Below are 72,089 nucleotides of genomic sequence, written 5' to 3' on the forward strand. Positions count from 1 at the left end.
GTATTCAGGCATTTATTTCGGGGAGGATTTTACCTAACCTATCTCTCGTTAAATTTATATTATCAATGAAGTTCGATTTAATTTGTTTATTTATTGATTTTTGCTACAATAGATTATTTAAAGGAGAGATGCTGCCTAGAGGACATTAATATGCTAATGTAAAAAATGACGTATCTCGTAAATGAAGGAAAGAAATCCAATTCGTTCACTATACTTCTTTTCTGATAAACTATTCAATGTCTTTATAAAAACTCAAAAGAATAGATTAGATGCGTGTACTTATATACGCGCATTCGAAGTGATGCTTCTTGAAGTCATATTTTTTAAGGAATAAGATACGTTAAATAATGGAAATGCGCTTTCAAATTTAAAGAATTTTAATCTTTTTGTCAGCGTGAGTCAAGTATTTAAAATTTGAAGGAAAATTTACTTCGCTGTATCGTTTCGTAAAAAAAGAATATTCGCAATAATTACATTATAAATAATAAATACTGAAGATAAAAGTCGTGAGTTTTCACTCTTATAATAACAATTGTGTATTTTTTTCAAGTGAGTGCGAAAATAAATAAATGAATGAAATATATAGTAATAACAAATTTTTTAGCAAAAAAACAATGAAAAGCATTTTTTGGAATGGCTTGAAAATTTTTGAAGGTGGTTTGAACCCTAAAAATCCACCCCGTACATACAGTACTGATATACTACTTAATGATTGTACTATTTACTGGCAGTGGCAGCTCATGCCTTGAAAAAGTGAGGGAGCCTGATAATGGACGCACTCGCACCCCCCCCCCCCCTTCCCGCATTTATACGCAGGAAAATACGGTACAATCCAGTTTTTCTTCTTCTTTTTTATTTAAAGCACTTTCGCACAAAAAAAATTAAAATAAATCAATGTTATAAATTACTGCCTGAAAAAAGGGAGGGGGCCCGGGTCCCCTCCCACGAGTCACCACTGTTTACTGGTATTCAATTACAAATGTTTTCAGTGAAGAGATCAGAAGTGTTTGTTCGTCTTAGGTGAGAATTTCACTTTTACGCACGTATTGTGAGCGAAATTTTAATGTAACTAAAAAGCAAACCAAATTAACGTACATAATACAGTGCCGACAAAAAAGTCTTTACATTTAGTTGGCAATTAAAACCTTTACATGCAAACTTTTTTTTATAATTTTACTTGGCATGCTTCGTAGTTATTTGGTCGAATACCGAATATTTGTCTAGATTTTGGCCGAATATTTGGTATTCGGCCAATTCACAAGGGAGCATGCCAAGTAAAGTCACGACAAGAAAAAGTTATGTAAAGTTTTTAATTGCTAACCAAATGTAAAGATTTTTTTTTGCCAGCACTGTGCAAACTATGTAGAATCTATTTTTATATTTTTGTGAAAGTATCTCTTATACCCACGGAGAAATAAGCATTTCTTTCAAAAATGCCAATTTTATTTTAAGGTTTTCGGTTCATAGCAGGCAGAGTTTTCCGTCAACTGTTACTAAACTTTCAGAATATTTGACAGCATACAAGATAAACATAATAATAAAATTTGAAATTAAAATATTGAAAATTAATAAATCTTTAAAAAATATTGAATATTTAAAGTACTTTTCCTATTTTTAAAAGTAAGCTGAATGGATTCGTTAGTTCAGATTGCTTTATTATCAAGGGTTTTTATTTATTTATTTATTTATTTTTTTTGCCTTCATCCTAATTGAACAACTGAATCAATTTCTGAACTTTTTTTGACTCTAAGCTGAGAAACATAGAAAACTGCCAAATTTTAATAATCTTTTCTTCTTAAAAGTATGAAAATTACAATTCTAGGAAATAGTGGTATTACTGTTTCCTAGAATTATAGTTGAAGGCTAGTGGTTGTAGCTTGGGGGAGGGGGGGGGGACTTTTAATTTTAATTTGAATCATGCATTGGTGTAAACGGATCTACTTAAACTATTGTTAAAAATAGTTACTGCCATGAAATGAAAATAGCTAAAAAACTGCTTTTTCATCTGTAGTATGAAATATATTATGTTAATAAATGTAAAATACTTAATACCCACAAAATTTAAAAGTTTTTTTTTTAAAAATCAAATAATAATAATAATAATAATATGATTTAAATAAAAAAAATCCGATTTAAATCAAAAAAAAAAAAAAAAATACGAACCCTGGATGTACCTTGTATTATCAAATTTAGAAAATCTCCGATCATAATTTGACGGGTGCGAATTTCTCCTTTTTTTCATACGAAGTTGCATGGCCGTTTTTATGTGTCAAATGCCAGTTAGATTTACTTGTTAATTCGAAAGTATTAGGGAAGTAATTTGAAACTTATGGCTGCAAAAGCAAGTATCTCAAAAAAAAAAAAAAAAAACTAGAAAACATTTATATCTGTAGCTACAAAAAGATTTGAGTTACAATAACGCTTCCTGTTTTATTTAAACCACTGGTAACCACCGTTTTTTAATCCAAGGGATTCTCATACAAAGATGAATTTCTCGGCCCGGAACACATACAAAAGCTAAATATTCTCTATTTTATTTTCTAGATACCATTTGAAAACACTCAATAGGAAAGAAATTTTCAAACCAAGAATTGTTTTTATCAACTATTTCAAGCTTTTTTAATTGATATGAAGTTTCCACCTGTTTTTTTAGAGTGCCGAATAAATAGAATCGGTTGTTTTGAAAGCTAACAAAATATACTTTTAGATTCGGGCCAGATTGATCAGCTTCGAGGGCCACATGTGGTTCGAGGACAGTAAGTTTGGCGCTACTTAAAAAAAATAGAGGGCCACTTTCAAACTCTGTATCTCATGACGTTGTTGCAATGAGAGAAAAAGCCGCATAAACGAAAAAACTGGAACTGGAGATACATACTTTTGTAGTTACACGTTACATTTTTATTCAGTGAAATCCCGTTACTACGAATAGCAATGCAACAAAATATCTGTTTCAGCGAAGTAAATGTTTATTCCTGATTTAATTGCCAGTACAAGGCGTAAATTCCATTACAATGAAACTCCCGTTATAACGAAGGAATTGCAGGGTCCTTTGAAGTTCCTTGTAACGGGATTTCATTGTAGTATAAGTTGACTTTTTACAAAACGCTTAGCAAAATAAAACATGCGTCTTGTTTTGCATAATGGCTTGAGCTGAAAACGGACAACCAAGTTAACTCTTCTGAATGTTTCACGAATTCACTTATTGGATTTTAAATAGTAAAACCTTGTCACACACAAAACCGAGCACTGCTCTACTCGTCAAGTGTTGCCAAAAACTATTATCAAGTCATGAATGAAATTACTGAATTTTAAGTGCTCCAAGATCAAAGTAACACCATCTTGCATTCTATGGCGCGACTTCCAGTCTTGCGAATAACGCTCTAACGTTATTCGATTATAGATTTTGGCTTTTATATGATGATGATTGCTATTAAACTTATTTCAAGAACTTTTTCCAATTAACATTAGTTACTTTTTTATATAGCTACTGATTTATTACGTCTATAGTTGACTGATATAGTCATAGTTGACTGTATGATATAAATTCCAATGATTTCATATTACATATTCAAATATAACTTCATCAAAGCTCCTAAAAATTAATAAAATAATCTAAAATAAAATGTTAGTTAGGATGTCTCCACCGAGATGTTCATTACAACTTCAATAGTAAGGTACAAATGAAAGGTTTTACAAGTGTCCTTTCTGAGTTAACAGAGCGTGTAGAAGGGAGAGATAAAGCAACGCCTCTCTCCCCGGGAGATCAGAGGGGAAAGGAAGAAGGAATTTCACGGCCTGGGCCTTTTGGAGGTAGCTTTTTCTCTGGCAGTTTTCTACGTGCAAGTCCGTCTTGCGGGCTTTTTAACAAAACGTGATATTACGTGCAAATACGTGAGTCGGTTAACTTACTTAATGTGCTGCTACTTTGATCATTTTTGGGATGTATTAGGAGTAATTTCCCCCCACCCCCACTCTCTTGCTTTATGAAATCTTTTCACCCATATGTGTATAATATGTATTGAGCATCAGGCCACTTAAAAAAAGTTTCCTTCTACAAATTGAGCATCCAGTTCAGTTTTGCCATGCAGTGGCACACACAGGAATTTCTCAAAGCTGGGGTCAAGAATGGAAGGTCTCTTATCATACTCCCACATGCATCCAAATATTTTTTTTTTTAAATCAATTTTCGGGAACAAAAAATATTTTTCAAAATATTAAACAATAACTTAGCATCAGTTAATAAAATTAATTTATGAATAACAATTAACAAATACTTAATTAAAATACCAGAAAGCACAAGAATGAATGTATTTACTTTCTCCTAGTTAAAAATAAAAACAGCAAAGCAAAATCATCATTCTAGAATAATTTAAGTTCACATTCAGTTCAAATTTGTTGGAGAAGATAGAGAGAAAATAAATTAATATTTTTTTCATTAATTAGATCTGTAGTTATTGTTACCTTTGCTTGGAATTATTTTACGTACTTCATACACATTATTATACTCAATTAGAAAAACTCAAGGCCATAGAGAGGTCCGTCCCCCCTGGACCCTCACCTTGTGTGTGCCACTGCTGCCGCATGTGCATTTTTAATTTTATGGTGGTGTTGCAGTCATAACATGTTGGATCTTTTGAAATGAAATTTAACTATACATAATTATTTTGTATAGATGTTAAACTTAATCAAGTTTAATTGTTCAAAGTTATTTAATTGTCATTTCAAAGTGCAACATGTTAGCACAGCAATACAACCATAAAACCAAAAATTAAAAATCAGCATTAAACTGGAGGTGCAAAAAAACATTTCCTTTGGTAGTTTGGTACTCACCATTTTTTTTTTTTTTTTGTTTTTTAAAATTTTCTTCTTGGTTTGAAAATGAATGCAACTTTAAGTCAGGAAAATTCAAATTAGGTTTATTTCAAATTAGGTTTAATAACAATAATCTCGTTTTTTCCCCTCATACATATAAACCTGAATGAAAAGCAGCCAATTTGTGCAGGGGTGAAAGTTGGAAAAATTCTGGAGACAGAAATTTTCAAAATAGAAAGCGGGCTTGTTCCAAATTTAATTTTTAAGTAAAGAAAAGGATTGAATACAGAGCTTCATACTTAAAAATTATGAAGCAAAAATGTTCCAAAATAAAAAATATAAATAAATGCACTGAAGAACTATGGTGCTTGCTAAAGAAATAAAATTATAACTACTGTCTGACCATCGATTACATGGAAAGGCTAATATCCAGTTTATAGGCGGAAATGGACGTATCTGTTAGTTTATAGGGATGTTAGTTTGTTTGTTTTACATGTGGACTTTGGCCTCTCTATTATATTTATTCCCAGTTTTCTAAAAATAAAAATTTGCTCACAGCAACATTTTTTAAATCTAAAGTATATTCGATCTATACTCTCACGGCAAAAATGAATTGATTTATTTATTCACAACAAAGTTTTGAGCTTGCAATTTTGCTTTTACATTCCTGAACGAAATGAAAATATTTTATTTTCTTTTTGTTGCTGCCATGATAACTATTTTTGTTTCCCCTTATTTTATTTTTGAGAATGCAATAAATGAAGAAGGCACTAGTGATATTATAAAACGCGTGTATCAAAACCCCATCATTATTTTCCATTCTCCCCTGCTTGATTCATTTGGATGCAATCGTCTTTACTTGGCAGATTGAAAAATTACATACAATCCGTGGTCAAACAGTAATTGTCTCACTTCAATGGGGAATAAAAATTTTTTTGTAAGGCATGGTAGTTTTTAATTATAACTCTACAAATCAGGTAAAAAAACTCACTTGTGTGAATTTTCTTCAGATTTTGACTCATACAGAGTATTTAGTGCTTTTTAACTTGTATCCTGTTCTGTCTCACTCTATTTCAAACGTGTTTAAAAGACTGAACACTTTCCTTTTTGTGTATCTCTATTTCTTTATCATTTTTAATAATATCAAATGAAAGTTCTGCTGTTTAATTGTTTGAGAATTCATAAATTCCAATAGCATTTTAGCCTGCTGCAATACATTATCTAAATCCTGTTAGTTCAAATCTATAAAACAGGTCAGTCATTATTCTATGTAACATTTATAGTTGATCCTTATTTATCTGAAACTCTATTTAACTACAATCTTGTTTTTACAATTTACCTCCTCAGTAAATTTTTTAGAACAGTACATAATTCTAGTTTTTTAAATGCTTTTTAATTAAAAAGCAATCAAATCTAAAAGTTAGTGCAATATAGTTACTTCAAATAGTAATTACTTTTAACAACATCTTTATGTTTAAAGTTAAAGAACAAAAAGTTATGTGAATATGTACTGTAAAATGGGGTGTTTTGGAATAGTGGGTGAATTGGAACAAAACTTCCCAATTACATAAATTCCTCATAAATTTATGTTGTAGTATCTTCAGCAGCCTTTTTTTTTTTTTTTTTTTTTGAAGAAATGTAATGTCATGAGGAGCTGAGAAATTAAGTTTCGTAATTCTGCCGGGTTGTGAGCATGAAACCAAAAAAAATATCATGTTTTCATCATCTGCAAAACTTAGTAAGTACAGAACTTTCTGTATTCTAAACCTAAGAATAGTATTTTATTATTAGGCACAGGTTTACACAATAGTGTACTTAGTCACAACTTGCGTATTTTCAAGCTGCGTCAAAAAAAAAATTATTTTTTGACTTAAGATTCACGTTGTGAATCAGAATACATTTTTTTTTGTTGCTCTGATTCTTCCCAGAGATTACTGCGGTGGTTTTTTCATCCATGTATCATTTTTATATCATATATGAAAATGTATATTGTAGGTGTACAACAAAAGAGTTTAGGTGGTATATGAACTCTTTGACAATAAAGATAAGTCAAAAACATAATAAAATATATTTAATTTAATACATACAAAATGGAAAATGACAGTTAAGTACCTTGAAAATGAAAAAAAAAAAAAATAAAACACGTGGAACATGTTATTTGAAATGAAATATAGTCCTCTAAAAAGACTACAAAAATTGCTATAAACATTTTGAACACAGAAGACCAGGCAATTTACAAATTTTTATAAAATATATCAGTATTCCTTAGCAGAAGGAGAAATTTTCCATTTTTAAGATATGTTGGAAACATTTTAAAATCCTGGATTGAACTATAGAAATTAATGTAAACAAGATACGAATATTTTTTTACAAGTGGCAACTGGACAAGCAATGAGACAATTTAAAAAATAAAAATTCAATACAATGTTTTCAATCCAAGCACAAATACTGTGTATAAAAATAAAATTTGATTTGATTACTACATCAAAATGGCATCATCACTTTCATGTATTCATTTAACTTGCTGTTAATCAAAAATTATCCTAAGATCCCCATATTCACCAGACAACTTGACTTTTGGTCGATCAGCCAATTGAACCTTTAACTAATAAACCGGCTTAAACTGTGGTTTAGGTGTCTGACCCATTTTCAACTTAGTCTGGTGAATATTGGTGTGGTCATTAAATTGTGTGTGCCTGCATTAATTATTTTGACAGACTCGTTTTATTCAGTGCAGAAAATGTTCTTTTAAATGTCTTCAACTTTAAAATACACTAGATCAGGGATCAGCAAATAATTTTAGTTGGGGTCTGGATCCTCTTGAAAATTTTTCGAGGTGCGGGAACAAATATTATATTCCACATTAATCGTTAAGCACTATAATTAGTCCCACAATTAAATCTAAAATTCTAAGAAAATTGACAAAGGTGGTATTTAAAGGTATTGTTGCCTACATAAAAATGTTTTTTAAATAATTTATTTGTGTAATTTATATTTTTAAAACATTTTTGGCAGTCCAGTGTTTTTGACCTTCCGCGGTTTGAACTTAGACTGCGTTCCGCCAGCTGCAGACCACAGAACTAGATCATAAATCTTTATTCATTGCACACTTAAAATAATGACAAATATTTCAGTGCCTGAGAAGTGAAGGACGTTAAGTCACTTGAAATAACCATATCAGATCTGTATGTAAATAAACCTCTCATATAAGCAAAAATTATCTTCACACTGGTACTTAAATTTAGTGCTCTTGTTGAGCTGTTAGGTATTTGCTTGTAATTAATCCTTCACCAGCTAACCCATTCTAGTTTTCCAAACATTCCAAAAAATAAATAATATATTTCCAAAAAAAATTAACTTCTGAATTTTCTTAAGTACCTAACAATATTTTATTTTTTAATGTAATATTCTTATAAAATATAAATATAGTTGTGAAAATTCTTATTGAATATTAATTTTTATTCACTAAAGTACAAGATTTTTAGTACTATGGTTTTTGTTGGAAGATTTTCTTGGTTATTATCTTACAGAGTTGTAAACAGCAAGTTAAAACATGTTCATTAAGCAGAAGTATATTTCTAAAATATGCTCATTATGTTTACGTAGCACTAAAATACCGGGTTTGTTGGGTGATAATAATAGCCTCCTCATTGAACAAATCTCATAATAGTTATAAATTTTTTCATCTTTAAAAACATTGAGAAATTTAGCACTGCTGAAATTTTGATATATTCCAGCCATTTTATTAATTTTAAATATTAACATGCATTTTATAATTTATTGATCACAAGAGTTTTAATACAGCATTATTTTTTTTTTTTGACAAGATTATTGTAAAATTTTCATTATTTATTCAATAAATACAAAAGAACTTTGGCACTTTTTTCCCCCAAGTTAGTCATCTTGCTAGTAAGTAATTAAAACAAAATAGATTGAGAGAAAAAATGTTGGAGTAAATTTGACTAAAAATTGTTTTTAATAGAAATATTAAACATTATATTAAAATATCTCTAATTACATATATATATCTGTACACTATTTACAATATTAGTGTTCAAGATTTTGGCTTATTTTTTATTCTGTATTAAAAATTAAATAGTTTCAAGTGCATTGCACTAAATTTAATTTAACAATTGTTTTTTCAAATTTAGACACATAACACAAAGTAAACTAGCCCTGAGATTATAAAAATCAGTGCTATTGTATTTGTTAAAAAGATAACTATAAAAAATAAATAGAATAGTATTAAATTAAGTATTTTCTCTTCATCAATTATTACAGTTACAAAAAAGTCAAACTAGAATTTTGTATTAAAATAACTTTCAAGAAAGAGAAATGTCAGAAAACTGATTTTTGTATAAGTAAGAAGCTATGTTAATGTTACACATATATATATTTGAAATATAACACCTCAAAATTAGATAACAAATAACTGACTGAATGCAAATAACAAAGAACTTTCAGAAATCTTGATACTTTAGAAATTGGCAGTGATATTGCATTTTGAAAGTTTGTTGTTTTTTACTAAATTGTACCATTTTACGAACATGGCACCAATGCAATGGCAGGTAATGGGTCAAAACTCAACAAAATGATGATAATGGTGATGAACATGTTCATGAAGATGGTGGTGTTCGTGCCTTTCAACAAGTGGTCCTTGAGCAGATTTTGGAGACACACTGTTTGACGAAAAACGTTTATTAGATTCTGATTTGGAATTAAAATGTTCACGAGCAATCCAGTTAGCAACTTGTTGCATGGCTCTTTCTTTTTCTTTGTCACGGTGTCTATGGCGGTAATGATGTCCTGGAGAGGATGGCAAATGGTTGGAAAGTTTTTGACTTTCCAAAATTGAAGACCAGTTTGGATTATTTCTTGGCTTCAATTTGGGAGAATACAGTCCACCAGGGTTTGTCAAATCGTTCTCATACAAATCATATGATTTTGATCGCCGATGTTGTGGTCTTTCCCAGTCAAATTTAGCATCTGGGTCTAGATCACATAAGTCAAAGTTTAGATTTAACAGATCATCTTGTGGATCAGGGTTTATTTTAGTCCTGTACATACGTGGCGTACCCTCTCCTTCTACGTTTTGTTTCGGATAAGATGGCTTCTTCACAGGAGTGCTATGATTGTCTCGAGTTCTATGAGATTTTGAACAAACATGAGTTCGATCTAAAATGCGATATGGGCAGATGTACTTGGGGTCCATTCGATGACTATAAGATGCATCCATTGTTGGTTTAGTTTGTGAGGCATCGTGTTTAGGACTTTCTATGCCTGCCAAATCAAGGTAATGGTTCCTACGATCACGACACTCTGGGACATGATCACGGTTCGTAGGATGTTTGTGATGCTGATGATCCTCAGGTACACTTTGAGCAATATCTGCTTGCTTATGCCTAAAAATAAATTCAATCAAATAATTATTCAAAAGTTGGAAACAAATAAAAAAAAAGAGATTAAATACATTTTTATAAGGAACTCGTAATTTCTAGTACTATCATTGTTCATGCTCTAATGCAGTGGTTCTCAACCTTTTCACTAATGAGATCCACTTGATACCCTTCCGAATCCACCTATGATTTAAATAATATTTTCACTACAATTGTAATTGGTGAAATGAAATAAATACGTAAGTTCTCTCAAATGAACCTTATTACAACTATAAAAATTATATGGATTAATTTTCACAAACTGTTCATGGACTACGTGAAATGACCACAGGTTAAGCAAGACTGCCCTAAGGGGAAAAATCTTGTACATCTAAAAATATTCAGTAAATTACCGCCCATTAGCCAGGGCTAAAGCAGAAGTACGTGAAATACACCCCCAGCTCAGTCATTTCCAGCCGAGGACTGCAGTTTCGTGCTTATTAGCACTCATCAGCCCGGCATAGGAAAGTGACTGAGCTGGAGATGGAAAACCTCTTAAAGAAGCCAAGAGTGCAAAACAAACTGGTAGCCTGGCTAATGGGCGGTAATTTACTGAATATACCTTGCCTCGCATTCAATCTTCGAGTTGAACCGAACCATTGCTTTGGTCACTCGTTTGGTCTGCTAATTCTATATTAGCTACCAGTTTGTTTCGCACTCTTGGCTTCTTTAAGAGGTTTTCCATCTCCAGCTCAGTCACTTTCCTACGCCAGGCTGATGAGTGCTAATAAGCACGAAACTGCAGTCCTCGGCTGGAAATGACTGAGCTGGCGGTGTATTTCACATACATCTAAAAATGTTTATATAACTGTCTAAGTGATTTCTGATATAATTGAAACAATCTATTTTGCTATTAACTAGTCTGAACTCCCATGCAGTTGATTGTTTTGCCCCATCTCAACTTAGGCCTGACTACTATGATCAAGATTGCATTTTTTCTTAAAATATTTGAGGAATAGTTTTTCAATTTACCATTTGTATTTAAAACTAGAAATCACACTGAGTTAATGTAATTTACAAACAGGTAAATTTTAACTGCAAATATATTGTACTCATATTCCAATTTATACTTATCAATCGTGTTTTAAAACATCACGATAGCATGAAACATAATAAAAATATATATATAATTGTTGAAAAAAACTAATTTGGATTATAATTATTTATTAAGTTTTTGTAATTGCACTATTTATTACAGGATGAAATGCATATCACATGCTTTCAAGGGATATTCTTTCTTTAAAAAAAAAATGTCAAGACAGATTTAAGTATTAATGAAATCAAAATGAAAAGGCCAGTTTATTTTTTTTTTTTCTTTTGAATTAGTTGGCAGGACAAAGTTTTAGTAACGTTATTTTCTCTTTTTTCTAAAAATATGAAAAACGCTTTAATATGAGTTTTTAATGAAATAAAATTTTAAATATACACAATTTTCAATGTATGTGACCATACAAGGAAGGAAAAGGGAAAGGTCCAAAATATCTTCTGTCTTGGCTATATCTTACAATGGGCCCCTGATGGGTTCTTTTATCCACAACTACTTTTTTCTGTTTTCATGTAAAAACTTGAAGTTAGTTCCGGTCCGAATTATTATAGAAATTTATTTGTACATAAAAGTAGACATATAATTATAATTTTGAATGCGAAATCAAGTTTATCTTAATTAAAAATGTACCATGCCAATTAATAAGCTGAGTATTCAAATCTGAAAGTTTGATCATAGTTTAGTTTTGAAAGTGATGGGGCAATTGCCCCCCCCCCCTTTCCCCCATACGAGCCACGTATGAGTTCCATTAACAGATAAACTGTTGTAGATAGCAGCAAATAATGTCAATATCATTACATAATTTTAAAAGTGAGCCATCATTCAAAAGAATGAGATCAATGTAAACCAATTACAACCTAGAGTGGGAAAAAGGAGTATGTCCATATTAGCCTAAGCTTTTCTTGATTTGGCTTTCATGCCGGAGCCTAGCAAAATTTTGAGCATTTCAAGAGATACACTTGAATTAAAAGTCACAAGTGATATTTGGATGTTTTAGCTTTAAATGAAAACATTTAAGGACATCTTTAGGACTTTGTTAATGTGACTACTATAACTCAAATGAGGATGCATCACCTTGGTCGTTGTAACACCGAAAGGTTTACTTTGGGAAAAGATATATATATCATAAACTGAATTTAGTCACATTTCTTATTGTTGTTCCAAAGTACTTAATTATTTTTAAAAACTACATTATGAGCAAAAAGAGGCATTTTACCTATTATCACTGGCATTCATTTGCATAGCAATTCTTTCCCTGAGGCTATTTTTCAGTTCATGTTTATGCCGATTCAGTCTCGCAGCACGCATCTTTGGCGAAGGCATGGCCCTCACATCAGAGGTGGACATTCGCACTAGTTGAGGAGATCTTGTTGCAGATGGACTGGAATACTTGGGCGGTTTTTCTGAATGAGAAGATGGCAAGTAAGTTGACGTGGTGTTTGCACTTTGAGCACTGCAACAGTCGTTCATCTTGGACGGCGCGGGTATCTTGGGTGGTTCCGCGGGCCACTCGGGTTCGGCGGTCGGATCCTTCGTGTCTACATCCTTGCTGCTGTCAGGAGATATGGCGAGTTTTACTTTGATGGTTCGGCTTCCAGACGGAGGGATTTTCAGAGTCTTATTTAGTGCATCACAAATGGAGCGGACAACGACTTTTTCGACATCCTAAAAGAAAAAAATTCAGTTTAAAACAGTTGCAGCATTTATGAACACAATGTAACAAGTATTATTTTCTTTAAATTAAAATCAGTTCTCCTATTTATACCTAATATACATAAATATTAGGAAGGGGGTCACTGTCTTATGGTGAAAAAATCAGTAACATTTTTTTAACCATAAGACAGTGACTCACCCTAAAATTTATATTGCTTTGAAAAATTAAGATACATGTTAATAAAGGCATTGTTAAACAATGACTGTGATCAACAATGAACTTTTAATTCAATGGCACATGTACATTTTAGCATGAAATTTGCTAAAAAAAACAATTACAGTATAACTTTAATTTAACCAATACCGGATTTAACTATTTCCCCAATTTAATGATACATTTCACTCGTCTGGATTTGACTGCATTCAATGTCTATGCTCCTCGATTTAACGATTTCCTTGATTTAACGATAACTTTTTTCTGTCCCTTGACAATCGTTAAATCGAGGTTATACTGTATAGTTCATGTTCTAATTACTTTGGAACACTGGAACAAATTTTATCCAGGGTTGGGTTTTGGACTGTCCAAAACTGGTTTAGGACAGGACAGGTGGTTTTTACCGTCTAAAACTGTCTAAAAGTGTCCAAAACTGTCTTAAACTGTCCAAAACTATGCTGAAGCTAAAGGGGTGTAATCTAATCAATCCGTATTTACTGCAATGTTTGTAATGCATAAATACTGACATTATTGAGGCTTAATTAATGAGTATTTTATAATATTTTCTCCATTATTTGTCATTAAAAAAATATTTTATTTAAAAAATTGGCAATAATATTACTAAAAACTTCCTTATATGTAACAGTTGGTAGAGTTATGAGAGGAAATTCAAAACACTACCAAGACAGCTAATTTTAGTTCCATTTATAACTCAAAGGAATGTTCTTAAATATGCAATATTTAGGTGCCAAAAAAAAAAAAAAAGCTTTATTTTTTAAATGGTTTTTTGAAAATAAATTTTACATGATGTTTTAACGAAAATTGTTTTTCAAATCATAGATTACAGAACAAGAAATCAACGATTAAACACTTCTATAACTTGTGCTATTCTTTTCTTTGTTCATATTTTTAATATAGTTTCATTCTGTAACTACAAACAATTGTAATTTATTGCATTTAAGTCAATTATTGCACTATATTTTGAACACTTCTGCATACAAAATGAAATTTTTAATGAAGAATTTAATTTCTACATAACTAGATTAAAATTCGCTACATAAATAACTTACATATGTATTTATACTTGAATGTTCACATTGAATAAATATTAAATAGTCAAAAATAATGATTTTTACACTTTTTTTCTGTTTTTTATTGTTTTCTACAAAATATAGTTTCTCAAAAAATAGTTTTGGACGCTTTCGGACTCAAGGGTTTTGAACAGAATGGTAAAAACCTTGCTAACCCTGCTTTCATTTGCACACATGCATAAACATAGGGACATTTGTTTACTATTATCAAAATAATAATAATAATAATAATAATAAACTAATGCATACAAATTGAAATTTTAATCAAGAATTCTACTTCTTATGTGACTAGATTAAAATCAGCTGCATAAAAAAATTCAATGTTCTCCATTGAATAAATGTTCAATATAAAACATTACTTTGATAAATTTTATTCTGTTTTTGATGTTTTCTCACAGAATACAATTTTTCTAAAAATATAGTTTTGGACACTTTCGGACAGTTTTGGACACAAGGGTTTTGGACAGGACGGTAAAAACCAGGGTTTTTACCGTGGTTTTTACCGTAGTGTCCAAAACCTTGCCAACCCTGATTTTATCTGATGCAGAAAAAATGGGGGTTTATCCAAATATTTAATTCTAATTTGAGTCGACCTTTTTTGTCTACATATTACAGGATTTGTGCAAAAATGTTGATTAATGTTGAAATAAACTAATAATTATAAAAAAATAATTTGATTAAAGATTATTGCATTGTGTGTGGGTCTGAGGTCACATGGCAAATTTCAAAAGAATCCAATTACAGGAAGTGGGTGAAAATTGAAATGCAAGATTTAAACAAGATAGATATTGAGAGTATGAACTAATAGTATTAATTGAAAAATAGTTTTTAATATCAAATGTAATTTCATCCATAGCAAGTCCAGGATTTTCCCCCTGAGAGGAGGGGAGATGGAGTTCATAAAAATTGTGAGGTCATAGAGCCTTCAAAAAAATTTGATTGTTTATCCCAGTAAAATTCAAATTTAACTGGAATAAACAAAAGTGCTTCTTTAAAATTCATTTAAAAAAGGACAAAAATACGTGAAAGGAAAAGCCATTGAGATTGTGTTTAAAGTCTTGAATTCTCCAAGGAGAAACAATATTTGAGATAATTCAATAAAATCACAATGAAATGACTAAAAATAAAATGCTTTTGATCTTGCCAATGCTACAAGTACTAGTCAAATGTTTGTGAAACCTAGAATTTTCCTAACCTAAAAAGTAAGTAAGTAATGAAGTCAGAAAGTTATGTTGATACATAAAAGAAAAAAGAAGGTTTTTAAAAAAAGTGATTATTGAAAAAGAATCAATTCTGTTTTAGCCCAGGGGGACTGTAACTCCTACGTTTTGGATATGTTACTGTTTCTAAGGGAGCAACTTTTGACATAATGTTGGCAAATGTATATTGTGATATTATCCTAGTAACAAGCTAATATCTATCCAAAAACTATCTTTGAATTTAAAGCTTAAGCCTCTTTAAATTTTTCTTACAATGCTCCACTGACTCACTTCTGTGTAAATAAAATAATGGAAGAAGAATTACGTAAAATAAAGCGTAAGGAATGTTCTTCCTTTTGAGCTGAAAGTAATACACTGGATTAATCTATACAATTAAAACCTGCGTGTGTCTGTAACCCTATCTCTTCTAAACTGGCAATGTCTACCAGTTACAATTCAACACTCATCTACATATTGGCATGAAATTAGTTAAAAACTATTACAATTCACTTTCTAATTACATTGGAAAAAGTTTTATCTGATACAAAAAAAAAACAGGGATTTCTATGGAAATGTTTAATTAAGAGCCTTCTAGTAGTGTAATTTTCATCTGAACAGCAGTTCAGGGGAGAATGATATTGGCATGTTGCTGTTACTACATGCAATACACAGACAGCCCAGTCATGACATCCAGGGATTGCAGTTTTGTCCTTGTAGCCAATAACCAAGCTCAAGGCAGATGTCAGCCCCCCCCCCCCCCAAGTGCTAAATGTTGCAATGACCTCCCCCCCCCCCAAAAAAAAGCAAGAGCCCTCCAAGTGGGAAAAATACCGTTCAAATCACCCCCCCCCCCTTAAACTTTAATGGCGCAGTCTGTGCCATGACCCCCCCCAGGTGTGCACCCCTGCAGATGTCCTCTCAGTGAAGCTGAGATAACTCATCCTTAGTGTAGAATGACAGTAACGTAATTTTGTAAGTTGTTTAAAGTTTTTAAAACAAGTTACAAGTAAACTTTCATAAAAGTTGATGCTTAGTGCAATTGCAAAACCTGCTCTTTGAGTCAAAATTCATGTTTTGCAGAAGTTTTTACAAAATCTTCATTTACTCTTAAACTAGATATGATAGGCAATACGATGACTGACATATGATAAGCATGAAATGCAATCAGTAATTCAATCCATCTACAGTATAACTTTGATTTAATGATTTTCTCAATTTAATGATACAGTTCACTGGTCCGGATTTGAATGTATTAAGTTCTATGCTCCTCAATTTAACAAGATCTGACATATGATAAGCATAAAATGCAATCAAAATTCAATCCATCTACAATATAACTTTGATTTAATGATTTTCTCAATTTAATGATACAGTTCACTGGTCCGGATTTGACTGTATTAAGTGTCTATGCTCCTCAATTCAATGATATCCTTGATTTTACGATAACTTTTTCCAGTGCCTTCACAATCGTTAAATCGGGGTTATACTGTAGTTGTTTTGAATCACTACATTTTTAATGCACATTAAAATTATGTTTGGGCATCATTTTATATATTTTTCTCCTTTCAAAAAATGTATTTAATTTTAATTTTTTTTATTTATTGTTTAACGTACATTTACCTGTTTGTTGGCTTTATCACATGTATCAAAATCGTAAAGGGTGAAAGAAAACTCTTGCTTCTCTTGGCCATCAATAGATACGCTACATGTAACTTCCTAAATTAAAAAATGTTGCATGTTTATTTAAATTGTTAAGACAATTGCATTTTATTTGAAAGATATGATTATAAGTTTTAAAAAAGAGAACTATCAATGTATGTCAGTAACTTGTTTCAAATGAAACCAGATAAAAATATTTCTAGAGGAAACAAAGTGTCACATTGAAGGATTAATAAATACCTGATTAATTTTATGAAAAGCAGTTTTAAACTAAAGCTATAAAATACTTTAATCTAAACCTGCAGTAAAAAGTACCTATTCATCGAATAATTAAATTTCTAAAAAAATGTGCAATTATTGAAGGAAATAATTTTAAAAAGTTACAACATTCTACTTGAAAGTAATGTTAAAAAATTGATTAAAACAAAAGAGCGATTCACATTCATAGTACCAGAAATAGTAAGATAAAAATATAAAGTATCTGCGGACATAACTCAAAACTATCTGCAAGTATGAAAATCAATATACAGTAGGTAAGCAAAATTTTGAATAAGAATGCCTTTTGCTTTTGATCATGTGTCCGCAAAAACAAGAGATGAATTTTTTTAATTTATTTACCTTTTCATTGCTTAATATGGATATAAATTCACAATTATCAGGCGATCACATATCTACTCATATAACAGGCTAGAATAGCAAAATATTTTACTTTCAAATTTCTAGGCACCAGCACTGAAAAACTATTGTGCATAGGGCACATTATTTGTTAAACCCTGGCATGGGTGCCCATATGCAAAACTGTAGGGAGGGGGGGGACTCAGATATTTTAACCATGGTTTAGCAGGATATTTTCCCCATGGAAACAGATTTCAGGACAAATTAGAGTCATTAAAATTTGACATTTTTAATTACTTATTTATTAATGGCTGGAGAACAAATGTTTTTACATTTTTGCAAAGAAAAAGTACTAAAAGCAAGGAAGTTGTAATTTCTAAGGGGGGGGGGCTCAAGCCCCCCTATATGGGCGCCCTTGAACCCTGGCTATGTTTAGTTTAACTAATAATGGTGAGTAAAATACTTGCCATATTGTCTTGCTTTTCACTCTTTTCTTCATCAGCTTTTTCTAAAGTTTCTCTATTTTCATATAAAGGATCAGGTTTTTCAGAATCTTGTGGAAGTTTAACTAAAAAGAAGAAAAATAAAGCAAAATATATTTTTCATGCATTCACACATTAGAAGAATCCACAGAAATAATTTTTAAAAAGTCTACAGAAAACAAGGTTTTTATTGCTAATGTTAAATTGCATTTTTTCTAGGCATATCCACTGAATTTAATTTTCAATTCAAAATTAACTTTTATTGGGGCATGGCATATAATTGAAAAACCATTTAAAAAAGACATAAAAAGGGTAAAAGCAAACATATAACTACAGCAAACCACACCATCAGTGGCGCAGCGAGGAGGGGGGTGAAAGCACCCCCCAGGGGCATTGGTTTTAACATAAATGCATATTATAATACAGTAGTTTATGCATATGAAAGGGCTGTTTTGATCCCAAAAAAAAAAAAAAAAAACATTCGGAAGGTATTTTTGATCAAAAAAACTCCTCCAGAAGGTATTTCTGGCTGAGCTTGTGTACAGCATAAAAACAAGACTACTCGCATTAGTTGAAATTTCATTTATAAAGATTAAAAACTTTAACCCCCCCCCCCCCCCATCACAAAGTGTCACTTAACTTTTCCCTCCCCGTTGTCATGCTGTTTTACGCTAGCATATTGTAACAAGAAATGCGTGATGTCACACTTCTAGTTCCCCCTCCCTCTCCCTCGTCACAATTTAACGCCCCCCCCCCCCCCCGCTCCCCCAAAGGACGTGACATCATTTGTAGACGACCATTCAGATGAATTATTATAAAAAAAAATCTGTTCTGGCATATCTCATACAGATTCGGTCAATCAAAGCACCAAAAGGGTGTGGTTCCTGCTAGATATAATTAAACCAGCACACTATGAAAACGTATTTCGTGGAATTCTATTGTTTGTGGAAACAAAAAGAAGTTCAACAAAAAAACGAAAGGCGAGCAACCACACCATATGTTCAACATCACATCCAGAAGAAGAGACGAGAAACAGAGAATCAAAAAATAAAACACAGATCTTTTTCACTCCAACGTTTCCGGTGCGATTTCAAAGAGCGAAACAACATTCCGACAACATAAGGTACTACTTTCATGTCCCAACCCCGTGACCCCTCCTCGAAGCGAGGGGGGGGGGGGATTAAGGTAAGCTACGGCGTTTCTCGGAAAAAAGCACGGCCTATTACTTTTCCAGGAAGGAGGGGGAGCAGAGGGCTCTTCGCTCTTCTGGGGATGTTTTCTGACCCACGCCGACATAAACGCATCGAAATGCATTCTCGAAAAATATTTACGGCCATCGGTTCCTTTTTTCTCCTGCACAGAGAAGATTGCCGGTTATAGAGGGATTGGGAGTGATTTGTGTGATGGGGTACAACTCTTATTGCCGGACCGTGGTTAAACTGAAGCAGAGCAAATGCAAAGGAATGTTGCTGGATTGTAGCTCCGAGCTTGTATTTTCTTTTTAGATTTTAGTGTCAATAGGATGAGAGCCATTACAGTCACGTCCATCAATGTAACACGCGTAACAGGGCCGCCCCGAACTTAAAATTTTGAAAGGGCAGAAACTCAATTTGCTGAATAGAACTCCAAATTTTGCCGAATAATGATAATTTAGCCGATGGAAATCCTAATTTCGCCGAATGATGATAATTTTCTAGAGTGGAACTCCAAATTTGGCTGAATGATAACAATTTTGCCGAATAGAACTCCATATTTTGCCAAATTATGATAATTTTGTCGAATCGTCAGACAAAATTTGCCGAATAAGGACATTTTTGGAAGGTCACAGTGACCTCCCATCGGAACCCTGACGAGTAATCGTAAAAGTTGATAAGAAACCTAAGTGGATAAAAGCAGAATAGCATATTAAACTGTTCTCGTGTTGGTGGATAACGTAAGCAGATTGTTGTTTAAAAGTAATTTACTCTTCTTAAGTTGTGAGTACATTTTCAGCAACAGCAAGCCTTACAAAAAAATAAATAACATTGTTCTATTACGTTTTTAACGAGTTAAAATTATCTACAATTTTATAGACATTAACTAATTAAACTAATTACTGAGAACTTCAAAATATATTTTATTAATTGCTACTGCCCCCCCCCCCCCCCTCCAAAGCCCTGCCCTCATTTTTGCATAACTCCACTGCGCCCTCCTTGGACACTGACAAAAACTTTCAGGAAGTTTTGACAAAACCTCATCACAAAAGATTTTTTTTTTTTGACCTTGAAACGTATGTCCCTCATTTCCCTTATAATTTGATTTGAATATAAATATGAATGTTATATGATTTTAACATGATCTTAGATTCTTAGTAACTATTTAAAAAATAATTACAATAGTAACAAAAAGAAAATAAATTGAGAAATATGTGGGTTTTATATGCATACAGTATACAGAAGAGGAAACTTTTCTACAGCAAAATTTCTATTAAAAAGTGCTCTTTTGATTGAATTAAAGTGCCCTTTCATTGGGAAGTACCTTACCCTTAATTGGTCTGGGGGAAACACTAATTATGAACATATTCCATAACTGAGGCGCAAACATATTGAAACATTCTTGTAGATTAACCCAATTTTAAAGACATGATTGGATGAAAAACACTTGAGTCCATCGTTTCTTATATCCACCAAAATTTGATATGAACTTAAAATCTGAATTTTCTCAGTTTTTTCCACTTTTTCTAAATTTAAACCAAACATTAGAAAGCTTTTTATTACTTTAAAAAAAAAAATGCAACTGAAAAATACTTTAGCGTTTTGTATGTACATAGTGTACAAAAAAGTTCTGAAAACAAAGTATTTTTTCTGCTACGAAATTTTATTAAGTGCCCTTTTATCAAAAAGCGCGGTGCCCCTTTTTGGGGTCTGGCGGGAACACTAATATTTCCAGATTAAAAAACAGACAAGAGCTTTTTGTTATGACTACGAGACCCAGAGCGCTCATGGGGAAAAACACTTTCAGGTGAAGCAAATTACCACGGTACCGATTTTTCACGGGCTAAGAGGTAACCCGATTTCTATAGCGCCGCAAAAGTGAATGGGGACTGAAGTTGCAAGACATGCAGCACACCTCTCTGGCGCGATAGGGAGGGAGAGGCAGGTAAGGTTCTATTTTCTGAAGCCATAAGGTCAGATCACGAACTGTCGGTCTCCTTTCACGTGGAAAACAGGTCCAAATAATTCGCGAGCAAGCGAGCGTCTGCTTTAAATCACAGGTCCGCTTTTATGGTAAAGCACCATAATGGCTAATCCCTAGGGCCGTATCTTTCGCTTCCTTTCTTTCGGCAAAACACAGAGGATGAAAGACGCTTTCAGAAAAGAAATAGTTTTAATTTTATTTTATTTTTAGTTCTCAGCCTAGAGCTTTGAAAAGATTTATCCACACAGCTCATTTTGTCTATGAATATTTATGGTTTACTAATTAGCGGATTCTTGTTGCAACAACCTAATCTGTCGCGAAAACGAAACGAAGTCACTACAAGGTGTTTTTGGAACTTTAGATTATTGTTGTTAAGTAGTATAAATTACGTAGGCAGGGATATAGCTACGGTTTATGTGTGTAAACACTCACTGACATTTGTTAAAAGAGTGACATTCAATTTGAGGAAGTAAAATATACGATTACAGTGAAAACCATATAGTGATGCCAGTAAGATAAAATTAAAAAAAAAACTTCTAAGCATGAAATGAAAGATGGCAGGGATAGATGGAGATTTGTAATACAGTGAAATCCCGTTACAACGAACACCAAAACAACGAAATATCCATTTCAACAAAATAAATTTTCAGTCCCAATTGAATTCGCAATCCATTGTATGAATTCCACTATAACGAAATTCCCGTTTCAACGAAGAAAATTCGCAGTCCCTTGAAGTTCGTTGCAACGAGATTTCACTGCATTTTGATAGTTAGCTTTTAACCATTCTATATTTCAAAAAAAAAAAAAACATGAAAATAGGCTTGTCTAAATTTTGAAAACGTATTTCAGATGTTTATTGCGTGAAATAAACTTTTAGGGGCGTTAAAAATAGTTATGGCTGTAGGTAACTTAAAATTTTTTTTAGAAAGGCAAAAAAAAAAGCATCTAATAGGCTCACAAAGTACAATTTTCGTGTATGATTTGCAAGGTAGACTTTTAGCATCAAGTTTTTAAAAAATATCAAGGCATAAGAAACATTTATTATAAATTAGTTTACGAATTTAAAAAAAAAAACATTGCTTTCATTTGAAAATTTAAATGCAAATCACGAAACTCACAGGTTCGGCTAAATAGAAAGCTTAGTCAAATTGAGAAATTTCACAAAATCTACTGAAGTAATTTTGACTAATACACATTCCCCCCCCCCCCCCCCCCATCTTTTCGCTCAAGTTAGAGACTAGCTACGCGCGAGTACATATGGCAGTACTCAAAACGCAAATAATACATTGTTTGACCGCGTACGGTTTCTAAAATTTTGTGTACGAAATACAAAATCTAACGCACTTTTAAACTCCTCTACATTATTTTTGAAACAAAAAATACAAGTATAGAGAAAATAAATACTGTCTTTAAGATAAATCTGTAATGCAGCATAATAATATAATACGCAGTCAGAACCAACATCCATATTTAAATCTACTAGCCATGCAAACAAATTCGCAATGCTTCAAGTTTTGTTGATAAAAATAATAAACTTGCTTGCTGGGGAGCATATGAAATAAAAACACAGCAATTAATCAAGCAATGTTTTATTTCAATTTAATCACATCCCTTAAGTTCAAATTTTAACCATCATCTAGAAAAGAATATGCAGTATCTCGAGAAGGCCTGTAAATTGGGCTTTTTTTTTTTTTTTAGACTAATGCGGAGAAACAAATTAAAAGGAATTCTCCAAAACGAATGGCGGCCAGTCAAGGCGCGCGCCGCAGATTTTTCCCGAAAATGTAAAGACAGAATCTAAATAATTTTCAGATTTATACGTATTTTAATTATTAATCTCTTTAATACCATTCTTTTCAAAATAGTTTTCCTCTGAGCCATTTTTTTCATTCTATATTTCGTTACTCTCGCATTTGGTCGACAGTGGGGACTTGGGTTTGTTGAATTTCTTTCAACGCAAGCTTTCCTCTGATTTATGTTTCCTGTAATTCCAAGCATAATTACGACATTTTTCTCATGCAATTTTCACATATCAGGACCTAGGAAGAGAAAAGGCGAACTTGCCAAATTTCAACAGTGATTTCCCAATAGCCTGATTTCGAGCTTCGCCCTTTCTCTTCTTAGGTTATGATAAACAGTAACCCCTCGTTACACTGGTCCGGAGATTTATAAAAAAAAAAAAAAAAAATGCGATACAATTGTTCGAATGAGGGGTTTGATCCGAGGTTATACGAATTGCCTATTTCTTTTACGTAAAAGTAAACGTTGTGTATAAATTTTGTTGTTATTTTATAAGGAAGTCACAGTACAGAAAAACATTAGTTTACAATGGGGTTATTTCCATCAGTCAAAAGTTCTACTTTTAGTCACTAAAGTTGATAGAATGAGCAAAAAAAAAAATAACAACATGGAGCGAGAAAAATCTTTTATTTTCAAAACGTTTACTTTTTATTTGATTTATTATATTTTTCTTTAATGTCCGATTTTTCAAACAAGGCGTGTTTTTTATGACATCACAAGTACTCCACTGGCGCGCTGAAGGTTAATGCTTGCTGTCTACCGCTTTTCCAGTTTATGATAATTCAGAAGCTAATTAAATATTGCGCTCTGCTGTTATGACATCAGCAGGGCCGTTCGACGGGGGGGGGGAGGCAAGCGGGGCAATCGCCCCGGGCGCCACGAAATGAGGGGGCGCCGCAAGGCGCCCCTCGTTTCGACGGAAAACGACCACGATTGTATAAAATTAGCGGCGCCCTTTCATTTTGTGTATCATAGATAAACAGTCATAGACACACAAAATAGAGAATGATTCTCTATTTTTTCCTAGGGCACGAAAATATTCTTCTCACTCTAAGTCTTCAAAACATTTTTTTATTTTTTTTGTATCATTGAAGCAGATACAATTTCTGATGAGAATATAACTGTTTAGAATCAAACAAAAGGAACTTCTCCTTTGTCTAGTTCTCACCTAATTTGCTTGAATTCTGACCCTGCGTGCAGTGACGTAACTATAAAAAAGTTTTAAGGGAGCACATTCAGAAAACAAAAAATCTTTTTGATCGTATAGGGAAAAAAAAGGTCAAAAGTTGTCCGGTCAAAATTTTGAAACTTGTAGTTTTAAAAACGCAATTTTAGCCTTAAAAGTAGGACCTACCCTTAAAAGCACGGCAGAGACTGTTTCCGATCGATTATTTTTTAAATAGATTGAAATCAATTCCTTCTCCCTCTGCAAGTTTCTGAAATTGAAGTTTCAAAAACGCAACTCTAGACAAACTTTGAAGATTTTATGGATAGAAGGATTTGGAGCATTTCCCAGGAAAATTGTCTTCTTTTGTGTACAGGGGTCTGTCCAGGATTTTTCACAGGGTCCGTTTTTTGTGAAAAATCAAATAATTTTGTGAAAATGAATTAATTTTGTGAAAAATGAATTAATTTTGTGAAAAATGAATTAATTTTGTGAAAAATCAAATAATTTCGCAAAAAAAAAAAAAAAAAAAAAAAAAAAAAATTTGTTGAAACAAAATTTTAGAATTTAGAGATGGCACAAACTGCATCAATTAAACTTAAAGTTGAGTGTTTTCCTCTTCTATGTCAAGAATATCATTCTGCAGTGTTTTTTTATATCGTTCTGGATATTTAGTGAGGGGGGGGGGCATCGCTCTCTCAAGTATCAATATTTATCTACCATTCTACATTATGTTAAATTATACTAGAAACATTTCTGTACAGTATTAAAAATATTTGTAATAAAAAAATAAATAAAATAAAATTCAGTCAAGAGGGTTCAGCATTTTTAACTTTTTGACCCAAGACACTTAAAAAGCACAGAATTTCGTTTAAAACTTATAAATTCCGTGATTTTAACAAAAATAAAAAGATATTTTAATTGTTTACCTCTTAACAAAGCGTAATAAACATCAAAAATTCAAAAATTCGAATTCCCATAGCGGATGCAAAGAGATCGTAATTCTCAAATTGAAGGCATCAAAAGTATAAAAACGGATTGTAAAAGAAATATTTTTGATAAAATTATTTTAAAATTGCATTTTAGAGTCCTATGATAAACATTTCATTATTATCTGTGGACACAGTTGAAGCAAAAAAAAAAAATAATAATAATAAACCATTTATATCTATCCTCATTAAAGAAAATGGAATTTTGCTTTAAAAACTTGAAATGAGAGTTCTAACAAAAATAAAAAGACTTTTCATTTATTTGCATCCTAATAAAGCGAAGTTAGCTTGAAAAAAGAACAAAATATGATTCTCATTTAGGATGTTAAAAGATTGCATTTTTCGAAGCGTAGACATCTAAAGAGAAAAAAATACGGTAATTAAAAGAGTTTACTTAAAGTTAATCATCCTTGTTAGCATCGAAAAATCAAAACCCATATGATTTTCTCCCAAAATAACAGTTAAACATCGCACCGCACCGCACCTTAAAAACGCAAATATTGACACGCTGGTAAAATGATGATAATTTTTTTCTAATCATGTCACTATAAAGGTTCAATGCCAGACTCTAAAAGTGGTGATAATTTTGAAGTTGGTGACCCTATCTGAAGCGATCATATTTTCCCCTCACCCTTACTATCACTTTGCAGTTCTAAGTTCATTTCGCAGATATATATTATAATTGTTTATTAAATCATGAGCGGGGAGAAAAGTGCTTACCAATGCCTTTTCAGAAAAGTTTACAACAACACCGCTGCTAATTAGCTGTGATAAAACAAACAACAAGCATTATATTTATTTGGCAGTAGCAATTATTTATCGTTTGCAGGAGCATCAGAGTGCCGGTTTTTTTTTTTTTTTTTTTGCAAAAATAGACGATTTGGTATAAGCTGATCCCTCTCATTTGACTTCAGAAAAGGTTCCAAAAATTATCGGTTTATACACAGAAATATGCGTTATTTTGCTTTCGCTTTCAACAAACAATTTGTGAAAGATCCGATCTTGCTTATCAGAATTTTGTGAAGGGTCCGTTTTGGTTGATCGGGATTTTGTGAAAGGTCCGTTTTGGTTGATTGGAATTTTGTGAAGGGTCCGTTAACGGACCCAAATATCATCTGGCCAGACCCCTGGTGTAATCCGTTGTTTTTTGTATTACGGAACAAACGAATTGTAAAAAGTATTCAACAGTTCATTATATTTCGAAATCTCTTTGAGACAAATTATAAGTAAAATTTGGTCAATATAACAACAAGCACTACAAAGAAAAAGATTACACACAGCATAAAAATAAAACACATAAGTAACTAAACAAAACAATAAAATAAAATAGTTTTTCAAACTTTTTGATTCATTTTGGTTTTTAATTCGAAAAATAATTAATACAAAAGAAGCAAAGGAAGAAAAAAAAAACTAGTTTCGCAATGAACGGAGTCACAGGAAGGCGTAGTGTACCTAAAACAATCAAGTGTCTTGACTGACGTGACTCACATCAAGAACCCTGTTATGATCAATATTGAATATCATTCCACAATCCATATTGGGTACTACATGTCTAAATCCATACCGTACCATGTCATAATCGATCCATATGGAATACCATATCGTTATCCTCCTCGAGTAGTGTTCATAATCCAAATCGAGTACCAAGTCATAATGCACATCGTGTATCATGTCGTAATACAAGGAAAAACTGTATTTTGGTAGCGCTAGAAACTGAATATAAAAACATATGTTTAATGCTGTTTACATGGCAAAATTTTAAGGGGGGGGGGGCACAGATATTTTCCCCATGGTTTTGTTGGATAATTTCCTCATGGAAACTGATTGCAATACAGATTAGAGTTATTAACATTTGATTTTTAACAGCTTATTCATTAATGGCTGGGGAAGAGATGTTTTTACATTTTTGCAAAGAAAAAAGTACAAAAAGCAAGGAAGTTCGAATTTCTAGGGGGGGGGGGGGGCTTGAGTCCCCACATGTCCCCATTAGGGTGCCCGTGGCTGTTTAAGAACCTTAATTTATACTAGGTGAGGAAAAGAAACACTAAACGGATATTTACCTTGGAGTGGAATTTGTTCTTCTGTTTTATTCTTCGCACAAGAGCTTTCATCGCACAAGGAAAATGATAGTTCCTGTAACAAAAAAGCAAGTTTAATACTAGGTGGCTTCAGGCTCAATGGTTTCTTAAAACTAACATTTATGCTTTGAATTGATAAAACAAAAATTTTAATTACTGCAACAAAAATGTGGTTGATTAAATCAAAGTTTTCATTCAGTACTCTGTACCTTGGACTTGGAATACCAAAAATTATCCCCAACTAAAGGCAACGTCATCATAATTTTCAACATATCGTTTGTGCAGAATAAACAATTATTAAGAACTTGGACTAATTTGTGTAACAGCGAAAAGACACTGAATACCAAAGTTGAAATTCTAAAGTCTTTCTCCTTTCCAAAAATTTTCTTCCCTCGAGTTAAGAACTTGAATTTTGTCACCCTTATCTTCTTAATATAATATATACATATGTACAGAGTCACCTTTCCTTAAAATGTCCTTTTTGACTTTTCTCACCCGAATAGATAAAATAAGTATATGTATTTCTTCCTTTTTCCTCAAAATATTATATTTTTTTAATTTTAGCACTTTTACATGCAAAATATGTAAAAAGTTATCTTTTCCTGAAATTATTATTTTTTTACATTTTTTTCACCCTTATATACGAAATATGTAGAAGAAAATGTATGCAAAATGCAACGGTGTAACACATCTGGAGGCCGGGCGCAAAATATTTCTGAAGCCCCTTTTATCTAACATAAACACGTTTTCTTGTACAGGATCTATTTTGGGGCCATTTACTTTGTCATGGGGGCACTGGGCAGTTTACAACATTTTCGACAGGATAAATCCACTAGAAATAACTGACAAATTACGTCGATGTATTAGTCACCATTAGCTAAAAAAAATCACTTTTTCATCACCGCACGCTCATATACAAAATATGTATGATTCATCTGTTCTTCAAAATACCTCTTTTACATTTTATCATCCTCGTTTTCAAAATTTGTAAATGTATTAGTCACCTTTTCCTTAATTTTTAATTTTATCACCTTTAAATACAAAATATGTATGTGTATTAGTCACCTTTTCCAGCAAATATCGTTTCCCGCTTTACCGAGAATCGTGATTAAACAAATTCTCTAAAAGAACAATTAAAATGTAAATAACTTCGCAATTAAGCACGCCTCATTATTTTTAATTATCGATCATTCTTTGGAATTATTAAAATTAGCTTCAATAACTGACGTAATTACCATAAGAAGCAAAAAAATAATAAAGATCGCGGCGGAACAACACAACAGGTAAAAGCATGGGACCACTATATGCACGAACAGTGATAAAAAGCAACAGGAGTAAAATATGTTAAAAGAAAATGAAATAATAAATGGGAAAAAGTGCAGAAGAAAATAGCATGAAAAAGCTGAAGAAGTAAAGAAAGCTTACCAGCGCGTGACTGATTAAATATTCAAGTCAGGGGGTCCCCTTCACTTTGCCGACCGAGCGGTGAAGATCAAAGGCAAGCCAAGTAACAAAGGAAAAAAAAAGACTTGTGCGAAATCTCGTAATTGCAGCTGAAGCGTGACATATTAAAAAAGAAAAAAAAGAGAGAGAGACAGAGAGAAAATGAAAAAGATTAAGTAGGAGATAGATTCTAAAGCTTTTCATTTGTTTGGTTCGTTTGTGGCGGTAATAACACGCTGCGGTTGTTATTATAGCACTAGGACACAAACCTTTAGGACATGCGTTTCCGACGTTTGGGAAATGGCATAAATTGTGGATGGAAATCGGCCGAAGTCAATAATGATGTACAGGTGACTGGGAATCATATTTTCTGGAAGTCAATGGACTTGTGGTTGCAGTTTAATTTATTTTGCGATCCACAGCTGCGTTTTCATTAAGAACTTTTCTCATGAATACCATGCTGCTAGACGCCACAGAAAAACTGTTGCACAAGTAGCTCCTTGAAATATTTTTAGAATATGTACAATTAATAAAGAGATCAGCCGATGTACCATTTTTAAAAAATCATCAACAAAAAAATAAGTTTTGGCTATGAAGTTGCTTTTTTAATTTTGATCTTGTTCGCAGAACAAGGACGGATACAAGGGAGAGGCGATGGGGGCGATCGCCTCTCCTTTGAAGGACCCTGCATGGGATATTTTTCCTAAATGAAGGCCTAAAACACAAGTGTAGGTCATCTTTGATAACGTTAAGGAAAGAAATGGGCGGAAACTTTTTGGGATTGAAATTCCAAATAGGCTACTTTAGATTATCGTTGATGTTTTTTAGGAGGAGGACTTCGGAGGCCCCTTCCCCCAGGATATTTAGTAAAACTGAAGTCTGAAAGACACCCCCTTTCTGTCCTCCATCAAATGCGTAATATAGATACGTGGTAAGAGGTAAGTTAAAAAATCAACCGCCCCCTTCTTGAAAATAATCTAGATCCGTCCTTGTTGCAAAAATCTGAATGCGATTTGATTTGCAAAAATCCTACCCCAAAATCCTTGTTTTTCGGTCATATTGGCAATCATAATATGTTCATATAATATATACTACATGCTTTTAAGGACCAGAATATAAATCCACCCCCCCCCCCCCCACCACGCACAAAAGATTCTAGAAACGCAACTGTTCTGGTGTATTTTTCAAACAAAATAACGAATTCGGAAGCTCTGAATTTGAACTTGAGCAGCTTTCTGACGATGGTCCCCCAATTTTCGCCGTCACGAAATTTCTTCCTCCGTTTTTCAGTGTCAGTCATATCTTTTGATATCTCTAGAGGGGGGGGGGGGATTTCAAATGTCGGCGAAACGGGGGGGGGAACCTTTTTAACTGTTAATGACACATTCAAATCGAAAAAGATAGTGAAACAAATTCAGCAAACTAATTTGAATACTACATTTCAAGTTCCAAGTTTTTGAATTAGTTTTCCTTTTAATTGATACTTGCAGTTTAGAGGCTAAAATTTCCGTAACGGAACTCTATAATCAACATTTTGTTTTATGTCGATAATTTAGCGCAACTAATTCTTTCAACAATTTTCTCTGTTAGTATATTTCACATGAAGCAGAATGCATTGGGAAATATTGTTTCAGCTCAATCAAAACTTTTAGAAACACTGAAAACTATTAATAAAAAAAAAAGAAACGACAAATGTAAAGGTCAGATCTTAAAACTAAAAACCAATCAGATTCTCAAACAATTGAGATAACGCCGGATGAATAGAGCAAAATGATTTATTAGCAACTTGTGTGGTCGAATATAATACTGCTAAAAAATTAAATTGTTGACGTACTTCAGTTCAATGCATTGTTACTGCTAGACCGTTTCTCAATGACATACTTCCCATGAGGTTGTTTCCTTCAGTCAAAAGTACTACTTTTAGTAACTGAAATTGATAGAATAAGCAAAAAAAATAACATGGAGCGAGAAAAACGTTCATTTTCCCAACGCTTAATTTTTAATTAATTTTTTTTAATGTCCGATTTTGAAAATAAGGCGTGGTCTTTATGACGTCACAAGTGATGAACTTTGGCACTTCTCCAATGGCACGCTGAATGCTTACGCTTGTTGTCTACCGCGTTTCCAGCTTATGATAATTCAGTAGCGAATTAAATATTGCGCTCTACGCTTGCTGTCAACCACATCGTTGCCAGTACATGCGAGTAAAGAAGCGAATTGAATATTGTGCGCTCTGCGCTAGTGGCATCAATGAATGGCATTTCATTTATGATGGCATGTGCAGAAGCGCAAAAAATAAAATTGCACCGATTAGGTTACAAAATATGAAACTTTGTCAAATTGTTTAAAAAAAATTGTCAGATCCTATGTTTTTAAGCATGTTCTTTCAGAAAAAAAAAATAATAATAACTTTTAAAATTTCAGAAACAACCCCATCCATCATGAAAAACAATGTTCGAAATCGCAATAATAAACGTTCTAAATCACTCAATTGCGAAATTCTTAGTTGTTGAAAAAAAAAAAAAAAAAAAAAAAAGAACTCATTTCTATATTTGGATTTGGAACGACCTCTCTACATAATTACTTGAGCCATAAATTTAAATACGGTGTACAATCCACTGTGACAACAATGTCCTCATTCAAAATTTTCCCAGAACGTTCTAAATATTTTTTCAAATAAAAAACAATCGAAAGAGAATAAAATAACGAAAATAAATAGGAAACACGGAAGAACGGCTGAATTCAAACACAGCTGCGAATAACATTAATCCTTTGATTATTTTCATTTTCGAATGTCTTAGCATGTTCATAGTTCATCGCGCACAATGTGAATATACGGCCCACCGATCGCTGAAGAGACCACACAAGGCGACATTCCATGTAGTATTAAGTGGCAAACGAAACTTCTTTTTTTAGGACAAATTTCTTTTCTTCCTTGTTCTGCGACCTAACGTGTGCTGCTGCGATTCGTCTTTTATTTCCAAGGAGAGGGGGAGAGCATAAGTATGGATTGTGTTTCGAACCCAACCCGTCCCAAAACGATAATCTTTCTCTCTTTTTTTTTTGTCGAGACCTTCTTTCTTTTAGAACGAATGGAAAAAATAAGAATTTTATAACACCGAACGTAACAATCCCGAGTAACATGCCTCATATGTAGTCCTTTGGAATTGGAAGGAAAATGCTGTTATTCGTCATGAACAAAGAAATCCATCGTAATGAATAACACAATGGGATGCACCATAACTAAATGGGGTTGTTTCCATCAGTCAAAAATACTACTTTTGGTCAATAAAGTTGATAGAATGAGCAAATTAAAAAAAAAAAAAAACCCTGGAGCGAGAAAAAATTTTTATTTTCAAAACGTTTAATTTTTTGAACTGTCCGATTTTTCAAACAAGACGGGGTCCTTATGACGTCACAAATGATGAAGTTTGGCGTGTACTCTACTGGCACCCTGAGTGATGACGCTTGCTGTCTACCGCGTTTCCACGTTATGATAATTCAGAAGCGAATTAAATATTGCGCTCTACGCTTGCTATCAACCATATCGTTGCCAGTACACGTGAATAAAGATGCGAATTAAATATTGCGCTCTGCGCTAATGGCATCAGTGAGTGGCATTCCATTACTTGTGAGGTCATCTGCAGAAGCGTAAAAAATAAAACTGATTATAAGCACCGATTAAAATATATTTAAAAAAATTAAACGTTGTCAAATTATTATTTAAAAAAAGTTAGATCCTATGTTTTTAAGCATGCTCTTTCAGAAAACATACTTTTAAAATTTTGAAAACGACCCCATTGTGATACCAAAACAGGTCGTATTGATGGGAGATCAAAGTTTCTGTTTTGCTTTTCGATTCCATGTGAATTTTCACACTTTAGAGAGAATTAAGACTATTTACATACGAAAACGAGTTCTGACGACTATGGGGCTCCTGTATTTATTTATTTCTTAAGAAATTTACTCCAGCACAAAGTGTAATGACATGAAATCTCGCTCTTACAACTGGAATGTCAAACGAGGTTGATTTGCTCATGCAGTCGCGCCCGTTTAGAGAAGTCGAACGGACTAAATAAAAATTACGTTATAAGTAATTAAATAATTCACAGTAAATCATGAAGAGGAATTGAAGCTATTACTTTACAGCCATGCATTCGCTATATACAACTTCGCTACAAAAGGACACGGTTGTATTTTTATCAAGAAAACATAGAAAAATGGATACATTGCTTAAAAGGTCCAACGTTTCTCCAATTAATAGGTTAAATCCAGCAAACATTTAGTTGCAACAATCATACTGGTGAAGTTTCAGCAATTTAATAGTAATAACAAACATACCGCAATTTTCGTGAGGGTTGAACTACGTTTTAAGAATACAAAACAAAATCATCCGCAGAAAAAAGCGTTTTTGTCTTTTGCAAATATGTATTAAATAAGGGCAGAAAATAAATAAAAATGTTTAATATGCACTTTTCAATGTTATTTTAACCAAAATGTGTGCTGCCACACCTCTCGTTGCATTCTTCTTTCGTCTTGTCACAAACTATCACGATATCACAAACAACACTTTCCTTAAAATGTGACAATATTTGCGCGCCACCCCCATAGAGTATACAGTATCTATTAGTAATAATTATTTGTAATTGGTGAGCTAGTTGCCATCAAATTCATGCCCTTCCCATTTTTGCATAACCTTACCATATTTGTGCACAAACCATTGTTATGCAGCTATACATCCCTTCTAGTGCCGAATTTCTAAAAAGGCAGTAAGAGAGAGCACCCAGAGCACAGCTGCCTAGGGGAGCAAACTCTTACTAAAAAGTAGGTTATTACTTTTTAAACATTTTTTTTAGGTTCTTAAAAACTAAATATCAAAGAATTTTTACTTTCTGCATAATCAAATAATTTTCTTCTCAATAATATTTTAAATATGTACTTTTAATTCATTTTTGTTTAGTATTTTATTATTTTTTCCCATTTTATATTTTTTAAATTATTTATTTAGTTTTTTCTCATTTTTGAGTTGTTTGTTAACGGTCTCTTGACTAGCTGTATAAACATTGTACGAAATATATCAAGGTTGAAACCCCCCCCCCCTTAAAAAAAAAAAAAAAGAAAGCGCATGAACTAAGGTTTTTGTGTGTTTTGTTTTTAAGAAAAATGAAAAGTCTCAATGTATAACACTAGTTGCTAGACACAGAGTGCCCAATCCGGCCAACCCTGTCATATATTCAAATTCAATTTGTTAAAAAAGGAAAAACAACCAACTCGGACAGCATGCAATTCGACTGCTAATGTGAGTTGTGACAGCACTGCTGCACCATAATAAAAACTGACAAGTCGTTCCTTTATCTCAGATCTCAGAAGAAAACGGAAACAAAAGCTATTCAAAAAATCCACAGATCGCTTGGCATGATTAAAGAAATGGCAACAACTTTTACTTGTTTCTTCCATCCATTCGTAATTAAACAGAAGGAAAAGCGTGACGAAAAACAATGCGCCCAGTGGGATTTGGTCCCATTTCACGAACATTTCGGAAGTGATAAGATATTCGGGCAAGTATTCCAGGCGACAGTCCCAAGTGTTCAGGCCATCATAACTACTTCCAACTCGACCTAAACAAGAAAAGAGAGGGGAAGGCGAGCCAAGAAATCGGCGTCTTTAGAACTTTCCGCATGTCTGACCCTAGACATCATTAGGTACTGGGGCACACAAGGGGATTTCTGTGTTCCCCGTCATTCTTTTTTTCTCCTCTCCCTCAAGGGGGGGGGGGCAAAGGAGGGGCGGTTTGCCTGCCCCCATCCCGTTGGCGAGACTCACGGTATTCCACGCACCGCCCGAAATTAGCTCTCTCGAAGAGAAGTGGGAAAAAAAGCATTCCCGAGGCCTTTAGAAACCGCAATTCCATTTCTCCGAACTCGGAACTTTTTTCGTGATGAGGTCGTTTTGGGACGTTTTTTTCCTGCTTTTGAAAATTGTTCTTCCCCTCTATATAACTACTCTCTTTTCAGCATTAACCGTCTCTCGCAATCGCGGGTCTTTTTTTCCAATGCTTATCGTTTCAAAAAGTTTATGATCGGGAACTTGTCCAGAAATTAACTAATCCCGTCACAACGAATACCAATACAACGAAATATACGTTCCAAATAACTAAATTCTTCAGTCCCGATTTTATTATTATTATACCATTTGAATTCCATTACAATGAAATTTCCGTCCCAACGAACAAAATTTGCTGTCCATTGAAGTTCGCTGTAACGGCATTTCACTGTACAAGAGTCAAGAGGTTTGACAAAGAATAAAACCTACAACCTACACAAACTTTTACTTCAAAGTAAAAAGACAGCACGGACGTTCACAACGTTCACACGCGTAATTTTGGACGGGGGGGGGGGGATTTCGTTTCAAGACTTCGATTTACAGGAACTTATGGGCCATCTTTTTTTTTCCTTTTTTAAAAAATTAAATTATATTTTCATCAGATGTCAAATCTTTATCGGATAACAAAACCTTCTCGGAAATCGAGATATTTACCAGTATACCTACACTGTTTTAAACATTCAATGCAGGATAAACAATGCAGGAAAATATACTCAGATATGTATACTCAACAATACAGGAAAATTCGAGAAACTATTCTAAAAAGTGGCATGCAACTCAAAAACCGTAATCGTTCAAACTTATTAACGTGTGTTAAACCAGGGGCGCCCACCTGAAGGGGGGCATGTCTCAGACTGCGCCATTGAAATTTTTAGGTGGCGTTAAAGGGCATTTTTCTTTCTTTTAGGGGGGGTGCGCCCTTGCTGGGGGTGAGCACCCTTGGTTAAAAAAACCCTCTCAGAGTCTTGTGTTGTCACCGCTCCCACCTCATCCCTGCTTCGGAAAATCTTTATCCTTTTTTTGTGTTGACTACCGGAAGAGTCAGTGTTTCCACGAAATAAGCTTTTCTTGGGACGCCGGATATTTGTTTTTTTTTTTTTTGTTAAGAACAAATTTTATATGTCTAAGAGTTTCAAAAAATCTAAAAACAAGTAAGAAATACAATATTAAATTTTTTTTAATTGCCGTTTTTATGCATTTATATTATACGCACTAACGTCAAAAAAAGAAAAAAACTGCAAATGTGCATTTGCATATAATCCGGGCTTTAGTGATAATCAGCAAGAGGCATACACTAAATTCCCCCTGTCCTCCCTCCACCCCTTCTCATTTTGTAATTTATGCCAAGCAATAAAAATAAACAACTTTTGCTACACACATGGACACAACGGTAGTATTGTATAGACACAACGGGTTTTTTACTTCCTTTTACAAAAAAGGAAGTACTGTTTTCGCGAAAAAAAATTTTCACTCAAAAATCGACCTTAATTTGCATTTTACTCACCACCGAATGAATATTGAGTTTTTTTTTTTTTTTTTTTTTCCCCCGACTCGACCACACGTGGATAAGTGCCTATGAACGTATAGACACGCGAAACATCCATAATGACGATTCCCGAGTTAATTATACAACGAATTTTCTCGTGACGTCTGTATGTACGTATGTATGTCGCATAACTCAAGAACGGTAGGTCCTAGAAATTTGAAATTTGGTACGTAGACTCCTAGTGGTGTCTAGTTGTGCACCTCCCCTTTTGGTTGCATTCGGGTGTCTCTAAAGGGGTCTTTTGACCCTTTTTGGGGGGAAATCATTGTTAATTTCGATGTAAATCCAAGTGGTGTTATAATTTAGCGGACACTTGGCGATATATCGCCAGTCTTTTGGTCGCCAAGTTTTGTCACCAACTTGGCGATTTTTTTTTTTTAAATCTGTTTCAATTTGGCCACTGTTGGTGATATTTAGAAAGTAAACTATTGAATCACATTAAAATTGTTAGTAATGGGGAAAAGATATTAATGTCATGTGATGCATACATCAGCTCGTTTTCCCGGTTCTAATGTTAAAGTAAGATAATATTTCTAACCCCATCTCCAAATAAATTTTCCAAAAAAGTTTATTTTTTGCCTCCAAGTAAGACTTGAAAGATCGATAGTACTACCGATTCACCAATCTGGCATCAATTTCGCAACATAACCTACGGGGAAACAATACCGAAGTTAATCCAGAAGGTGCACGAGAATCGGGCTGAATGTCTCATGGAACCCTGGGCTGCAAATCGATAGTGGAAAACGTCAGGCGCAGAAGTACTGCTGGTGCGATTCTATCAATACATCAACCAGTAAGTTTCTGCTTGTAATGAATGAGTTCAGTCCTTGTCTTCCGCGCTAAATGGGATATTCTACTGCGTTTTGTTTATATTATAATAACATAGTATTGATTCCGATATCCAACTGACGAGTTGAGGTTTTAGACCTTCAAAGCTGTTTTTTGACAGAAAAGGAGAACAGCGATGCAAATTTTATCAAATCAAGAAGAATGTGGTTGTGCCGAAAGGATTTTTTGAAGAAATATTGCTAAATACCAAAAATAACAATATTTAAAAATAATAAACAAATTTAAATTGTTGAAAAGGTCTAGCTAGTCATCAAAAGAACTAACGAACCAAATCAGTTGCAAAAAAAAAAAAAAAAAAAAATTCTGTTGATATTTTTCTGTTGAGAAAAATTAAGATAGTTGTAGCTTTGTATTGTTATCTGCGATAGCAAAATTTCCAAAATACGTAACTACACAGCGTGGTGGGGAGGGGGCAGAACACAGAAGTATTTAGTTAGTATTCGTTAACATTAAAGATAGCATTAGAAACATGAATAAAAATTAACAAAAATACGCGGTTCTAAAATTTAAAAAAAAAACGCACATAAACTAAATCGTAAAAAAAAATCCATTCATACTTTGTTTACGTTGATTATTGATTCTATTCACATTCGAACACGTAGTTTCCTGTGGCATCACAAATGAGGCTTCATTTCCAAAATTAATTTAGATTCTGGTCATCAGTACCATGCATATACTTAAGGCATGCGCAGCGCACTCAAGCTGAAGAAAAATGAAATGAATATATTTTGTTTCATGATGAAATTGCGATTTGTTCCGCACTACTGCTCATGGGAACACATAAAAAATCCTTTGCACCATAACACTAGCGAATTCTTGATTAAAAGAAATCCCCCCCCTCCTCAACCCATGTGGGGTTTAATAGCCACACGCATTACTTCGTCTGCATGGCACATGGTAGTGTTTTTAACCGGTCAAAATTTTACGTAATTAGCAGGGGGCAAAAACTTCATTTTTTTAATTATATTAGAACAGACACACAAAAATAAACGACAGGGCACAGAATATGAACAACAAGGGAGTTAGGTGCTTTCGGAAGTTGGGTTTATTTAGCTGCCACTAATTTTTAATTATATTTTTTAAAAAAATGTTAGTTCAAATTTTTTTATTTTCTGCTGCCCGAAAAAAAAATGTTTATTTTTTTGGAGTCGACTAAGTTTGAAATTATTGATTTTGACCCCAAAGCAATGTAAGGATCCACGGGTTCAGCGAGGTGGGTTTGAAAGTTGAAAGAATGATTCGAAGACGGGCTGGGTTTCAAGGTGGGTTCGATGAGGGTCACCCCCCCCCCTTTCCAGGAACAATTATTTTTAACACACATTTCCAATCTCAACACTGTACTTTGTATACATCACACCACCCACTCCCCCCAGAACAGGGCCCGACTAACTAAAAGTGAGGTCCAAGGCCCGCAATAATTTGGAGGCCCCCTGAAGGCTATTATTTTAAAAATGTGTGTATTTTTTTGAATAGTTGTAATGCTATGTAATACTATAGTTGTAATTCTTTAAGTAATTTAGGGCCCCTTAGGAAGAGGGGGTCCCAGGTCCACGCCTCGGTAATCAGGCCCTGCCACAGAAGGTAATTCTAACAGCGGCAGTGGAAGTGGAAGGATCCGATCCATTTTCTTAACATACCTTCCAGTAAAAGTTTTTGAAAAGAAGAAGAAACGTCAATACATCGCGAAAATATCGTTTCCAAAAAAAAATGAAGTCTAAATATAAAATTTAAAAGTATGGCTATAAGATTTGGAAATGTGTATCGATCGGTCTTGCCCCCCCCCCCCCTTCTTTAATGATTTGGGAGGGAAAAGTCAGGTTCAAACATTTTTTATTTGAAATATTCGCCCTCACTGTCTTATGGTGTCCAGCAGATATGAGACGGGCTCAGCCCGGGCCCGAAGCGGGCTCGGGCTTTAGAACCGGAAATAGGTTTCGGGCTCGGGCTCAAGCACAGATATTCAATCGCCAATCTCCATACAAATTCAAAGCAAATAAACATTTTCCTACTGTGAGAAAATGAAAGGAACATTTAAATCAGTTCAATCAATGTCAAATTTACCCCCCCCCCCCCCCAAAAAAAAAAATTAATAAACTAACGCTTATTTATAGTGTTTCTTTGCGATTACTATTGCAATATGTCATACAGTAATGCATTTGAAGTGGAGCATTTTTTAAAAAATTAGAAACTTCTGTTAATGAAGAACATTTGCCGTAACATTTTTCATTAACCGAGAGATCATGTCAGACTGTAGAAGGCTCAGTTTTTGATATAAGAAAGTTTCCTTCGGGCTCGGGCGGACTCGGATTTTGGTCCGAGACAATATCACTCGGGCTCGAGCGGGCTCGGTTACAAATTTTCGGGCATGGCCGGGCCCGGGCTCTCAAAAATGAGCCCGAACTCATCCCTAGTGTCCAGTAGTTGGGGCCGTTGTCACCAGACGACCCGGACTGGATCCGCGACATGGGTCAAGGGTTCATCATTTCTCCCTTGACGTATAGCAAAGCATCACACAAAAAGGTTGGTAGGAAATTACATGGATGTAGGAATAGCCTTCATGTGAAATTGTAGCAGAAAAGGCCACTCCATTTACGTGTTCAATTCTTTCTTTTTTTGACTTGAAATATCTTTTTTCAATTCTGAATAGTTGGGGGAATTAATTGAAGGGCTCGGGACAAGAATGTAATAAGCAACATGATGTAAATTTTTCTTTTGGCCAATTTCCAACTGATAAAAAATATTTGTAGAATTTTTCAAAGGTCTATATTCTGCAATACTAAAACCAGGATATGTTTTTCTCCAAATGAACTAATCCAGTGTCATGTCTATTTCAATGTTAGTTATGATAAACAAAAATTTTGATCGATAAGTCACTTCTTGTGGCTTGTCACATTTCTGCCCCGAGATCTTCAATTGTTTTAAAAACTAAATATACACGCTTTTATAGCAATGTGATCTAAAAAGTAAAAAAATAATCTTTGAATGTAAAACATGTTCAGCAGCGATAGGATGTTTTACAGCTGACAGCAGCAACTTTTTTTTTTTTTTTTTTGACTCAGATTTTAAAAAGAATACACGTGTTAATCGCAAAAATATCGTTAAGACAGAAAAACTATAAGAGAAAAAAAAATCAAAAACTGAATGTAAGATTAAAGTGTGGCTAGTAGGCTAGGAACTGTGTATCGGTCGGTATTCCCTTGTAAATACATACAGGTGAAGCTAATAAAAGCATGTTGAAAAGAAAAACGCTCCTCCGTCGAAGAAATTTGAAGCGTATATAAAATCATGAAACTTCATCAATAAACTTCAATGGAAACAACTTTCGACGTAAATGACATGCACAACGATGCAATCTTTATGTCTATTAAGGGTAGGGCCCGATAAAAATATCAGGGGGTTCAAGGCTAAATGCGTTTTCGGGGCCCATGTGTAGTCAAACCCTACAATTTTGCCATTGACTGAAACAGTTTTAGCCATTTGGGGGCCTATTCAACAGTCAGGCCCTGATCAAGGGTTCTTTTAAAAAATTTAACATTAGCGTGTATGGGAGAAATTCAATAATTGTTACCAAAGAAACTTGCACAAAAAAACTTCAACATTAAAAAAAATAAATAAAAACTCGAGAAAATATAAAATATTTTTAGATGAAATATCTATTCTTCCCCCCCCCCCCCTCCAATAATATCATCCTGAATAAATGATTCTAAAAGCTAACGTAGATGACATTTATTAATAAAATTTCACTCATCAACGAAAACGCCAATTCAACTGAAAATTTTCGCCTTCGCTGAAGCAACGAAAACAGCAAAACGTAAACCAAAATCTTCCAAATTAGAGGGCTAGCCGACGAAAAATTACAGGCTAGGAAATATTAAAATGCTCTAAGGTCCAAATTATGAAGTTTAACCTGTGGCGCCCACTAGCGGAGTTCACGATATTTCGCTTCTTTGCCCCTTTGAAAGCGGTCGGTATTGGAACTAATTACAAGGCAGTGAGACCAAGGCTTGCCGCCTAGCTCGCTCTACGCGCTTATTACGCTTTTTCCCCTCCGTAATATTCTCCTTTTTTTTCCTCCGATCTTACTACATTATTATGTGATGCTTTTTATTTTTGTTTTCGACTTAGCTGCTCCGGTTGATGATGGTAAAACCTGTTTGGGGTGGTGGCACTTTGCTGTTGAGACTATTTTTAAATATTTTCTTTTTGCACTCGCAGCCCCCCCCCCCCCCCCCGGCATCATTTATAATGCATTAGACCAGAAGTTCTCTCTCTACCTTCCAGCCGCGGAACATTTTGTACAAAAGGAACTCCTAACGGATAGCAGCTTTTGGAAATTGTTTTTCCTTTTGACACTCTACTAGCCTTTTTTTTTTTTTTTTTCGGCGTAAAAATTTCTCACTGATAGTCAATCGCTTAAAAAAAAAATAGATCCAAGCAAAATCAAGAGTGAATCCGTTTCTATTAGAACTTGTCGTATTTCTACAAACAATATTTTTACAGCACTTTCTCTTTGCATAGCTTTTCGGTTACGTTCATGATTTTTTACTCTGGGCGAAAGAGAGAAAAAAAAAAAGGAGGAGGGGACTATTAAGCTTAAACAAACAAAAGAAAGAAAGAAAGAAAAGCAAGACTAACTGCTGTTGAAAAAAAGTTCAAATTGGCTGTGTAATAGCCTTATTTATGAAATTCCTGTAATGATCAGAAAATTTTCCTCGCCTGTTGTGTCTTACTTTTCTACCTGAATCAAATGAAATACTTTTCAGACATAAGAGAGTTGGTAATCATTTTTTTTTTTTTTTTTTACAACAGGCATATTAATGTTGCTTAGCGAATTTAATTTTCATTTCTTTCTTCATCAGAAAAGTTAGAATTATTGTATAAAGCTTTACGTGAGTATAATTTTTTTTCTTTTCCTCAGATTCGTGTATTTACTAATTATTTACCTATTTATTAAAAAACCTTTTGGGAGCATTTTATTTTTGTCCTTAATTTGATTAATTGATTATTATTATCGTTATTTTATTTATTTTAGCGAAAATATCCGGCAACAATTTTGCAAAAATAATTTATCTTTCAACTTGAAACATACCGAGCTAACATAAAATAAAAAACTTAAAACGAACTGTTTACTTTTTACTACACTATGAGCAGCTGGTGTATAACAAAGGAATTCCATCGTCTGAAGAGATTTATGCTAATGTACGTTTATAATTATAAGAAAGGCTCCCATTTAGGATCGTTAACTTTTTCGAAGGGTTCATACTGAAGCATAGTTACACTAATAATTTCCCCACTACTCCCCCCCCCCCAAAAAAAAAAAATCCAAGAAGTTAGAAATTCAGCCCACAACAAACTTCTAAAATCTAAAGAAAAAAAAGTTAAACACATAAGATACAAATCGAACAAAACATAGAACAAAAAGTCTTTGTTTCCGTTTAGGGGGAAAAAGCAGCATGCATGGCTGGATGCATCAGCACAATTCAGTGACTCACCGAAAAAAGTCCAATTTATTTTGTACCCTCCCCCCCCCCCCATTCCGTTTTTCTTTTCCTTCAGTGCTATCTTTCTTTTCTACTATTGATTGTGGACTCGATAAATTATCATTAACGGAGCTGTTTTCCCGTTTTGGACTGGAAGTGCAGAATGTTTGAAAGAACAAAAAACAAAAGCAAATATTTTTTTTTTAATGCATAGGGAGGAAAACGTTTCGGTTTTATTTTGAGCTACATAAATTTTGCAGGTTAGTTCATTTTTCATTTTCACAGTACTAACTATGTGTACGCATGATAAAAGCCAGTCCGACCATTAGGGGGTCAGAAGTCAGACATTTTCCCCAATTTTGAAAAACTTATTTTTAAAAAATAGAGCAACAGAAATATATAAAGATCAGATATGTACTAATGCTTCGCTTTTTTTTCCCCTTTTGTATTTTCCTTTTTTTAGTTCAGTTTCACTGAACAAACATGATTACTTTGTTTTCGCTGTAAATAAAGCTTTTTTTTTTTAAATAGCGGCCTAACTTCAAATTTCAGTATTTCATTGATGTTTGTAGAAAATCAAAAAGACGTCCCTTCAAATACCTCCCAAACTCAGCTTTTGTAGATGCTGCCATTAACCAGTTCACGTTATTTCTGCGTATTTTTATAAGTGAGGTCGATCATATAAAAGGGGCGGAAGGAGGTCAAAAGGCAGTTTTCGGGCCCAAGTAATTCTGGAGCGATATATTCGAAATATAAATCCCAAAAATGCAGTCCAATGTTATATTTGACCCCTTAAGTTTGGGGGGGGGGGAGTAATAACCCTTCTCTTTGGATCTGTGCCAGCATTGATAGAGAATCATTTTCCTAGACAACCCACCCATAGCCTATAACGGGGGTCTCCAACCGCGGGCCGCATCCGACAAGCGAATGAATTTTGTCCGTCCCGTAGAATGCTTACAAAATGATCTATTTTTCTTTTTCTTTTAGTTGATTCCATATTTTGTTTTAAGCATTTGAAAATAAAACCAATCCTACAAAATTTTAAAAACTACCACTGAGAGCTTAATTAAAAAAAAAAAAATCATGGAGGCTGGGGGAAGGGAGGTTGGCGTTAACTGGACTGACGGAATTGCTGACCCGCCTTGCCGCTAAAAATTTTTTCAATGTGGCTCTTCAGGAAAAAAGGTTGGAGACCTCTGTTCTAGAGAAATGGAAAACAACTTGTTTCATGCTCTATCCAAGAACTAAAGCAATTAAAAAGCATTTCCGGTCGATATGCGCAGAAGAGAGAGAGAGAAAGTAAAAAGGAAAGATAAAAGCAAATTACAAAATGAACAAAATTTAACTCTTTCTTTGAATAATCAGTGAAGCACAGACCACCCTAGTCGACTACAATAGCATCTGGATATGTTCCGAAGATATTCGGAATCCACCACCCTTTGAGACATTCTTTAGAATAACAAACCCACCAACCTTCGCGGGAAAGAAATGTCGGAGTGGAAAAGACACGGTCGATTGTGAAAGAGGGGGGTCGGGGGGGGGGTCTTTAAAAAGAGCCGGGGATAGAGACGGCCCGATCGATAATTTATCACGCTGTCCGAGATCCGGGAAGGACAAAATAAAAAGAAAAATAATTTCCAAAATCCCTCCCATTTTCCCCGGAAGCTGCGATCGAAAGTTGCCCAGGCGGCAAATAAAAGCAACCCGTGGGGTGAAACGCGTTAAAATGATCGATGAATACTCAAGATTCGCCAGTGTCGTCCCCCCGTCTTTTTTTTTGTCGATGCCACCGCGCTTCGGGTAAAAGAGTTATAAAAATAAAGATCATACCCCCATGTTTTTCTGGCACTTCTTTTAGTCTTGCTCCACTGTTCTCTGTGGCTTGCAAGTCTCAAGTTTACAACGAACAGTAAACACCTGATTATCTCTTCAGTAACCTGCCGAAAAACTTTTTGAGAACTTAACTTGTTTTGGATGCGGTCCAAAAACCCAAAATCGTCGGAAATCACGTGACTTCTTTTTTATTTTGTTGTTTAGAAATGGTGGCCAGGGGAACGCAGAACTTAATTTTTTTTTTTTTTTGGGGGGGGGGGCAGAAACTTTTACTTTGCCGAATAGAACTCCAAACTTTGCCGAATGGTCAGACAAAGTTTGCTGAATGACGACACTGCGAATGAGACTTCAAATTTTGCCAAATCGTCAAGCAGAATTAGCCAAACAAGGAAATTTTTGAGAGATAACAGAGCCCTCTCGTAACCTCCCATCGGGCTCCCCTGGTGGTGGCGATATATGATGCACGCTGCACATGCGTATAAAATTTCAAGATTATACCAGGATAGTTACTTAGGTTTCAAAGCCAGGGAGCCATTGAATCCCCGCCCCCCAAAATGATGGGAATAAACGCTGGAGATGTGGTTAAAATTGGAGGAGAATGGGATTTGGTTAGTTTTACGGTATATTCTGTGTATAGGACATGCACATTTGGAAGTTTTGGGGCCCATCAGAAATGACTTTTACGGCCCCTCCCCCCTCGATCTTTTCCACCTTACATCCCTGCATATATTTCACCCCTCATTTCAAAGTATCGGGTCCCCTGCAGGCTCGGCCCAACAGATATCCCTCACCCCCTCCCATGTGCACGCCCCTGAGGAGAACGCCCTCCCCCCTAGATATGCGCTAGAAATATATCCACGATACGCCACTGTATTTGGAAACCTTGAATGAAGTTGAAATCAAGCGAATAATAATACGTGGACACACATTAATAATACACATAGCAATTTCTAACCACAAAGATCTACTAGCTCAACCCCCCCCCCCCCCTTTTTATTGCTAGTGCTGCATTGAAATTTATTTTTGAATATCGCTCACCAGCGGCAATAGTGGCAAGACTAGCACAGCTCAAAATTTTGAAAAATCGTAGAAATAATTTATTTAAAATCTCAATTAATGCATCTTCTTGCCATAATACTGGCGAAAATCCTAACCGGTGCGTGGCGTACAAACAATACAATTACAATTATACAATTTTTAATAATGACACAACATTAGAAATGCATAATTTACAAGAAAGTGTTTCGAATTTTAAAGCAAAATATTTTTATTCAGACATCAGATTATTGATAGTTAGTTACAAGTACAAGAGGTCACAGCGGTTTCTCAAAAAAGTACTTATTTGGCAAGTTTTTATATTTCAAAATTATTATTATACATATACACTAGTGGTACCCGCACGGCTTTGCCTGTAATAGAAAAATTGAAAGGTCTTTTGGTTCGCCTGTACATTTACAAATAATGTATGATGAATTTTCTCGCCAATTAGCTTGTACCCATATTACGGTACCACATTATGATAATTTCGTATCTCGCCAATTGCCTTGTGCCCATGTTACGGTTCCATGTTATGATAATTTTGCAATTTACTCGTCCATCTAATGATATTTTTGTTCTTAAAATTGGAATAGAAAAAGAACCACATCGAATTTTCGAAAAATCGCTTCGAGGTGCACACCCCCATGCTACAAACTAACTTTGTGCCAAATTTCATGAAAATCGGCCGAACGGCCTAGGCGCTATGCGCGCCACAGAGATCCAGACAGAAAGACTTTGAGCTTTATTAGTAAAGATATCTTTTCCCAAAATACGCTTTTCGGTGCTACAACAACGAAGGTGATGCATCCTCATTTGAGTTACAGTAATCACATTAACCAAATCCTAAAGGTGTCCTTAAGTGTTTTCATTTAAATCTAAAACATCCAAATATCATTTGTGATTCAAGTAATCTCTGTGTTCAGAATTTTGCTCGGCTGTGGTGTGAGAGTCTTAAAAATGTCCATCATACCATTACGTATTTATTTTCTTAATTTTTTCTATTTTTTTATTTTCTCGAAATGAAAAAAAAAAAAACATATTTGTGTTTCAAAAAAAACTCACGCGATTTTACAATGGAATGATGAGAAAAAAAAAAAAAAAAAAAAAACTGAATTGTGAATGGTGTTCGTAAGCTTCAGTTTTTCTTCTTCTTTTTTTTTTTTTTAAACTTTACTTTAAAAAATTTCACGCGAACAAGTTTCATGCAAACGTTTAAACTTATAAATGTATTAAATCAACTGCCAAAAACCAAAATTTATCAATCAGTTAATTTTAAGCACAAAGCATAACTCAATAACCCCCAATTATTGAAAATATTCATTAAAGAAAACAACGAAAGAAAAAAGTCTCGTAATAACAACACATCGAAAGTCAAAAACTTCCTTGTATGCGTTAACGAAAAGATTTGAGCAAAGCACAAAAACACAGCAACTGAATTCATTCAACTTGAAAAACCGCTTCAGAAAAAAGAAAATAAAAAATAACAAGGAAATATGGAGAAAAAAAAAAAGAAAGATAATGCCAGTTTATCATCCATTCACATTCTCTTTGAAGTGCGCCGACATGCTTCGACGATAACCATGAAAGATTCTGCCTGCTTTGAGCAAACGCCGACCGACACTGGACGATTATTATTGTTCATTCAGAATGAATTCGACTCGGGTATCACTCAAGATGGCGTCTGAAATGATCGCATCCACTTTTGCCTTTTAAGTTTCTTTTGTGAATAATCCGGGACTGTGCAGGAATGTTTTAAGAAGTAGGTCTTGCAACGTGTGCGGCAGCCAAATGAAACACTGAGGATGTTTCCTCCTTCTTATCATTTCGGCGGTTTATCTTCAAAAATTGTATTTTTCTATACAAACCAAGTCGTTTTTCATTCACGTTTTACTACCCTCTCTGGTTTGTAATATAACTCAAAAATATGAATTTTCAGGTCAGGGACATAGCGGGGGGCTGAAGAGAGAGAGAGAGAAACAAAATTTAACAACTTAGCCAAATCAAAATTTTTTGCAAAAAAAAAAAAAAAAGCAATATTTATTTACCTATTTTCTGTGTAGCTACGTATATCTGCGTCAATAAAAATGTTTGTATCCATTGATAAATCTATGTGTTTGTGTATTATATCTATCAATTTCTGTGATTTATGTGTCTGAGTGGTAAAAAAAAGACCCCCCCCCCCCTCTCTTTTTTTTTTTGTTAACACTAGTTTGAAGTTACACAAATTAAATGCAAAAATTAATGCGAACACAATTATTTAGGGGGGAGGGGGATTGGTTACGATTGTCGGCGGCGGATTGCAGCTAACTTATAAACCTAACTTTACTTCACTATCATTAAACTTTTTAATTGAAACCTTATAAATACATAATAAACATAACGCATTAATGTTAATGTTTGAGATTTTATGAAAATTACACTGAAATAAAATTACTATTTTTACAATTACAATTAAATACTTTTGCTAGATTGAACTCTTGTTTTTCAAGATAAGAAACGTCCCCTGTTTCTAATACAGGAGGGAGGGTGGGGAGAGGCTAGGTTATCCTCTTATAGTAGTACGATAATTCTGGTCTCAAAAAAATAGAAAATTTTTTAAATTGTGTGTAAAAATAATTAATTTGACTGTACAAAACAAAAATTCAATAAAAGCAGAGAATTTTGGTTTTATTTGTTTTCAATAAAAAATGTTGGCTCGTACGCTTCCAATGAGTCAACGAAAACTAATTTCACGTGACAAAAATTAAAGAAGTTATTTGCTTCGTCTGCAGAAAAGGAACACTCCACAAAATAAAGATTAAAATCTAAACGTATCATTGGAACTTGGAACATATCATTATAAAAATGGTGTAATTTTCAGAGCATCATTTATTTTTGAAATTAATTAATAAGAAAAATATTTGTACCCAAAAATTAATATAACAAAGCTTTTTTTTTTTTTTTGCTAAATATAAAAATTACTTGATTTTTAAAATTTAGTAATTTTAAACAAGTATGAAATTTTTACTCTCCAAAGAAATTCTCTTATACCGAATTACATCATGGATCAATCTATGAATTTAAAAAAAAAAAATTGGTTATCATTTAATGTCTTGAGAAGAAAAAAAATAGCAATTTTTTTCAGGAAAAATAAATGAAATAAAGTAAATTTTAACACATTTAATTTAAGCAAATCAAAGTTAAAAGGGGAAAAAGTACAGATCCATAAAATAGGTTTGTAAATACAACTGAACATTCAGGATAAATTAAATTTCGTTTGAAAACTAAGAATGTTCGAAAAGAAAGAGAGAATAAGGAAAGGAAAAGAGAGAGAAACATTATTTTAAAATTTCGCTAAGTACTTGAGCATCAGAAATGAAGAAATACCTTTGTGTACATAAGTTTTAAAAAATATATCACAACGTGAAATCGCACTAGTTTCCAGAGAACTGCAAGCAGTTCTTACATTTCATCTTCATTTGCAGTTCTCTATAAATTTGTGCGATTTAGCGTTGTGATATTTTCTTTTACTTGAGCGCCAACCCGTCGATGTAAATATAGTAATGGATAAACATAAGATGTATTTTCACTGCATTTAAATTGGGAACAAATAACAGGCTAGGAAAATCTGATAATATGGATCATTTATGTAAACAAACATCAGGGAAAATATCACTTACCAAAGGGCATTCCGACATTGTACGTCCAGCTTTTGCTAAGGCAGATGGTAACTTGAGAGTAAATTTAGGTATTTTGCCCAGAATGCTCGACATTTTGAAACCAAAGCCTCCACCACATGACGTGGAAAGGCGACTACGTTCCCACCAGGCCGTATTTTGTCTTTGCAGTCACTTGGGAACAGGTATTGCTTCGACGTCCTGTGCTATTCACAAAAAAATCACAAGGGATTGTGTTTATTTCGATATCCAATAAGAGAAGCTCTAGTATTGCGCCTGGAGGGAAGAGAACGCTTGCGTCCCTGCTGATCGTCGAATGAATGGGGATACGTTTTGCAGCAGCGGTGCTTCGCTTACGATGGTGGCATCCATCCAAGCTGCTCAAGGGTTGCCTTGCGTGCTTGGCAACGCGCTTCGTCGCCAAGAGTGGATTCCGTTTATGTTGCACTGCGCTTTGAGAAAACCGACCCAGCGGTGTCGTAAAATGCTGTTCCCTTTTTATCAGGTGCTAGGGAGAATTTCCGAAAGAGCAGTTACGTTCTCCTGTAAATCTAATTTTGTGGAGCGTCTTGTGTATTTGGAGAAGTGTAGGTCATAAAACTGAAGACGTTAAATCAGTGACAGCTTGAGCGTTGTTCCAAGCTGTTATTTTTAATTGAAATAGACATAGAGAAGAAAAAAAATGTTTGAATTTTGACGTCTTGAATTCTCAATGTGTATGCTTTTCGCAATCACGGATTAGCGATAGGACACTACTCGTTCAGTTTCTTGTTTTTACAAATTTGAATGGAGAAGTAATCCCCACCCGTGCCGTATATTATGACTAGTGGTTTTTCTAGATTAGGTAATACGAGGCATATTCATTAGGAAAATAATGGTCAATAGGATGCGGTAGTAAAGACCTTGTTATTATGGCAAATTTGCACGTCTATGTTCATTATGAAAATTAAATTACAGTGTGTACTTAATACCTTTATGGCATTTCTTATTAATCTTTAATGGTAGGGGTTAGTAATCTGGAAATTTTGCAGTAATATGAAGATTTGCTTTTTTAAGAGATAATCTATGTTGATGTTTTTCCTGGCAAAACGTAAGTTAAGCCTTGAATGAACGCACACGATTTGTAACCATAGCAAAAAAAGTTGTCCCCTTAATAAATATTAAAACTAGAAAATCGCCCGTCTAGGTATGAGGCATGGCCGTATCCAGAGGGAAGGCCCGATGCCCCCCCCCCCAAAAAAAACCCCAAAATGTTTAGTACCGTAAAACAGAAAAAGTTTTTTTTCTTTTTTTTTTTTTTAATTTCTAATGCTAGAAAAGAAAAATAACAAAGTATACTTAAAATTTAGACCCTCAATTAGGACTTCCTGCTCTCTTTCCCAAGTCAATTCAGGGCCGTCCAGGCCCCCTTGTCAGTTTGGTAGACTTGCCCTCCTGCAGGCTGCAGGGACCTCGAGGGTTACTCTATTATTGGTTACTATTTATATGAGGGGGAGCTTAAGTTATTCTCGTCGTCATGGCAATCTGAAAAACCAGAGAACATCAACTTTGGTCAAGCGAAGATATTAAGCAATTCGTGATTGCTCAAAAATTGTGAGACGTTTTCTAGGTTCGTTGAGAAAGCTTTCTGTCGAATTCACGATACACGACGATAACGCCATAATAATGCTCAGTAAAAATTCAAATCCAACAATCCCTCCTTTCATCCAATGCTTTAAAAGAAATATATAAGGATATTGTACATCAGAGAAGCTTCTCCTTGAGCCCCTCCCCCTCCCTCAAATACTAAAAACCTTCCAAAATCACGAAAGCCGCCCCTAAAAAAATACGTTTAAAAACAGACCCCTCCCCCCAAAAAAACTTGATGGCACAGTCTGCGTCACGACCCCTACCCTCTTCGTATGCACCCTCGGTTGTTCATAATTATTTATTTATCAGAGACGGAACAAAGATCTGGCCTAGTCATCAGCTGTGACTTGGCCTGTGACAATTTCTGACGTGAATATTCTTTTTACAAGTAGTAATGCACAATAATTTTAACTATAACAATAAAGCATAATAACATTTTAAAAACTTGCGTTTATCGAGCCCTTGGAATACAAAGGTATTCAATAATTAATAATATTTAATTTGAAAGTAGCTGAGAAATATTTTTTTTAATTAGTTTTCGACAGTTTCATAGCAATTTACGGCTTTGCCCGTAGTAGAAAATTAAAAGGTCATTTGGTTCGCCTGTATACTTACAAATAGTGGATGATGAATTTCTCGCCAATATGCTATGTTATTGCTCGCCCATGTAATTGTAATTTGCTCGTCCACGTTAAGGTAATTTGCTCGTCCATGTTATGGTAATTTACTCGTCCGTGTTATGATAATTTGCTCGATAAAATGTTCTCAAAATTGGAATAGAAAAAGAACAAAATCGAATTTTCGAAAAATCGCCTCGAGGTGTCCACCCCTATGCTACGAACTAATTCTGTGCAAAATTTCATGAAAATCGGCTGAACGGTCTAGGCGCTATGCGCCTAAGAGACATCCAGAGATCCAGACATACAAACTTTCAGTTTTATTATTAGTAAAGATTAACTTTCTTCTCAGGGGCTAGAGATGTGCAAAGTTCAAAAACATGAAGCAAGTTGAGAGAATCCTGGGGATATTCCCCTCATATTAAAAATATCATCAAAACCGGCCTTTTTTCCCCTCTAGGGGTTTGTTTTACAATTTTTTTCTTTCTTTTTTTTTTTTTTTGTCATAAAATCAGAGTATAGGACTCACTCTAGAGCCCTACGTCCGAAAAAAATTTCACATTGTCGAAAAAGATTTTAAAAATATTGGAAGCATCGTATGCTGCACAATCAGAGTCGCATCGCATAGAACCTTCCCGTATTACTCAACTTACAGTCACAGATGTAGTTAAGATAAAAAATGAACCTAGGTTTGCTTATAATATAGAAATAATTTTTATTTATATTACGAGAGATGGGGACGCACCGCCCCCATTGTTTTTCAATAGATCAAGAAGCAATAAACAATGGTTTATCCTTTTTTTTTTTTTTTTTTGAACAATGTGAACATTTTTTTTTCTTTTGGACATGGGGGTCATAGGAGTGAATCCGATACTAAGTGAAAACATGGGGTAGTTTTCGAAATGTTAAAAGAATTTTTTTCTGAAAGAGCATGCAGCATTGCAGCATGATTAAAAACATAGGATCAGACCATTTTTTAAATAATTTGACAAAGTTTAATATTTTTTTAAAAGTTGCGAAGATTCAATTTCTTTTTTTTTACGCTTCTGTACTGACGTCACAAATGATGAACTGCCATTCAGTGTTGCCATTAGCGCAGAGCACAATATTTAATTCACTTCTTCATTCTCGTGTATTGGCAACGATATGGTTGATAGCAAGTGAAGAGCGCAATATTTAATTCGTTTCTGAATTATCATCTGGAAACGCGATTGGCAGCAAGCGTAAACATTCAGTTCGCCAGTGGAGTGCGCGCCAAAGTTCATCACTTGTGACGTCATAAAGACCACGCCTTATTTGAAAAATCGGACATTTTAAGAAATTAATTAAAAATGAAACGTTTTGAATATAAAAGATTTTCCGCGCTCCATGTTTTTTTTTTTTTTTTTCGTTTTTTGTTCTTTCTTCATAAACTGCAATTTTCAAAACGAATTTCCAATTTGTTCATTTTGAAAAAGATAAATTATCTTAATTATTTAAGTTTGCCCCATTTTCCTCTACTTTGCAATGTATACATGATGATACACATTGTAACATAAAAGCCAAATTTAGCCTGATTATGGTAATACGGAAGCATCAAAATATTAATACTTCGCTAATACAGTATAAGCAATATAGTAGGTGGGGAGGGGCAACAAATAAAGTTCTTGGATGCCCCCAGTGTCCTCCAACTCTATAATCGGTCCCTTTGCATGACCATGAGAAAAGAGAGAAGGAAGGGAATTTTTACTCTCCCATCCCTTTTGTACGTAGACATACTGATGTCTTTCCAACAATTTTGTAACTACTTACTACTTATCAACTAAAGTAGTGGTCTTGAAAGCAACGTTGGGTCCAAATGTTTGCAAAGCCTCTCATTTGGGACTCTTGCTAAACCTAAGCCGCCAATTCCCGCCAGACTGGAACCTCAGAGCTCGACCGTAAATTCCTGACTTGTGCCCACAAAAGAGGTTTCGCTTTTTAGAATCTTTTAAGTGGAAGATGCAGCTGGGAGATAAAGATGAAACGATTCTTTCGGGATTTTTTTCTTCCTCTTGCAATCGGCGCGACGGGTTGGAAAGCCTCATTATTGCCGGCCGAATTTACGAAGCCGAAAACAGATTAAAAATCCCCGTTGTATTAGGGACATTATTTGTTTTTGTTCCTGCGCTGGCAGCTATTGAGAAACGAGAGGATGCATAAATTGACAGCATTAATTATTTTGTACTGTTTTACAACGAAAACAAACCTTTCTTGTAAGAACGGAATAGTCAGGGGTTTCGTTGATTTAGGATTCAAGGACGGATTATTATGAGCATGGGGGAGACCTAATCACAATCAGTGGCGGATACAAGGGGTTATGACCCCCCCCCCCCCTCCAAACCATAGACAACAGTATGCGTCCACATTGTTGTTCAAACACTTTATGCATAAAATGTAACGATTATATTTTCAATTCATTATTTTTTAAAGTAAATATTTGAACTACTATTTCGTTTCATTGCTTATCAAATTGATTTGCAACGTTTGTCCCCACTTATGTGCCTTAAATTCCTGGCCGATTTGGTGTTTTTTATTGACCCCCCAGCAGTTTCGGAAATTTTTCGTCCCCGAAACAGTAGGTTCGCTTATGGGGGAGGGGGGTCACTCTTCAGCATGACCCCCCCCCCTCCCTAAAACGGTTTTCTGTATCCGTCCCTGATCACAATGTCCTGCCAGGGATGCTTCGAACTAAAATTTTTGGGAGGGCGGAAACTCTCAATTTGCCGAATGAAACTCCAAATTTTGCCGAATAATAACGGGTTCGTGCACTGCACAAGAGTAAATCTAATGAAAAGGATCGCTCGGACATTAAAAATTGCAATTTTGTCTCCAAATTTGCCAAATCGTCAGAAAAAATTTCCTGAATAAGGAGATTTTTGGGAGGTCACCATTGGGTTGCCCCTGTGTCCTGCTATGAAAAGAGCTTAATTTCTAATTAAAAAAAAGCTATTCTTCAGAACTCATTTTTCGTCAATAGCAGTCTGAACGTGTGTAATAATTTGCAGAAATTCACGTAAAATGAAAAAGAACAGCAGGAGCTGAACTTTTATGAAGTTCCTTGAAATTACGCCGGGATGATGACTAAGACCATTATGTTTTTTCTCTGGTAAGATAGTATTTTCGATGTAAAAATTACTTTTTTAGATTTTTTTTTACTTAGCAGACAATTTTTTACTGACTTAGTCCAAATTTGTTTAAACGCATTTTTTTTTTTTTTTTTTTCATATTGTTCCACCATTTCAAAAAAATCGAAAAAATTCCTGAGTGTAGAGGAGTATAGAAACCATTTTCTGACAAAATTTGGTGAGCGACTCTCCAGAAAATCATTGGAAAAAAATATTTAAATTTAATTTCCGTAGCCAAAAATCGGCTTTTCGTTGAAAAAAATTTGCCGTAACATTCATTTTATTCCTAAGAATATCGGGAAAAATCACCATTATTCATTATTTTTGAATTTTACTATGGAAAAAATTTTTAATTGGAAAAACAGGTTGATAATCTAAAAAAAAAAAAAAAAATGTGTGACTCAAACTTTTTTTAAAAAATGTATTTTTTTTTTCAAATAAATAGTTTTTCGTATGAATATACGTCATTCTTTACTCTAGTTAGTTCTACAATGATTTTAAATAGGAAAAATCACTTTCAAAGTAACCCAAACGCACGCAAGGGTAACATTGGCCCAAATGAAAAACAATGATAAGAATGTTTGACATAACGTCCAGGTCCAACTGATCACTATTAAAAAATTAAATTAAGTGAACTATGGATGTCTAAAACGAGTTTCCACAGGCTGGAAATATTTATATGTACTAGTTACAAAATTATTGAGAAAAGTTCCAAAGTATGGTCCACGCGTTTACGGTAGCATGAGAAAAGTTCCGTATTTAGGAGTTTTTAGTTTTCGTTTTCGTGAAAGAATAAACCAATCCACTATGAAAAAAAAAATATTTTTAAGCAGATTATTATTATTTTTTCTATGAAAAGTTAATGGAAAAGGCCCTTTTACTTTTAGAAGTGAAGGGGCAGTTGCTTCTTTGCACGAACCGCTTATGTCCTGCTTCGCTGGACCAAGGGTTGCTGCGCTGTCTTCAGAGCTCATACAATCGATAAACTATCTCTATGGTAAAATAAGCACAGATATCAAATGCATCTAAGCAGTGGCGTAGCTAGACCCGACTTTCGGGGGGGGGGGTTACTTCTTTTATATATATATATATATATATATATATATATATATATATATATATATATATATATATATATATATATATATATAATATATATATATATATATATGTATAATCGCTTGGAATTTTTTCCTTTTCTTCCTTTTTTTTTCTTTCTCTTCTCTCTTCTTTTTCTCTTTTTTTTTGAGACTAACTTTTCGGGGGGGGGGTTTGTCCCCAAAACCCCCCCCCTTAGCTACGCCCCTGCATCTAAGGTTTAGGGTTCAATACCTGTTTCATAGTCTTCGGGCAATCTTCGAAAAATAATAATAATGATTCTCCCAATTCCAAAAACAATGATTGAAAAATCGGCAAAACATCAGATCATCAACCTTAGAATATGCAACAGGAAGAAATCATTGATTACTTAACAGAAACAAAAACAACATCATATCTTATAGAAGTCAATAAATATTTACGCCGTCATCTTCTAAGAAATAACAAAACCAAGCCAAACAGCCATAAGGCAGCCAACGCAAGCACCCTCCATGATCCGAGGAACTTCCATTGCCGCCAGAGGGAGAATGGGTGTTAAAGAGAGAGAGAGGGAACTCACAAATGAATCCATCTTTTATTTTCTTTTCTTTCTGTTTTTCCCTCCACTTTGCGAAGCTTTTTATTTCTTTATTTATTCATTCGCCTCTTGCGAAGATCAAGAGGTGCCGCTGCCGTGCAAGGAATATTAAATATAAGAAAGGCCGCGGCGTGTGTTTCTTCGGCCGGTTAGTCAGATACTACGCTTTGAAAAAAGAAATAACCACACTTTCGGCGAGAAATAATAAGTTCAGTTTTTCTTCGTTCTTTTTATAGGTTTCGGTTAATGCACGGTTTGCTGTTTGTATGATCCGCTGTAATTTCGGTGCATGAAAAGTAATAATACCTCGCCCAAAACCCTGATTTAATTAAAATTATAATTTCTCACAAAACGAGTGCCGCAGGTTCATTGCAACCAAACTGCAGCTTCAAATAACCTTTCATTCTTTTAAGTCCAGAGCAACTAAATATTTTTAGATGAAATATGTAATTCCAAAAGTTTTAGGTTTTGTCTTGTTTTTTACATACATAAATTTTAGAGTGTGTAAATTATTTGCGTATTTATTTCAATAGTAAAAGTTAGTTTTCATAGAGAAAAAATAACAAAATTGACTTAACATTCATTTTTTAGGCCACAAAACAAATGCCGCATGTTCTACTTAATACTATCTTAAATTCTTTCGGAAAATACTGCGAAATATTTTTGGACTTAAATAAGTTTCAAATGTTTCAGGTTTTGTGTCTTCGGAAAATATATAACTGTTTTTATTGAATTCGTATATATTATTTATGTATGCATTCGTTTAAAATATGTAACTTTCTTCTTCTTCTTTTTTTTTCTTTGTTATTAATGGGGAAAAATGTTTGCTTTTGATTTCTTGATACGCAGATCTTTTGCTTTGTCTTTGGTTCTTCAACTAAATCATATATTTTAAAGCTCAATTTCGAAAAAATTTCGGGGAGAAACCCGACCTCTTCCTCTCCTAACAATGTTTAAAGTTACGTTTTTGGGACTTTAATCTCGGGAAAAGTTCCGGAGCGAGCCCCTCAACCTAATTCTTTCCGCTAATAGTACCATGTACCATGACTTTCAATCGCATTTTTAAGACTTCAATTTCGAAAAGTTTCCTGGCGCCCAAGAATTTAATATTGCGTTTTTGAAACTTCAATTTCTCAACAACAAAATATCAGGGAAGAACTTTGAATTCTCATTCCCCCCCCCCCGCCCTAACGACAACAAAGATGGCCTATGATTACATTTTTACAACTTTAATTTTGAAAAATATTCCGCGGAGGGTCCTCGAACCTCTTCTTCTCCAAACATTGCCCAAGTTGCCTATTCCCAAGAGAATTTTATCATCATCGAGCATCGAAGGCAGTTAAAAATTGCCCTTTTGTAACTTCTATTTTGAACGACTGCAGGCAAATTTCGAACTCAGCCCCCCCTTGAAATAGTTTCCCTGCTTACGCCGCTTGTTCTATGGTTACTCTACTCCCCCTCGCCTCCAGTAGCGTAACTAGGGGTTGGCAGGAGTGGCTCTTGCCAGGGGCGCAGCAGCCAGGGGGGCGGCATTTCAACTGATTCCTTTTTTTTATCATAAAATTAAAAAAATGCAGAAAAAAATGAAAAAGAAAAACTCGCAAGAAAAAGAGCTATAGTCACATACATAACATCTATTGAGAAGGAACACTGGGCATCATTGAAAACAATTCCAAAAAAGAAAATAAGAAAAGAAATTTTATGCTGCCTCCTATTTGTCGGATTAGCTAATCAAAATGTTCCAAAAAAAAAAAATTGTAGGTCACAATGACCTCCGGTGACTTTCCATGAGGGCGACCCTGGGGGGGGGGTGCAATTTCTTTAGTTCGCCAGGGGAGCTAGACCCCATAGTTACGCTACTGCTCTCCTCCCCCCATCTGGCTGCACTCTTACACCCTAATTGTCTCGAAATTAGAAAAATCTCCACCGCCCTTCACTACTGATTACCAAATCGAATCATATCTATTCAAGGAAATTTAACGTTTACCTAGTTCGTGTTTACTAAACTTAGCAAAGCACACATCCTAATCTTTAACTGACAGCTCAGGCTCGGACGCGCTCTAGAGCTACTTCATTATTAGCCGATAATTTCATGTTAGTTTTGCAGTTGTATCTAATCTCGCGTTTTGAATCAGTCACGGATAGCAATCTGTGCGGCTCCCAGTACCGCCAAAAGGATTCGTACCTCCGCAAGTGTTTACATTTCGTCGGAAAGGGCGCGGTTCGGTTTATTTTTTTCTTCGTCAACAGAAAAGTGCCGACTTTGACGGTCTTTTCCCCAATGGCGTTTGATTTATCTGCTTTCCCAACGGTCCCATGACAACGATTTGAACTGTGGACACGACACGCTAGACAAAAAGATTTGCAGGAAGTTACAATTTAGTTCAGATTTTTCGGAAGAGTGTTTTTGGAAGTCAAGATTTATTGTCTGGAACTTTATTTGGATGTTAACGTACTTCACTTTTTAAGCTTGTTAAGTTTTTGTTTGTGGACTATTAACTGTGTTGTTTCTTGTTTTAATATTTGCACAGGGGTGACCAGAACTTAAATTTTTAGGAGGATGGAAATTCTCAGTTTGCTGAATGGAACTCTATATTTTGAAGAATGATGAGAATTTTGCCGAATGCAGCTCCAAATTTCGCAAAATTATGATAATTTTACCATTACCGTTTAATTAGACAAAATTTGCCGAATAAGGACAGATTTCGAAGGCCACGTGGTCACGGTGACCTCCCATCGGGGCGTCCCGTACTTGCGGTTTGCTAATCTTGGGGAAAATCAGTGCAGGATCTATGGAAAGGGATTTCAGGGGGGGGGAGCAGTACGTTCACCGAATTTCTGCGGGGGGTCTTTTTCGTTGAAATTAGATATAAAAGTTAGAGGGAGATGAGCAGGGATGGCAGTTCCAAGTTTTTGCCCCAGTTAATCTTTGGAACATTTTTTACATGTTAGACGGAGTTTAGATATCTAGACTATCGGGCTTCAGCACTTCGTTCGCTGAAAAGTTCTAATTCCGGCACTACAGCAGAAATTCTGAAAAACAATCAGGCGATATTGTTGTTGCGTCTCTCTATCTGGATGTGGATGTGATAAGTAGAAGCTTGACCTTGACAATGTTTGCTTCTTTCGGGGGTCATGAGAAAGGGTGATTGGTGCTGAATTGAGTTGGGTTATCTTCATGGTAGTTTTTCAAAAGTATTCCAACAACTCAAATCCATAACAATACGTCTCTCCTTCACTCTTGCAAACTTACGTTGTAACTCTTGAAAGAAATGTCAAATTATTTTTAAAACAATATTGTAACACTAGAATAAATAAATATATGTTTGAGGGACGAGAACAATATAAGCATAAAATAGAGCACATTGTTTTATAAGAGAAATTGCTAGACTTGGCGAGAAACTTGGCTGAACTTCCCTGGTGTCGGCAGATTTGACACCAAGAACTAGATGCCAGATCCAGCCTCAGTCTGGCAACATTGTTTATTTGTTTATTTTTTTTATTTTCTCGCGATTCCCAGGTTTCCAGACTGTATGTTGAATTATTATGCGACCGCATTGACATTCTCTGTACAACTATCTTTCCTGCCTTTCTCCGCGGCATCACAGTTCCGCACAGAAAAAAGAAACGTTTTGTCTGGTGCAGTCAAGTCCATAGCGGTTCTTGAGTCATTCATTAATCGCAAAATAAATAAACTATATTCTTGTCGTGAGAAAAAAAAAATCTGTAATAGCGGAAATGTTTCTGACGATAAAGAGAAGGAAGAATATGAGCTAGTGGTAAAATTAAAACTTTTGTTCAAGTATAAGAACTGCAGATGTATTGCGCGTTTTCATTAGAATCTTTTCTGCAAACAAATTTCTCCTAAGAAGCAATGTTTGATTTCAGTTGTTTTTCATAAAATATCTTATTTTATTTTATTTATTTATTTCATTTATCTATTTATTTATTATTATTATTATTTTATTTTGTTTTTGAAGAAAAATATTTTAGCATAAGAATTTAATTTGTTTTCCAATCTATAAAAACTCTTGAAATTTCATAAAAATTACTAACAGTGATCGCATGGCGTTGCCCTTGCAAGGAATTTGAAGGAAGTCCTTTGAATAAATCAAAATTCTGGATTGATCTAAAGTGTCATCTTGTGATGAAGTATTAGAAAAGGATGGAATGCTCTCACTGGAGAACCTTTGTCTATTACTAGTTCAACAGTTTCTTTCCTGTCGGTTTCAAAAAATCTCCAAAATAACGAATTCCTTTCTTCTAGACATGTTGAAAGTTTGAAATGGGGAAAAATAGTTTTACATTTAGCATATTGCAATGAAACAATAAAAAAAAAATGAAATAGAATAAGTACGAAAAGAAAATATTTATATGATATTATCTTTACTAATAATAAAGCTGAAAGTCTTTCTGTTTGGATCTCTGACGCGCATAGCGCCTAGACCGTTCTGCCATTTTCATGAAATTTGGCACAAAATTAGTTTGTAGCATGGGGGTGTGCACCTCGAAGCTATTTTTTGAGAATTTGATTTTGTTCTCTTTCTATTCCATTTTTAAGAATATTTTACCGATTAAATTATCATATCATAGATGAGCAAATTATCATAACGTGGATTAGCCAATTACCATAACGCGGACGAGCAAATTACCATAACTTGAATGAGCAAATTGCCCTAACAGGGGCGAGCAAATTCATCAGCCATTATTTATAAATATACAGGCGAACCAAATGACTTTATAATTTTCTAGTACGAGCAAAGCCGTGCGGATACTATTAGTATAGCAATAAAAGTCATAGTTCCATTCAAGTATCCCTATTTTGTTGATACAAGGCTTTCAAACATATTTTATTATATTATTTGCATCAACAGGCTAGTTGTAATTAAATTTAACTCAATGTATAATATCTCCACTTTTTAATATAAAAGGTCAATGGGAGCAGTGAGTAGCGAATTAATGGTTTCTAACTATTCCTGTCTCAGTCTTCCCTCATTGCAAAATGTAAACTATGGCGGCCAATCTCAGACAAAGAAAATTAACATCATTCTACTTTGCTTCCCAACCCAACTTCTATTTCATGATGGTGCAGTAGTTAGAGGTTAATTAGAACTTAGAAGTTTAAACCAATCAGTGGCGTAGGAAAGGGAGTGGTCCCCGAGCCCGGAAATGACCCTTGACGAGCCCTTGAAGCTAAAATTTACTGCAATAATTAAAATTAAAGTTATTCTATTCCAGTTATGATACTTTTTCATTATCTAATCAATTTAACATAGTATATAATAGTGCGTATGTAAACTTATAAAATCAAATTATATCTGCTTCAATTAACGTTTCCAAGTATCAGAGTTGGCTACAGGGGCGCACTAAGGATTGTTTTCTGGGAGGAGCTAGAAATTTCGCAAGAAATTACGATCAGTGAAGTGAAAGAACCAATAGAGTTTCAAATGGCCCTCCTCCGAAAAAAAAGTTACAAGTCTACAATACATTACAAGTCGCAAAAAACTCAATTTTTAGGAGTTCTTATTGACGTCAGAGAATAGACGAGGTGAGCGTTTCGGGAGAACTGTCCCGAAAATGATTCTCAAGCCTTGAAAACGAAATTTTAGGAATGTTAATGGAAGACGGGAGGGAGGGGGGGGGGGGTAGGCCTTCCATTAGAGAAATTTCTAAATTGTTTTCAAAATCATAGGCAATTTTTCATTAACTTCGATTCCCTAAAAGGATTGGGATCTCCCCTGAAAATTTCTGAAGTTGAGGTTTGAACATACAATTTTAGGCTATCTTTAGCAATGCTTAGGTGAATGGAGAGGTTCAGAACCCTCCCTGGAAATATTTTAAAAATGAGTTAGGAAAAACGCAATTGTAGGCTGTCGTTATTGATATTAGTAAAGAGAGAGTTCAGATTATCTTTCAAAAATATTCCAAATCGAAGTTTTTAGAAACGCGCGGTTTTCAACCTTTTTTCGTGACGTTAGGAATTTGACAGTTCTGATTAGGTAATAAGTCCCCAAAACTCATTTTAGGCAATTTTTGGGCCAGTTAGAGGAGAAGGAGAGGCTAAGTGGCCCTATACTTCGAAAAATATTTTCGATTTTAAAGAAATTGAAAAAAATTATAAAGTTATCTTTGGTGAAATTAGGGTGGGGGTTGGAATTGAGTACTAGCTCCCGGTACATTTCTAAAATTCAAGGTCAAAAAAAAAAAAAAACAAAAAAAAAAAACGCAATTTTAGGCTTTTTTTGATCAAGGGGGTTCTTCTTCATGCTTCTGGGAGGGGCTTAAGCCCCTTAGCTCCCCCCGTGGATGCGCCACTGGTTGGCTAGGTTTAAGATAGGACACCCCCTTTGAGGAATTTCTTACTACGCCACTGGAACCAATACTTACCTCTTGTTAATGAAAAAAATATATCTCGAATAGTTCTGGTCCTTTCCATCTTTTTGGAAAAAATCGGCAAAGAAAAGCAGCAGTCCGATGGCGCCATCGGAACAATCACACAACTCAACCAACCGGCCAGGGGTAAGATTTCGGCTTTTCACGCAAGGGGGGGGGGGGGGTTCCGGTGATTACAAGGAATAAAAAATGCCGCCCCATGTAAGAAACACAATTTTTTCAAGGTGACAGCAGAGAGAAGTGATTAGGTGTTTCGCCGCATGAGGGATTTCATCTTTTTTTTCCCCTCTTTATTGTTGCCACGACATTTGCTGGCTTGCTCTATTGGGAGTTTCGCTTGAAGAGTCACGATAAATTGTCGGAAGATTCCAATCGTCTTAATAAGAAAACTAAGAACAGTATTTTCTTATAGTCATGCATGCTTTGTGCAATTTGTACTGTTTTAACTAGGCCGGTCTTTTAAGGAGGAGGGTGGTTTTTGAGCAGTTGTTCCCTTCTCTCCATCTCTAGTTCTTTTTGGAAAAATTTTTAAAAATCAGGAAAAAACTGAGAAACAAGGTTTTATTACTGTTTTTTTATTTTAAATTATTATTTATTTATTTATCTACTTTTCTGAAAACGATTATAAATGTTTTTTTTTTTTTTAATAGAAAAATGAATTTATTAGCTGCTTAGCGGATACGAGGAGGATCATGAGGGTCATGATCATGACCTCCACCCCCCTATAAACCTTCGACAAAATTGTGTTCGAACATTTTGTGCATAAAATGTAAACGACTACGGCATTTATTCAGTTCATTAAGAATTTTTGAAATTAAATGTTTGAACTACTACTTCGTTTCGTTGCTTATGAAATTAATTTGCAATGTTTATCCCCAATTAGGTACCTTACTATTCCTGGCCGGTTTGGGGCTCTTTATTGACCCCAAGCAATTTCAGAAATTTTTTGTACCTAAAATCTTTGTTCGCTCTGGGAGGGGGGGGGGATCATTTCTCAGCATGACCCCCCCCCCCCTAAAATAGTTTCCTGTATCCGACCCTGGGCGGGATAGACCCGTAATCTCTTTTATTATTGCAGGTGCAATCACTACTAGAACTTACGCTGTCTAAATGCTCAGTTCCAATACTTCTTCTCTTTTGGGGTGAATTTTTAAAGTTCAGAAGTTGTTCAGATGGAATTTCAGATTATTTACTCCAGGCCCGGATCTACGTAACCGCAGCACACGGAGGGGAGGGGGGGGGGGACACGTCCTGAAAGTACCTAACGACAGAAGAAATTGAAAAAATAAAGACTTGTTGGGAGCCCTACAGATTTTGTTACAGGGAGGCCCAAAATTTTTAGATCCGGGCCTTTACTCACTCCTGCATTAAAGTTTCTTGCTCACTTTAGGAAAAAATGGGGTTGTTTGCATCAGTCAAAAGTACTACTTTTACTCACTGATATTGAGAATGAAGTTGAAGAATAAGAAAAAAATAATAATAATAACATGGAGGGAGGAAAATCTTTTGTTTTCAAAACGTTTAATTTTTAATCAATTTTTTAAAATGTACGACTTTTCGAACAAGGCGTAGTCTTTATGACGTCACGAGTGATGAACTTTTTCGCGCTATTCCACTAGCGCGCTGAATGCTTACGCATGCTGTCTGCCGCATTTCCACGATATGATAATAAAGAAGCGAATTTAAAATTTCTCTCTACGGTTGCAATCAACCACATCGTTGCCAGTACATGTGAGTAAAGAAGATAATTAAATAATGCGCTTTACGCTAATGGCATCAGTGAATGGCATTTCATCACTTTTGTTGTCATGCGCAGAAACGGAAAAAAATGAAATTAAATCTGCACACCGATTTAAATAATTTTTAAAAAACATTAAACTTTGTTAAACTATTTAAAAAATGGTCAAATCCTATGTTTTTAGGCATGCTCTTTCAGAAAAAAAAAATTTTTAATTTCGGGAACGACCCTATTAAGCCCTGATCATAATGATTATTTTTCTTTTCGCTTCTATCTTAAAACGCACGTTGAGCGATGACTAGAAGTGAAAATGAAAAGAAGTCAGAAATAAGTTGCTTTCTTTGGAAAGCAAAAAAGAAAGTCCATCATTATTACTGTCAATGCGCCAGAGATATATACTACTTTATGAAAGAGAGGATAAGGGAATAAAAGACCAAAAAAAAAAAAAAAGAAAAAGGAGAAAAAGAAAAAGCAGATGCAACATGGGATGTTAAGGACCGACTCGCATGTCAGCCAATCAGAGCACTTTTGACCATCTCCCTTAGTTCGAAAGCCGGAAACATTAGGTAGACTATACGTTCTGAAGAGCCGCTCTTATAAAAAGTCGGCTGCGAAACACAACTACCTTCTATAGAACTCATCTCCCCCCCCCCCCTGTCGCACTGGTTCAGAGGAACTCGTAGAGCCTGAGGGTCTTCATAACCGTGTGTTAAAAAATAAAAACAGAAGAATAATACGATTTTTCTCTCTCTCTCTCGCCTAAAAGTCATCCATTATTCTGATACCCGATAGGTAATCCATTAGGGAAAAAGTGCTTAAAATATTAATTACGGAAGAGCTACAGTGATTTTGCGTATAATTGGATATTTGATACTGAGGAATAGATATATTAAAAGGAAGTATAGGGTCAGTTCATCTGGACCTTTTGTCCGGCTCCCGGTCAGTTCTGGGTAATTGGAAACAGAATTTCAATATTTCAGCTCAAATCCTTCCCTTTCTTTTGGATGAATTGAGGAATGGAGTTGTTTCTGAAACTTTAAAAGTATTTTTTTTTTCTGAAAGAGCAAGTTTAAAAACATAGGTTTCGACCATTTTTTAAATAATTTGACTAAGTTTATCATTTTTAGAAAAATATTTCAATCGGTTCGCAGATTCAGTTTTTTTTTTTTTTTTTTTTTTTTTTTACGCTTATTCATAGGTGATGAAATGCCATTCATTGATATCCGATACATACCCCGATCTTTTATTTCAAAAACGAGGGAGTGGGACGGAAAAAGAAGCACGGAATTCTGGATTGTATATGCTTTTCGGAAGTTCTTAAAACTAAGATTAGTACGCAATCCATGTCATAAGCATATTTATTTACAAACACAAGAGGCACTATGAATTCGGATTAAAGTGCTAAATGCATCGTATTTCGGAGGAGTTGAAACTTAAAACACTCGATAATAATGAAGTAATGGAAGTTGAAGTAATAAAACCTATGTTTAAAATATGAAGGGAAAAAATGCAGACGACTATTAATAAGTAAGAAAAAATGAAATAGTGAAGGGTGGAAGATTTCTCCCGGATGTCTGTTTGATATAGAGAAACGTTGTGAATAGAGTGGGACATCAACCTGTTAGCAAAATTTCGCCGGATGCTCTGGCAGGCAGATGAAAAGCGAAAGAGTGTTCGGAAGATCATCGAAGAATTGTGTCAGAAAAATTTCAGTCAAACTTAGAGCCTCTTTGTTCCAAATATTACATTAAAATTTTATTTTCAAAGTTGATTGAAGCTCTACACAGAATAATCAGTGTTTATTTTTCTGTGAATTTGTTTTGTATTCATGTTTTTCTGATCATTTTAGTTCGTAGCAATATTTGCAATTCTTTATTTTTAACCCCCGACACACAAAGGAAGGGCGTTATATGTTTGACGTGTCTATGTATCTGTGTGTCTGTGTATCTGTGTGTCTGTCTGTGGCAGGCTAGCGCCTAAACGGATGGATCGATTTTGAAAAAATAAAATTTGTTCGAAAGGAGAGTTGATCGAGAGTGTTCTTAGCTAGGTTGCATCTTTGGATGACATTAATTAACGAAGATATTCATTAAAAAACCTCTAAAAGGTTTTTCGTGATTTTTGCAGTGAAAACATAGTTAAAAAATTTTAAATTTTATACCAAAATAAAGGGATTTTTTTCCCGCGTCTGATAGAATGTGTTTGGAACTTCCATGTTTCGTAGAGTTCGAATTATAACGCTTTTTTAAAGCAGATTTTAATAACAGCTAAGCCTTTATTCATGCGATTGTAAACTGAATTCATTGATAGCCGAGAAGGAAATAAAACGCAATGATTTAAAATTTTTATCTGTTCCCAGTTTCTATTTAATAGCAAATAAAATACTTGACTTTGATTTTGAATACTATAAGGCTTTTAAAATTATTTTGAATTTTCCCACTTGATTCTACAGTTGCGACTCAGTCGGGGTTTTTTAAAATTTTAAATTTTATCGTTGCTTGTGCAATTTTGTTTTCGTTCTTGTTATAAAGTATGGAGCAGCATCAAACTAAAAGAAAATCCCTCAAATTTTATTGTCTATGCGTGTGTGTGTGTGTGTGTTTTGGGGCGCACGTTTTTTTTTTTTTTTTTTTTTTGCTTGTTACTTATTACCAAGTACCCAAGGCGTTCGCCAATTTCCTTCGGAGTTTGGAAGGGGTTCGCTAGGGGAAAAAGGTTGGAAACCACTGATCTAGTCAATGAAAAAACTACGATGGCGCAGTATATAGCTAAGGTGACATACGTCACGTTTTGAACGGGACAGATCCTTTGTCCCCGTCCATTGAGTCGGAACGCAGAAATGTCCCGTTTTTTAAATGTTAGCAACGTACTCTAGCAAATTGAAAAAATAAATAAATAAATAAAAGTGTGAGAAAAACTTAAGTGCAGATGATAAAATATAAGTGGCGATCAAGTTAGTCTCATTCGTGAAAAAATAAGTGTGGTCACTCGAGCAAAGTGAGCATAACCACGCGATAAGTAGAGCTCGATTTCCGCCGGTGCCCTGGATGGCTACAGGCGGGAATCGAACCCGCGCCTCTCTTCTTACAAAGCAATTGTCGAAACCACTCTGCCACAGTAATTATTATGTCACCTTAAATTTTTTGTGGTTAAAAATAAGGGGAATGTGTTATAAATATTCAAGTGTGGTTATGCAATTGAAGCGCTTAAAATTATCGAAAGGAGGTACAGTTCTCATATATGAGAGCTATTTTTGGCTAATTTTATGTCGTTAGTGCTTTGGCTATTTTCAAAACTTTTAATCTGGCAACTCTGATCTGAGAGAAGGTAATAGAAAACACAAAGTGTCAAAGTTTTCAGATTAGGTTTAATGCTGATAGTGAATGACTAAGTGCATTATTCTATGTGTGTCTATTAAAAGCTAAGGTGCCATTCTTCTTTTTAAACTGTTCTTTCTATTCTCTGCAATAAGCACAAACTGACAAAAAAAAAAAAGATTTTTTATTTTTTACTAACCGCCTGCGGTGACCAGCTGGTTCGCCTTTTTACGCCATTCGTCTTTTATACAAGCTACTGCTTTAATAAATTCGACGGCGGTATTAATCTATATATATCTATCTATATCAATAGTATTATAATTTGAATGAAATATTTTCTAGATTTATCTCCATTTCCGTCTTTCTTCTGAAGAGGGCGAAATGTTTTCACTATTCTCAACTTAAATTTTAGAAAAGAGGCTTTTATACTTTTTGCGGGATGAGTTTAGAAAAAAAAATAAACCCAGAAAATAATGCAAAATGAAGGTTTTTGAAACATTTATAAAAAATACAAAAATCGCTCTGTCTTATAAATAAAATTTTATTTAAAATTAAATTTTCTACATTATAATACAAAAAAAAAAAAGTCTGTCTCGATCGGTTCGGGGCCTGTGAGGTAAAAAATACAAAAAAGTGCTGAAATTCACATTAAACATTTAATAACTTTTTTTCTAATTAAAATATCAAAAAACGAAGCCTGAAAGCTCGAGGTGCATCATCATCGACGAAACCTGTATACCAAGTTTCATTTCTCTAGGCCTTACCGTTTTCCCGGGAAGCGCGCAGCATGCACACAAACAAGGATGTTATTTTATTATATGCATAGATCGATTATTATAATGTATATATTTTTTTCATTAGTATTAAGCATACTGTTATTCTAAAGCGTCCCCCGTTTTCATGAAAAACATTTCTGGTCACCTTATTAAGTATAGCTTGTTCGGTGCCGCGAACGAACTAACTAAATATAATTCTCCTGTCGTGGCACCATGATTGTTATGAGAGCCATGTTTATTCATGGACTCCGGAGCTGAATTGTCAAATTTCTGACGTGAGGCAATCGTGTCTTATTTGACAAAATTAAGAGTCACTCTTACGAGCAAACAATCGTGATTTACTTAACTAGGTCGCAGATGACTAGGATAGAGTTGTATTCAAAGCCAACGTATTAGTTCTTTGTACTAATAACGCATTCTTTCCGAGTTCGACAGCATATCCTACTGAGGTTCCATCCGTGTATTTAATGTCGGAGTCACGAAAGCGGACGGCCATTAAGTTGTAAATCACGTAGAAGGGAAATTGATGCCGGCAACATATTAAAAAGGCGTTTATGGTCGCGCGTAGGTTGAACCCGAGGCGAAGTATTTTGGTAGTTTTGACTGATCGATATCATTTTTTATCGAAGTTTTATTTCATTTATTTGCTTGTTTTCAAATCTTACGACTAGAGACCGGAGGATTATATTCAATGGAAAAAACTTGAAATATGCTTGAAAAATGCTTAAAATTTACCCGAAAATTGTCAAAATATGTAACGTTGAATAATAAAAAAATTTAGTATTTTTATTTCAAAGTCAGCATTCATAGTAACTTTTCATTCATAAACTATCAATAAAAGATGTTACTGCCTTATCGACGATTATATAATAAATTAACAATTGTTTTATGTTTGGTTACTCTTGTAATCGTAAACAATCAGGTATTGTTTCAAATAATCGGGAGAAAGATATTCGATCACTCAAAATATTTTGCAAATGGAAAAGGCTCGCTCCGCATCCACTGAAGTAACTAGGCAATATTTGAATTTGGGTATTTTTTTAGCACTTATTAGTTTCCGACAAAAATGTACCCAATAATATAAAACGTTCAATTTGACACTAACGTTCAAAACCCAGTAATGATTCAAAATGTTTCCAAACTTTTCCTTACATTTGCTGAAATATCTTTGGCAATCTGGAGTTCATTTGGTTGCATTCCTTAACTGAATAGATTCATTTGGGGAAATCCCGATGGGAGGTCACTGTGACCTCCCAAAAATTTTCCTTGTTGGCCAATTTTATCTGATGTATTCGGCAAATTTGGAGACAGTGTACACATTTTTAAATTCCTAATGTTTTTTCTCATTAGATGTAGATGCCCACATTTTGTCACTCGCTTAAATTCAGATTTTTATATTCTCTGAATTGAATTCACCCCTTCCCAAAAATGTAAGTTGAAGGCGCTAAATTGCTGACTAATTGAATGAAATTGTGGATATATGTCATGAAAATGAGTGTTTTTGGGCTTATTTTTACGATACTTTTCTTTACTTTCCACTATTTTGAAAGATCAACTAGGACTTTTCAGTTGACGTTTTCTAATGTCCGCGTGGAATACGACTCTAAAATCAAAGTCTAAATTTGTTAAACCTCTCTAATTCAATAAAAACCCCTTTTTTAACACCTCTATGTAAGAATGAGGGCTTTTTAGCATTTAGTTATGTATCAAGAAAGACATTTTAAAAATTGGGCATGAGTTGTTAACAGAGTTTTGGGCTGATCCAACCAGACCCGACGAAAAGTCATGTCAGCCTAGTCGGAAAATAGGGGCCTGGGCCTTGAGGGGTGGACCCGGCGACACTGATGCAAAAAAAACAAAAAGAAAGAAATAAAGAAATAAAAAAATTTTGAAAAAAAAAATAGAACCGACTTCAAAATTGCTCTAAAAAGTGAAAAATAATTTTATTCTTTAAACACCATCGATAATGCTTTTAAACATAATTTTTGAAGTTGGCGCAAAAACAAAACGTAAAATCCAGTGTAACCATGCTTCGTTCATATTTTTTTTCAGAAAAGCATCCAAAATTACGAACGAAACATTTATATCGGTATTCAAATATGCTGTCATCAATGCATAATGTATGTGATAGTGAAAAAACTGGTCCTGGTTAAATATACAGTTGTATTTGAGTTATGGCTGTGAATGATTTTATCTATCGTTTTTGCGCCAACTTCAAAATTATGTTTAAAAGCATTATCGATGGTGTTTAAAGAATAAAATTATTTTTCACTTTTTAGAGCAATTTGAAGTCGGTTCTATTTTTTTTTCAAAATTTTTTTATTTCATTCTTTTTAGTGTAAATGTAGGTATTTCAGAAATAATTAGAAGTTACCATCACGAAACTTCACATTTTTTCTTAAAAATGCTCCATACTAAAAAAAACTATTGACACGCGTTAAACTTTAAGCGATTGGCACTAAAAAACAAACTTATCTTTGTTCCTCTCTGGAAATCATGCGTAGTTAATTAATTATAACCATTTAAGTATTACGTTTTTCCGAACTAATTTACATTCCACAGCATCTAAGTTGCTCATGATGCAATCCTGTATTTTCTTACATAGCCCGATCATCTGTTATCGGCATAGATGATAACGATAAAAATACTACAGAGTAGTTGAGTCAAACCTAATGGTAGCATTGTGAAGGCTAAGCAGATCCTAATCACTGCATCACCTCGCTTCCAGGTTAGGTTTACCCCTACTATGGAGCAATAGCACTGAAGAAAGGAAGATTTTGATAATTCACATAGGGTTACTATAAATTAGCAGGGTTACTAAAATAAAATTATTTACGCCAAAAATGAGACGACAGCGCCAGATTCCCCATTATCGAAATATCCCTTGAAGAAGGGAATTTAATGCTTGCTTCAGAGAAGCCTTCATTCAAAATTATCATTACAATTACTATTAATGTTACTGTTATATGGCACCAAACTTTTATAACAGTGAGTTTCCTATTGTCGCGTAGATGAAGATAGCGAAGACAATGTGAAAACCAAATGAAGCGAATACTCTTTAGTCTCAACTCGAGAACTTTATTCAGAACCACGAATGAACGTTACATCTCCTTATATACAACTTGAGAAAGTGCTGGAACTTTCCAGACTTAGAAAGATACAAAAATTAATAGAAGATTCGAGAAAATACGGGAAACAGTAGAAACGAAATTTTAGTAAAATTCACTTGTCCTAGTCGGGATTTGAACCCGGGTCGCTCGTGTGGGAGCGAGAATTCTGCCACTGAACCACCGTTATCCACGGATGAAAAGTGCGAACTTCGCTACAAAATCATTTAATAGGGAAATTGCATAAATTTACTGTTTTTTGCCCATAACTTTTTTTCTAATGAACAAATGTGGTCAAACAAAGTAATGGGACCTAAGTTGAGCCATCCCCTATCCATTAAAAAAAGAATCATTAAAATCGCTTCACTAGGTGAGACGCTATGAGTGGACAAACAAAAAAAAAAAAACATACATACGGTATGAATTGATAACCGCCTCCTTTTTGAAGTCGGTTAAAAAAGAAAGAAATGAAGAACAAAAGAAAAAAGATAAACTAAAATTTACTCTTTTGGTATTAATTGTTGTGGCACTTAAAATAAAGTGATTGTT

General features: G+C 34.4%; 1 protein-coding gene across 1 annotated transcript; it reads right to left on the reverse strand.

Moving 5' to 3' along the window:
• Nucleotides 1-9,388: 9,388 nt before the first annotated feature.
• On the reverse strand, nucleotides 9,389-49,416 carry LOC129221295 (protein naked cuticle homolog 1-like). Its single transcript, XM_054855753.1, has 6 exons — nucleotides 49,146-49,416; nucleotides 27,397-27,469; nucleotides 18,191-18,291; nucleotides 17,070-17,165; nucleotides 12,509-12,957; nucleotides 9,389-10,214 (listed from the first exon to the last, which is right to left on the reverse strand). Exons 1-6 carry the CDS (start codon nucleotides 49,236-49,238, stop codon nucleotides 9,389-9,391), a joined length of 1,638 nt encoding a protein of 545 aa, XP_054711728.1. The 5' UTR covers nucleotides 49,239-49,416.
• Nucleotides 49,417-72,089: the final 22,673 nt, after the last annotated feature.

The sequence above is a fragment of the Uloborus diversus genome, chromosome 4 (genome assembly GCF_026930045.1).
Source record: "Uloborus diversus isolate 005 chromosome 4, Udiv.v.3.1, whole genome shotgun sequence".
Taxonomy (NCBI): domain Eukaryota; kingdom Metazoa; phylum Arthropoda; class Arachnida; order Araneae; family Uloboridae; genus Uloborus; species Uloborus diversus.

Coding starts and splice junctions, on each gene's coding strand:
- LOC129221295 (XM_054855753.1), bottom strand. CDS start 49,238: ATGTCGAGCATTCTGGGCAAAATACCTAAATTTACTCTCAAGTTACCA. Junction 12,958..17,069: donor GTGATAAAGCCAACAAACAG/GTAAATGTACGT, acceptor TTTTTCTTTTAG/GATGTCGAAAAAGTCGTTGT. Junction 10,215..12,508: donor ATGAATGCCAGTGATAATAG/GTAAAATGCCTC, acceptor ATTTATTTTTAG/GCATAAGCAAGCAGATATTG.